This window comes from Zootoca vivipara, chromosome 12 (genome assembly GCF_963506605.1).
Source record: "Zootoca vivipara chromosome 12, rZooViv1.1, whole genome shotgun sequence".
Taxonomy (NCBI): Eukaryota; Metazoa; Chordata; class Lepidosauria; order Squamata; family Lacertidae; genus Zootoca; species Zootoca vivipara.
Window position 1 is genome coordinate 51,524,112 of NC_083287.1, and position 71,283 is coordinate 51,595,394.

Here is a 71,283-nt window from a genome sequence, read left to right on the forward strand (position 1 = left end):
TCAAAATGGCTGCAGCAATCTTGTGCAATTTCGAGTTGCACTTTTTTTCAGGCACCGTGCAAAATCACTGTCCTGAAAAAAGCAATTTTTTTGGGGGGGGGTGCTGTGATCTTGCATGGGTTACGTGTCTCACGCGGAAATGCAGCCCTGGAAGATGGGATTGCGGTTTTGGGGCACTTCATATTAGAATAGGGGTCTCCTAGCAGCTCCCTATCCATCAAACCTATCCATTCTGAAGGAAATCAGCCCTGAGCGCTCACTGGAAGGAAAGATCGTGAAGCTGAGGCTCCAATACTTTGGCCACCTCATGAGAAGAGAAGGCTCCCTGGAAAAGACCCTGATGTTGGGAAAGATGGAGGGCACAAGGAGAAGGGGACGCTCCCTGGAAAAGGCCCTGGTGTTGGGAAAGATTGAGGGCACTAGGAGAAGGGGACGACAGAGGACGAGATGGTTGGACAGTGTTCTCGAAGCTACGAACATGAGTTTGACCAAACTGCGGGAGGCAGTGCAAGACAGGAGTGCCTGGCGTGCTATGGTCCATGGGGTCACGAAGAGTCGGACATGACTAAACGACTAAACAACAACAACAACAGCAGCTCCCAGCACGCTTAGCAAACTACAGTTCCCAAAATCCTTCAGGGGGCAGGGGGGAAGCCATGACTGTTTAAAGTGGTATCGTAGTGCTTTTAAATGGATGGCGTTGGTGTGGTCCCAATGCTATGTGTGAAAAACCACATGAATCCCCCACCCTCCCAAAAAAGAAGAAGTGGAAACAGGGGGCGATGAGGCATCCAAAGTAATTTCCAAGAACTGCCGCAATCCATTTTGGATGCATATGGGTGTGTTTTTTTCTGTTGCAAGGGGCACTCCTACTGTGAGGCACCCCAGCATGGAAACTTTGGGATGTGCTGTAGATTCTATGCAAAGTGGGGTGGGGAAACAAAACCAAGCCAGATGAAATTTCAAAACCCAAAGAGGCCTCATTAAAGGGGGAGCGGAGTTTGTGTGTATGGTTTGTGGGGGGGGGATGAGGGGGAAGAATACATCCGAAAAAGAAAGAGAGAAGGAGGAGGCCTGCCATCTAGCGGCCTCGACCAGCCACTTCACACCAACAGTTACATAACCCCTCTTCGGTTAAGGGATTATTTTTAATGCAAATCAAGCGAGGGAGTTGAAACACAAAGGAATTTTCCTACATTGTGCGGGAACGACAAGTTCTTTCCATTTTTAATTTTCCCCGTCCCAGCTGTTTTAACGGTTAGGAAGCAGCATTCACACAAGTGCTTCAAAGCAGGACAAGCTGTGCTCTCAAAACCCTTAGAAAACAAACAAACTTCAGAGTTGCGCTGTGCGGGAGAGTTATTTGGACAGGACGGTGAGGTGGGGGGCAGGTGCTGGTCCACAGGAAATCCAGCATTGTTTTGGGATTCTCCTGACAGCGACAGTTTGTTGCGGACTGGGGACTCTGCCCCTTATGGAATGTGGCCCTGTAATTTTCAACCATAGCAGTCAGCAACTAGGGGCCATGTGGCCAAATCCATCCCACCTGAAGAGTACCAGTTGGACAACCAGTATCTCATGATCCAGTTCTCATGAACTGGACATCCAAGGGGGAGATATTGGAGATCTCTGGAGGGTCCCAATATGGAGCAAGACCCCCATAACTAAAACAGGGATGGACCTCCTGCAGGCTACAATTCCCACCATCCCTGACCATTGGGCCATGCTGCCAGGGGATGATGGGAGTTGGGAGTCCAATGAGTTCTGGAGGTTGGTACAATTTATACCTAAGTAATTAAGTATAATGTGATGTTTTGATGCAACACATAATATGAGTGGTGTTTTATTGTTTAATGTTTATGTTTACTTGTTTAGTACACCGTTTGCTTAATTGTTCCATATAATTTGTTCAAAACCATTGGTTTTTCATGCAAATTATCAACATGTTTTATCTTAAATAAATAAATATTGCAGAAAATAATAGTATGCAACTATTATTGCTCTACATAAAATCTAAAAATTATGTTTATTAGTTCACAATTTAACATACTGAGAATAAATGAGTCAAATTCCTATGTTTTCGTCACTCGTAGTGAGGCAAAATTTCAATCTGTAGGAGCAGGGTCTAAATAATGACCAATTTGTCCCAAATTTGAAATTTGACTATGTTTATAGGGACGCAGGTGGCGCTGTGGATTAAAACCACAGAGCCTAGGGCTTGCTGATCAGAAGGTCGGCGGTTCGAATCCCTGTGACGGGGTGAGCTCCAGTTGCTCGGTCCCAGCTCCTGCCAACCTAGCAGTTCGAAAGCATGTCAAACTGTAAGTAGATAAATAGGGACCGCTACAGCGGGAAGGTAAACGGTGTTTCCGTGTGCTGCTCTGCTTCACCAGTAGCAGCTTTGTCCTGTTGGCCACATGACCTGGAAGCTGTACGCCGGCTCCCTCGGCCAATTATGCGAGATGAGCGTGCAACCCCAGAGTCGGTCATGACTGGACCTAATGGTCAGGGCTCCCTTTACCTTTATACCATACGCCTGATATAAGATCAAGGGAGGAAACATTTTCCAAAAAAAGTTTTTTATGACCCACCCTAATGAAGGTGACAGGCAAGCCTCCCCGGGGAGAGCATTCCATAGAGGGGGAGCCATTGCAGAAAAAGCCCGTTCTCGTGCTGCCACCCTCCAGGCCTCTCATGGAGGAGGCATATGAAGAAGGACCTCAGAGGATGATCTCAGGGTCCAGGTAGGTTCTTATGTAGAGAGGCAGTCCTTGAGGCTTCACCTGCCAATCATAGCTTCCAAGACGGTTGATTTTAGGAAAGACTCTTTTAGGAGAAAAGCACCTCTTCAAATTACAAAGCAGGAACAGTGATTTATCAGGGCCAGGAGCAAAAAAACAGACTGTGCCAGGTAAAAGAGCAACAGCAAGTGTGATGGAGATTCCTGCTTTGCAACTAGTCATGGGACTAAAGGCCACCATTTCCTGGAACAGTCTCCCCCACCCTGGTGCACTCTACTTTTGGGACTTCAAATCCCATCAGCCCCAGCCAGCATAGCCAATGATCAGGGGTGACGGGGGTGGGATTCCAGCACCATCTAGGATGCAGCCGACACTTAAAGCCAAGAGTAACCTTCTCACCAAGATCATAATATCTGCTTGTTTCCTTTGCCACTTCAGGTTTGTAACGTACAGTGGGGATGATTTACGGCTTCGCAGCAAGGTGCCCTCAGGTCTTGCTGCGATGGATATGACAGATTGATCCTGCACCACAAAGCAGCATTTGCAATCGGGGATGCTGGAGAATATGCCAGCCTTGCTGCTTGCATTAAGACTGCTGGCTTGTTTAACGCCACCTCTCTCTCCTCTCCTGAACATCTCCCTAACAGCATGTGTCGATCAGCCGTATGTTTCCAGTCTGCAATGAGCAGATGGAGACAACAGTGTTCGCTTACAATGCAACACACCCTCTTCTTGTGTGTTTGTACAGGATTCAAAAGCACCTGGTGGTGATGATGTATGTTCTTCTTCCTCACAATTTGTAGGGACACTTACCAGTGTGGACTCCAGCCCCACGGCAAAACTTTCCTTCATACATCTCTGGTTGAATATTGTACTCTTCAATTTCTGCACAACAAATGTTGCCGCTGCCTTAAATTTTGCATTTCCCAAAGAGCACTTATCTTATCTCTACTTTTGTACAAGCCAAGTAATCCATACCCAGTGGTTGCATATACCAAATGAGGAAAACTATAGCTTTGCCAAATGCCCCCCCGCCCCCAATAAACGATATGTTCTCTACTGCCTTTGTCAAACTGTTCTTACTTTTTTTTTTGGTCACTTATCTGTACATTGTCAGGAAATCTTAATCTTACTCTGATAAAGTGGGTCCCAGTGCTGAATTGCTGAATTGCTTGAGCTACCGTAGCAATATGCCGAAAGAGGAAAGTTACTTTTGAACCTCAGAAAGAGGTAGGATAGAAGCTTATAAAACTCTTTGTGATGAGAGTGAAATTTATCTCCATCTCTCATAATTCAAGAAACCACTGGCAGCACAGTCAGGGGAGACAAAAGGAAAGTACAGTACTTCTTTGTACAATGCATAATTTACTTATGTAATTTGCTGCAAGGCACAGCAAATTTTGACAGCTCCTTGCTTAGATGCCTTCAAAAGAAGATTAGACAAATTCAAAGATAGTAAGTTTACCGGCTGGATTTGATTGTCACCAGGCGATCAGCAAGGACTGTATTCGTGTCACATGGAGATACCACATGGATGACTCCCTGTTGGCAAGCAAGGTCCATCTCAGGTTAAGGAGGGCCCATAGCACAAAGGAGAAAGAGAGACCTCAAATCAACAGTGCCATCAACTCTCAGGCATGTGGGAAAGACCCAGGACAGGTCAAAATCCCAACAGAAGTGCAGAAGAAAGCCGGCTTCAATTCCTCCCTCACGCCACACCTCCACGACCTCCTCTTATGGCGTTGAGAACAAGGATCTGTGCCACTACGCAATTTTTTGATTTGCTTGCCTAAAATCCAGGAAAAAGTGCCGCCTTTCAGAAATCCCCCCTGGACATCAATTCTGCCTTTGAAATCCCACTAATGTCCGGGAAAATCCAGACGTATGACAGCCCTAGTACATCACTTTCATAGACCTGTTGAAGGCCTTTGACCTTGTCAGCCAAAAAGGACTCTTCACACTGCTCAACAAGATAGGATGCCTACCTAAACTTCACAAGATGATTGTGTTCCTCCACAAGAACGTGCCCGGCACTCTCCAGTATAATGGCTCATCTTCAGGCGCCTTTCCTACAAAGAGCCGTGTGAAACAGGGCTGTGTTCTCACCCCAACTCTCTGCGGCACATTCTTCTTTATGGTGTTTTCAGATGCCTTCAGCTTGACTGAAGGTGATCCATACTTCCATTCAAGGAGTGATGGGGGTCTGTTCAACCTGGCAAGTCTGCACACCAACGCAAAAGTGTGGTGGGTCCTTACCTGAGAGATGTTGTTTGCAGATGACGCTGCCTTGACTGTACACTCTGAGGAATCTCCCCAGAGACTCATCAGCTGTTTTGCTCAAGCTTGCAAGGAGCTCGGCCATACCATCAGCCTCATGAAGACCAACAACCTGGGGCAGGACATCACATCAGCATTGGCGACCATATGCTTGAGGTGGAAGGCCATTTTGTCTTCCTGGGTTCCACCATAACCAGCAACCTCTCCATCGACGCTGAGCTGGACAAGCCTCTCCGAAAGGGTATGAGAGAATGAGATGTCCAACAACAAGATGAAGGTCTACCAGTCTTGTGTGATGAGCACGCTGCTTTATGGAAGTGAGTCATGGGCAACTTAAAACTGCCAGGATTTGTGCCACCGCATAGATTGGATGGTGGTTAAGAACAAGGGGAAACAGAACCGTGATTGCATGCGCCTGTTTGTTGAGTATGCGCATTTGATCGCCTTTTGCCCTGCAACATGGACTTTGTAGTGTTTAAGGAGACCAGCGGTGTTAGTAGCAGCCAGCGGCATGGACGTACCCAGCATGGGGCAGCGGGGGGCAGCTGGCCCCCTAGAAGCAAAAAATTAAATGGTTATAAAGTGATGAAACAGGCAGCAGCCAAGCGAGGAAGGCAGGCATCCCGCTGGCGACGCAGCCTAGAAGGGAAAGGGCTCGGCTCTTGCTCCGACGCCAGCAGCAGCCCCAGCATGCTCGCCACCCTCCCGCTCCCGATTGCCCCCCCTAGTTTTAATCCTGGATACGCCCCTGGCCAGCGGGAAGGGCTGCTGTCATGCGCCTCACCTTCCAGGAGTGGAGTCTCTGCAGCTTTCCGAGAGGGAGATGGGGAGCGACAAAGCACCGAAGACTTCGGCATTGTGTGACTGCTGGTTTTGCATGCTCCTTTATTGACAAATAATATTTGAGTGAGGCTGCACTGCAGCATGGGATCTGTAGTCTTTGAAGTGTGTTTGATGAATTCTTAAATCTGGGGCTCATTCAGACTAGGGTTTCATGCACTGGGTGAACATATGTGGTACAAGGTCCTTGTGTTTACTCCTGTCCTCCTGCAGTGTTTTTCACTAGTCGTCAGTGTTTCTCAAACTTGGCTCCCTGCTGTTCTTAAAACTACAACTCCCATCGTCCCTAGCTACCAGGGCCCATGGTCAGGGATGCTGGGAATTGTAGTCCAACAACCTCTGGAGACCCAATTTTGAGAAAGGCTGAACGAGGCCTGTCTTTTTCTTTTTTTAAACCCACCCCATAATATTTTGCTCTCCTCCCCAACATTTCCAAGCAGCAAGTGATACTGCTTCCCCGCCACCCCACCCGTTTAATTTTTTCTATTTTTGTTCGCTCGGCCTTTCAGCGCCCCGACGCGGCCTCTCAGAGGCGGCGGGATTCCTGGCCGTTGCCTTAGCAACCGGCGCGGCCTACTCCGGCCCAGGGGAAAGGCGAGGCCTGCGTGGAGTAGATCCCGCCCGCCCTACTCCTCCCCGCTGGCCCGTGTCGAATCTGCGCCTGGCCGGGGCGGGGAAGAGAAGGAGCGAAAGTGCCGCCGCGGAGCGGGCGCCGCATTCGCTTGGTTCGAGGCGGGGCGGGGCGAGCGGAGAGGGCGGCCTCGCCGGCCGGGGATTTCATCATGCTGGGGGCCGGGCCTCGCCGCCTCCCTCCTGCGCTCCATGCCGTGGCCCCTTAGCGTCCTCCGCGCCGCCTCGCTCGGCCGCCTCAGAAGCAGAAGCAGCACCCGCAGCCTCCTCATCATCAGCCCCCTCGCCTCCCTCGGCCTCCAGCCCAGCCCTGCCGGCCGGACCTTGGCCACCAGGCGCCCCAGGTCCCCCTCCGCCGCCCCTTCCTCCTCCTCGCCCTCCCAGTGGACCAGCATCCCCGGCGCCGGCATGGACGGGCCCGCCGCCGAGGTGCTGCTCGCCCCGCTCCGGCAGGCGGTGCGGCAGCAGGTGAGGCTGGACGGGGGGCAGAGAGAGAGGGGCTTGTTTGGAGGGGGGGTGCTTTGTCCATCAGTGGGGAGGGGGGTCTGCCTGTGTTAGAAAGAGGAGGGGGGGACTCCGCATACTCTGGGTCGGGGGCTTCCCTCTTTTCATTCCAGGATATTGCCCCCCCCCACATTTGGATGAGGGCCTCTAGAATCTGTGCATTTCTCTCCCTGTATATGTGTGTGTGTGTGTGACATATACACATACACACAAGACACACATACATACACACACACACACGTGCATTTAGATAGATATACTGTATATATATATATATATACACATAGAGATAGATGCACATACATATAAATAGGGATGCACACATATATCAGGTTACACACACACAGAGAGAGAGAGAGAGAGAGAGAGAGAGAGAGATAGTTACAGACACACACGGATTTGTCTATAAAGGACTTATCTTCTCCCCCCTTTCAATAGGCTTCCTCTCTGTGCAGTCTGGATCTGTATAGTGGGAAAGAGGTGAATGATCTGGATCTGTGTAGTGGGAAAGAGGTGAATGAAAAAAGATTCCACCTCAACATTAGAAAGAACTTCCTGACAGTAAGAGCTGTTTGGGAGTGGAATTTGCTACCAAGGAGTGTGGTGGAGTCTCCTTCTTTGGAGGTCTTTAAGCAGAGGCTTGACAGGCATATGTCAGGAATGCTTTGATGGTGTTTCCTGCTCGGCAGGGGGTTGGACTGGATGGCCCTTGTGGTCTCTTCCAACTCTATGATTCCATAGCTGCCAAGTTATCCCTTTTTTTAAGGGATTTTCCCTTATGCTGAATAGGCTTCCTCGCGAGAAAAGGGAAAACTTGGCAGCTATGTGATTCTATGATCGCTGCAAAGATGCTTTACACAGGTGTAAGGCCCTGCTGGGTGCAGTGGGGCTCGATTCCGAACAACCACACATAAAGGATTGTCCTGGAAGCCTTCTATCTGAGGATATGCATTGACAAGATGCAGCTGCCCCTGGTTGTCCTTTACGCTTGGAACTCTGGGTGGGATTTGCTTGGGATCCTGGGTGTTTTTGGGGCACCCTAACCAACCCTTGATTTGTGTGTGGTGTCCTTTCAAAACTTGATTTAGGACAGGTGCTTCCTCTGGATCCTTCCTTTGTTTGAAGCTTTCTCATCCTAGTCATCTTTCTCTGTTCCAACTTGCATGTCCGCCCATTCATGGCGTAGCTGTAGAATTAAGAGATACATACAAATGCCTAATTCCTGGTTATTCTCCAAGGCTTTCCACTGTAGCTTTGAGGTGTGTGGGAAGTCACCATTGCTTTAGAATAACCCCCCTTTTGTTACAGGCCTGTCTACCTAAAGTTGGATTCATACAGACATTCCTTAATTCTGTCCTTATGTACATTTGAATTAAAGCACAGTGTCTTTTTGCAGCATTCCTATTCTCATAGAGAGCCAGTTGTATGTGTATGCATGGCAGTGGGTCCTTTCCCCAGGTTCCTGAGATTTGTCTGTGTTGCAGCTAATTTTTCTGATGTATTTTCTTTCATATAACTAGTTTCCTATATCCCATTTGGGTGGGTGAGATTTCCTTGATCTGGGTCTTCTGTGAGATGCCTGCCTTCCTCTTTATAAACTCTCGTGCTTCTCTGCAGTTCCTTTCCCACTGTGATAAGCTGAGCTGAGAACAAGATATGATATGAACTCTTTTCCCCCTGCTGCCCATATACTGTGGATGGTCTTTCGTCTCATTTTCTTCAGCTGGATTGCTCCAGCTGTTTCCTCTGTAGAGGGATGTGTTTAAGGTCCCCTTTCCCTCCTACAGTGTGAAATGATGATTTAAACCCATTTTTAGCAGAATGGAGTCCACACAGAGCATCATTTTCTTCTCCTGCATGTCTTACACAGCACAATGCTCTATACCTGTCTATTAAGAAATAAGCCCCATTGGGTTCGGTGGTCCTAGGTTAGTGGGGGATTGCAGCCTTAGCTTTCTACAGAGTTGTTTCACTTGGAATGCATTATTCCTAATGAACCTTTACGCTACCCCTTACGACACTCCTTTTGTAGGCAGGTGTGATACCTTGCAGTAAAGAATTGAATCTGCGCTTTCTGATTCAAAGATCTGTAGCCACTTTTGTTCATTTGAAAAGAAGCAAATTAAGCATTTTCTCATGACCTTTTGGGTAAGATCAAGCATAATATATGTTCTTATCAGTTTAATAGGCTGTTCACTGCTTTGGGCTGATTATATAAATTATATAAAGCAGGTTATATAAATTAATTGTAGTCGCAACAATACAGTGGTTGTAATGATTTTGGGATATATTTAGACTCCCTATTGATAGATAGTGCTGCTTTAAAGCATTGTACTGTTAAATTTCCTTAACTTTTTTGTGGGGGATTTCACGTGGTTGAGATGAGTTTTGCTTCCCAACACACGATCTGACACTCAGATCTGCTTGGTTCCTGCAATACTCTTTTATATCTTTGCATTCTGGCGGGTGTATGTCTATATATTCCAATCTAATGCAAAACTGGATCTGTTTGGTTGTTTCACAGCTGAGAAAAAGACCCTGCATACCCAGATTATTTATATACCCGATCTTTAGATACATGGTTATTTCTGTGTAAATTCCCCATTATGCCCCTAAGTTCACAGTGCATGCTTAGCTAGTCATGTAAAATGGACTCAGATGGGTGTCTTTACATAACTGGATGGGTAGCATCTTAATTAGTGTATGCTTCAGCTTTGTTTTTCTTGTGAATCATCATACATCATCCCAAATTACCTGGTTATAAGGAGATCTTGCTGAATCAGGTTTTGGTGGCTTGACGCAAGAGTCGGAGGTTATCCTTTTAAAAGATACACAAACACAGTATTTTTTCTTAAACAGGAATCTTCCTGCTTTCTCATTTTTTGCCATAAGGAAATGCTAAAAGTAAAGCTTGGTGTGAGAAGGGACTTTTGCGAGGCACAGAGTGTGTGCTGTGTGCTGTGAAATTAGCACAGCAGAGATTAAGATCTGGTGAATGAAGAGGAGGTTGTATGGACTGTTGGCTTGTTCCTGTCATTAGGGAAGGAAGAAACACTTTAATTACACCTCTGGCCAGATCTCCTTGAGTGAGAAATCAGTCCTGGGCTGGGTTAATGTTTTCCTCCTGCAGTTGTGCCTGATGCAATAGGCTTCTGTGTTAGAGGGGTGGATCCCTTTCCCTGCCATAAGGGACGAAGCTGCAGTGAAATCTGCCACATCAGTCTAGCTCCATTGCACTTTCTTTGGGTTGGGCAGGTTTTCCCAAGTAAATTGTACAGTATCCTGTCTGCATTTCCTTCCTCTCCCCCCCCTGCCCCCCCCGATGTCTGCCTTTTTTCCCTGTGTGCTCCGGACTTTGTCTTTCTTGACATGTGAAATTGCAAATGCTGCTGGCTTTTTAAAAATGCATGCTTCCCCCCCTTTACATACATGGTGAATGCAGATTTCAAATGTCTTTTTAATACTGCTTTCCTGAGGTTTTATCTCTCAGCCGACCCCCTCTTCCTCCCTCCCCTCCCCTCCCTCCTTTTCTGGCTTAAAAAACAGCAACCTTCAGTTCCCTCCCTTCTGCCACGTTAGCCTGCAACTGCAGTGACTTTGAGTCAAACTTTCACATTCAGAATCAAGCTTCTTGTTAGTCTGGCTGCAGCAATGGACGCTGTCGGGTTTCTCTTTCGCTTCTTCCCTGATGAGATTGTGGTCTGTCATGCTTGGCGTGCCTGCCTCTTCTTTGATTAATCTCATAAGGATGGAGATTTCTTTCCACATCTGAATCTCTTTCCCTCCTGCTCATATTTTCCTTTGCCCTCGACTTCTGCTCTTCCTGCCAGCTGTGTGTTGGTGGAGTGAATGGTTACCAGTGCAGAAAGAACTTCTTATTAAAAAATGCAGTCCCCTTTGAGTCCTTCAATAAGGGAAATCTATTTAGGGGGAAGATTGATATGCTAAAATGTGAAGTGTGAAACTAGGAAGATGGAGTTTACAGTCTTTTTTAAATATATATATATGAATCTAATCCTTAAGGCATTCTGCTAGTCTGGTGCCCTCCGGATGTTTTGGACAACAACTGCCACCATCTGGCTGGGGCTGATGGGAGTTATAGTCCAAAACATCTGGAGGGCATCAGGTTGGCAAAGGCTGTCGTGGGATATATCCATCTAAGCCGTTGCATTGGTTTGTCCAGCTCCATACAGTCTCACCTGCTGGGAGCATCTCTCCATGGAGTCAAGACAGTGGACTTATTGAGTGTGGACTTTTGTGTATGCACCTCTCCATATACGCACTTACCCACACCCCAAATCTGGGGAACTATGATTGTGACTCACCAGGGCTTCACTACAAGACTCCATGTCTTGTACCCTTCACTACAAGACTCCATGTGCATAATTTGTGACAAACTTGTTGGGAATTCTGTGTAGGCGTTCCCAGGTTCTGCAAAGACTCTATGGATTGAACCTGGGACTTTTGGAGTTTTATCCACCTAAGTTTCACAGTAATGTTGCCCTGCCCTGTTTTCCACTTAAGGAAAAACTAGTATTGAATTTTGTGTGGAAATGGATGTGTGGGATATAAGACCTATAGGGTGGTTCTTAGCCATGGGACCCAGTAGATACAGTGTGGAAGGGAAATTCATAATAGCCTATCCTCCCAGGACTATTGTGAACGTGAGATAAGAAATCCCGGTAAGAATGACTTTTCTAACCTACATTCTTATCAACCCACAGTGAAACCATCCTTAAGCCTTTATCAAGATGTCTGCAGTCAGTTGCATTGCTGTCTTTCAAAATCGTATGGCTTTTATTGAAATGCCATAATAACTTGCTTCTTTCATTTTTTTTTGTTTTGTTTACTGTCACATCTTTCAGAAAATCAATGAGACCGAAATGCTGGACACACTTCCTAGAAAGTAAATTGCATTCACACAGTGGGTCTTGGCTTCTTGGTAAATGTACATAGACTGTGACGCACCACACTCTGTGCATTTATTTGTGAGAGTTCACCCCCCCCCCTTTGCAAAAGGCAATTGTACTGGTTTAAACATCATTGTGGGTCAGGTATCGCTTGTCCCTCAAATCCATGTGTATGTTGCGAGTTTAAGTGGCAGAAAGTGCTGTTTCTGCTGGCAATTCCTCCCCCCCTCCAGCTATGTTAATGGGATTTCTTCCAAAACTGAATGTGTATTGACTGTTTGCAATTCTTTTTCTAGGGCGAACTTGTTCGAAAGTTGAAGGAAGAGAAGGCTCCCCAGGTGGATGTAGACAAAGCAGTAGCTGAACTCAAGGCTCGCAAGAGAATCCTCGAAGCAAAGGTGAGCCTTGGGAATCAATTTTTGTTGTTGTTGATTTTGGTCCCCTCCCCCCCCCCGGATGCCAGAGTAAATGAACAAGGTTTAGGGTTGCAATGCACACCTCTGGTTGCATATCCTTTGGGTTACACATGCGGCAAAACCAGAAGTATTTTTCCGGGTTTCGCCGCGTGCACATGTGCAGAAGTGCTGTACCGCGCCGTGCGCATGTGCAGAACAGGAACCTCTGGATACGCACACCTTGGGATCCGACTGGAGCTCCGGAATGGATCCTGTGCTCAACCGGAGGTACCACTGTAACAATGAACTTCAGACTTGCGCGTTTCTCCTCCCCTTCTCTTCCTCCATTGTGTCTGCAAGGAGGCGGCTGGAAGTTTCAGTGTCCATTTCCAGATTAACCATAGTTCAGCATTGCCTGTGAACACCAAACTGCTTCATCTTGATTATGGTTAGTGATAGCATGTCAGATTGGTAAACCTACAAGTTGTAAGTGGGTTTTTTTTCATCACCTGCTGTTGAGGCTACACTGGGTTGACTGGCCCATCTTTGTAATGCTCAACCACGGTTTAGACCAGCCTTTGCCAACTCGTATCAGTCCAACTTGGATGTATCAGCCTTGTAGAATCATAGAATCATAGAGTTGGAAGAGACCACAAGGGCCATCCAGTCCAACCCCCTGCCGAGCAGGAAACACCATCAAAGCATCCTTGACATACGCCTGTCAAGCATATGTAGTTAGGCACTTGCTGGGTGGCCACTGGCAACAAGGAATTGCATGCTGATGAGTGAGTAGGTGGGCCAAGTGGGAAATGAGTGCTCTTCTGGGTCCAGCATAGAAAGGAAATGGGCTGCTGGAGAAGCTATGAAATACTCCTTCCCTCCTTGGTCGGCCCCCAGAAGGCTGACTGGTAACTTCTATGGATTTATTCTCCTGCTCTTGAGGGTAGGACTCAAGGCAATGGCTTCAAGTTACAAGAAAAGAGATTCCGACTAAACATACAATAAAACTTTCTGACAGAGCTGTTCGGCAGTGGAACAGACTCCCATGAGAGGTGATGGATTCTCCTTCCTTGGAGGTTTTTAAGCAGAGGTTGGATGGCCACCTGTCATGGATGCTTTAGCTGAGATTCCTGCATTGCAGGGGGTTAGACTAGATGACTCTTGGGTCCCTTCCAACTCTTAAGATTCTATGATTTAGAAGACCGCAGTACAGCAGTCAAATCATTGAAACACCAGCACGAGAGGACTATAAAGCAACTGGACCAGTTTAAAAAATAAGTTGGTGCAGCAGGAGGTTAAAGCAGCTTAAAAGCCGCAGTGGAATGATAAGAAAAGTATCCAAACCTCGAAAAGAGGGGTTCTAGCTGAACCTCTTGTTGGAGAATTCCACAGTCTGGATGCCACTTCTGAGAGAGCCGACATCTGTGTTCCCATGAAGCTCTCCTGCAGTGGTGAAGGAACACAGGGTAGCACCTCCTATGTAGTGTGGAAAGAGGCAGTCCTTCAAATAACCTGGTCCTAAGCCATTTACAGTTTCTTAAATTCTACTCTCTCAGCTGCGTACAGGACTGGGCCACATAATAGCAAAAAGCATTGCCAATACTGCTGCTTCTCCTCTCTAGTTTATTTCAAAGTCTCATGGGCAGAGACTGTCATGTCTTGGGGGCCATATAAACACCTATTTGCATTTTTCTTTTTTCTTTTCAAACATCGTTTCTAAGTTTTTGAAATTTGGCATCCCAGCTACGTTAGGCTTATTAAATTTTTGCATCGTTTCCTGGTGTGTAAGTCACACTGATCTGCAACCACAGTAAAGTACAGAAATATAATCACACTGACATTATTAAAAACATATTTAGCAATGTTGTTGGTGCGATATCATCTTTTAGGAGAGCTGGTCAGTTTCCTTCTGCTGCTAAATAAATGCATGTTAGTAATAGGACGTATGTGCATGCGGGTGGTGCTGTGGGTTAAACCACAGAGCCTAGGGCTTGCCGATCAGAAGGTCCGCGGTTCAAATCCCTGCGGCGGGGTGAGCTCCAGTTGCTCGGTCCCAGCTCCTGCCAACCTAGCAGTTCGAAAGCACATCAAAGTGCAAGTAGATAAATTGGTACCGCTCCGGCGGGAAGGTAAACTGTGTTTCCGTGTGCTGCTCTGGTTCGCCAGAAGCGGCTTTGTCATGCTGGCCACATGACCTGGAAGCTGTATGCCGGCTCCCTCGGCTAATAGCGCGAGATGAGCGCCGCAACCCCAGAGTCGGTCACGACTGGACCTAATGGTTAGGCGTCCCTTTACCTTTTAATAGGACTTACACTGAGATCCCCTTTTTACAGTAGCACCCATGTTACCGGTATCAGGAAATTTCTCGAAGGGTGTATATTGATTGCACCATATCTATAGGCTGCTTTTTAAGCCATCTGTTTTTGTAACCCATCCTCCCCCAAGCTGGTGCCCTCCAGATGTTTTGGACTAATTCTCATCAGCCCTGGGTAGTGTACCTGAGTTGGGTGGGACTGATGGTCTTGTAGTCCAAAACACCTGGTGAGCACCAGGTTGTGAGAAGCGTCTCTAAACACTCAACTGAGGACTTCAGCTACTTCTTTTGAGGTTCTTCTATCACTGACTCCTCTGCTCCTTGCCATGCACACTTCAATGTCCTGGCTCCAACACAGCTGAAAGCAGCATGCCCTATGACTGTGTTTAAAAATAGCTTTTACAGATGTTGGGCAGCTTCAGATACCAGCAGAAGACATCCAGCACTATTCTGCTTTATGCAGGGCGATGTATCTCTAAAGAGGGAGGTGTGTGTGTTATTGAGAGAGAGAGAGAGTAATCAGATCAGGGAAGATCTATTTTAGTTGAAATCTATCATTCATTTGTTTTGTTTTTTACAGGAGCTGGCTTTGCAGCCAAAGGATGATATTGTGGACAGAGCTAAAATGGAAGACACTCTGAAGCGGAGGTTTTTCTATGACCAGGCTTTTTCTATTTATGGAGGTACACAATTTATCATTGTAATTGTGGGCTCTTGAGAGCATGATTTCCTGTGTTCTTCACCATTTATTTATTTTTGCAGTCTCGGGCCATGATAAAATGCACGATAAAGGATGTAATTGTCAGTTTTAAACATAAGGCAAGCAGTAACATAGAAATCAGAATTAACAATAAAATAATGAATAATGTGAGAGATCTAGCTTACCATCTGCATTAAAATGAATGGTGCTAAAAAATTTAGGTGGGTGTCTGATACTGTCATTCAATGCAATTTGTTGCTTTGGTCTAATTCTAACTGCTCCATAGTACATCATGAGCAAATTATTTTTATGGGCTAAAATTTTATAGGAATTTGTAAATTCCCTTTGAGGAGAGCCTTTGCTTTACTTAAATCTGTACAAATGTTATCCTGTATCCGGTTTTTGTAGGTTATTTTAGACAGGTATTACTGTAACAGACCTTTTAATCTCCACCAGTGGAGTGCCTGGCGTGCTAGGGTTCATGGGGTCACGAAGAGTCGGACACGACTAAACGACTAAACAACAACAACAACAGTGGAGTAAAATACTTGTGATGTAATCCTAGGCACACTTACCTGGAGTGTGTCTTACTGATCTGGAGCTCAGTGGTGCTTGCCTCCTAGTAAAAATTGCCAGGAAATGCTTCTCTCAGTGTCAAAAGGAAGTTTCTCAAGGTTATTGGTAGGATGAGTTAATTGCCTTAATCTGCAAAAATTGGACTGTGTAATTGCCAGCAGTAGTAAGGAGATAACAATTAATTATGTTCCATTTTATGGCATCAATAAAATGTTGCAAAACTTTTTTATGATACTCATGTTGTAGATTGCAGACCGGAATTCTGTTGTTGTTGTTGTTTTTTTTTACTTATTTATTTGGAATGGTGTGTGTGTTTACAGCTTGTCTCTCTTGCAGGTGTGAGTGGCCTGTATGATTTTGGTCCTGTGGGTTGTGCTTTGAAGAACAACGTAGTTTATGCCTGGAGGCAGCACTTCATCCAAGAAGAGCAGATTCTTGAGATAGACTGCACCATGCTCACGCCAGAGCCTGTTCTGAAGTAAGTAGCATGTCACCCTACTGTTTTATTATTAATAATATTTTATTTGAAGTTTTTTCAGTTCTATAAAATAAAGTGAAAAAAGAAAAAGAAAGTGATATGTATATGCATATGTACACACACACACACACACACACACACACACACACACACTTATAAAGGTAGATATAGGTAGATACATATATAGAATATATAGGTAGATACCTGCGGCGGGAAGGTAGATGGCTGCTCAAGATGTTTCCTGAAGTATAACCATGCCATTTTGCGGAATGTGAATTCTACCACAGTAGTATTGCTTTTGGTTTACTGAAAGCAAGCCATTAAGTCTGTCATACATGTATTTTTTAATCACACACTGTCTGGGTAGCTTTGCATTGTGAATCGGTTTATAAATCCGCCAATGAATAAAATAAATCTTGACGCCATGCACGATGCTGCTGCTCTTGACCATTGCAGGACCTCCGGCCACGTAGAGAAATTTGCAGACTTCATGGTGAAGGATGTGAAAAATGGGGAGTGTTTTCGAGCTGATCATCTCCTGAAAGGTATGCTGTGTTGCGAGAGCAGGACTGGTTTCGCGTGTCCCCCCCCTTGCCTCTGCATTGATCCAACAAATGTTTTTAGATCAAAAGTTATAATCTCTCTCCTCTCCCAAGCGAAAGTTAGCATAAGCCGTGTATTATGCTGGCCTGGCATATCTTCAGCACTGTGTTTTCAATATCCTCCCGCCTTTCTCTGCAGCTGTCAGGACTAGAAATTTGCCTGGAAACAGAATGCCGTCTTAAGAGTGACTCAGACAGTTTCTGATCCTTTTTTTTAAGCCATCCAGGTTGGTTGCCATCCCTGCCTCTTGTGGGAGTGAATGCCACAGTTTAACTATGCGCTGTGAAAAGACGGTACTTCTTTACACAGCACATAAACTCTAGAATTCACTCCCACAAGAAATAGTGACGGTCACCATGATGGTCACCAACTTGGATGGCTTTCAAAGAGGATTAGACAAATCCATGGAGTGTAAGGCAATCAGTGGCTCCTAGCCACGACAGCTACGCTCTTATGTTCACTGTATGCCTCACAGTACCAGCTGAATTTCTGTTGCATTTGGTTGGTCACTGTGAGAACAGGATGCTGGACTACATGGGCCGTTGGCCCAAACCCAGCAGCTTCTATTTTTTTTTTCTTATTCTGTGAAAATGATACTAGAAACATTAAAGCCCTAAACAGCCTCGGTCCTGTATACCTGAAGGAGTGTTTCCACCCCCATCGTTCAGCCCGGACACTGAGATCCAGCGCCGAGGGCCTTCTGGCGGTTCCCTCACTGCGAGAAGCAAAGCTTACAGGGAACCAGGCAGAGGGCCTTTTCGGTAGTGGCGCCCGCCCTGTGGAAAGCCCTCCCATCGGAGGTCAGGGAGATAAACAATTACCTGACATTTAGAAAACACCTAAAGGCAGCCCTGTTTAGAGAAGTTTTTAATCTGTGATATTTTAATGTATTTTGGTATTTGTTGGAAGCCGCCCTGAGTGGCGGGGAAACCCAGCCAGATGGACGGGGTATAAATAACAATTAATAATAACAATTAATAATAACAATTAATAATAATAATAATAATAATAATAATAATAATAATAATAATAATAATTTGTGCCAGCTCTGGGAGGGCCAAGGATCTTCTCTCCCTGAACATGTTGGGAGAAAGGGCAGAGCCAAATTGGTTTCCCTGACTCGGTTGCTTTCAGACATTTATCTTCAAGAACTCTTTTCTACATTGACACTCGAGCTGAGGAACCTTCTAAGCCAGGCACCCCCAAACTGCGGCCCTCCAGATGTTTTGGCCTACAACTCCCATGATCCCTAGCTAGCAGGACCAGTGGTCGGGGAAGATGGGAATTGTAGTCCAAAACATCTGGAGGGCCGAAGTTTGGGGATGCCTGTTCTAAGCACTATAGAGAAGTCTGGAGGGTATTTGAGCACAAGTCAGACCGGTTGGGCCTCAGGATCACCTTCTTGAACTGGGATCATGGCCCAGATGGAACTCTCTCCTATAGCTGTGCTTTGTAGAAGGAGGTCACTAATGATCGACACGATAGAGAAACCTGTCATTACTGATCTCCGCTTTGGGGATCTTGGGGGCTCCTCGGAGACCTATTTTTTGGAAACTGCCTATCTAGTTCTTAGAATCTGCATTCTGGTAGGCTTTGTGGTAGGCCATGAACGCTTCTTTCTGCCTTCTCTTGCAGCTCACTTACAGAAGCTGATGTCTGACAAGAAATGTACAGCTGAGAAGAAGGCTGAAATGGAGAATGTTCTGACACGGGTCAGTATGTGGCTGTGCAAACGGAAAAGGAGGCGCAAGCTTTCAATTATTTACTTTGGTTTCCCTGGGAAGAATTAAGACACCGGATGAACTTGGAAGTTAGCATCTCACAAATGAGTTTTCTACAGGTCATAGATCAGTGGCGAATTTGTTTGGTGGGGTGGCTGTTTGCTTTGCGTTGCGGTGTGTAGATTGTAAAGGTTTGTTCCACATGCCTGCTGGGAGTCTATTACAATTGCACAGTGGTGGGCAATTGGTTCCCTGGTTCCGTTACAGGCAAATTCAGAGCTCCACATGTAGCGTGAAGCCTATCAAGTAAGAAACTTCCTCCTCCCCTGTTTCTGGCCTTTGAATAATTTCTAGTCCTGCTTGTCCAAATCTGTGCAGCAAGAGAGGTTTGCTGACATTTGTGAAACTTGCTTCCCCATAGAGATTGAGCAAAGCTGAAAGGGAGCTCTCGGCTGATCCGTGCCTATATATCAGTTTTCTTTCGCTTTGGATAAAACAAGGTGGATGCTGGGATAATAATAACCTGGTGGGGGAACTGAGATTTGGCAAGCTGTAGCTGTGACACCTGCCTGTGGTGAGGTGGCCCAAGATGCAGTTGGCTTGTGGCACTTGGCGTGTGTTGGTCTTCATCTTTTTGTTGACCCAATGTGAGCAAGAAGGGGTAGGAATGGAATTAAGCAGCTGGAAACCCTACATCCACACCTGCTTCCCCGAAGAGAACTCCCCATTTGTCGAAGCAGGTGCAAGAGGGTTGCGTGGCGGAAACACACAGCGGGACTTGATAGCTGCAGTGTAGGCAGTCGACGCTTGCGCTGCTGTCGCCCATCCTCTCCCGACTGGGTCCTCCTGTAGAAGTAGCTGTTGGCCAGAGAAAGGGAGAGACAGACCACCCTCCTGCCTAGGAGGCATTTGCAGCAGTTCATAACCTCCCAAGGGAAGGAAAAGGGGGTTGTTCCTCCTTGTACCCATTGTGCACTTATCTCAACGTCCTTTAACTTGCAGATTTGGTTTCCTGGTCCTCACAAACAGCTGGCATTGCATTGGGGCATGAACATATAGAAGGATTGTGGGCTTTTTAATTTACTTTCTGAGGCAGGGCGAGGGGTAACCTGTGGCCCTCAAGATCTGGTTGGCCTTAACACCCATCAGGCAACATGGCCAGGAGTGAAGGATGATGGGAGTTGTAGTCTGGCAGCATCCGAAGGGCCACAGGTCCCCCAGCCCGGCTCTTTCCCTGCCAGCCCTCTTCATAGCACATTTTGGGAAACGTGTGACAGTGTTTCTGTTTGTCTCTGATGCTCTGGCCCTTTTTCCCATCGCCAGAATGCCCTTGTAAGAGGCTGCGCTGGCAAATCCATGCTTGTTGCTTCCCCCAATAAAATTCTAGGATTAATCCTTTGCAGTTTCTCATAAGGGGTTGGTGTCTTTTTAAGGGTGGGTAGAGATAAGTCTTTGCTGCAGTTTCCTGTGTAAAATGGATCTGCCTTTCATGTTTTGCTCCTAGTTGGACAACTACGGCCAGGAAGAGCTTGCGGATCTGTTTGTGAACTACAACGTGAAGTCTCCCATTACTGGAAATGACCTCAGTCCTCCGGTGTCCTTCAATCTTATGTTCAAGACCTCTATCGGGCCTGGAGGAAACATGCCAGGGTATATTAAGCATGGACATTGTCATATTTCTTGTGACCTACTGGGCTTGGCGAGAGTGACTGACTTGTACTACAGTTGAATACATTCCATTGTGTTCTGCTTATAGTCAACTTGCCCTCCCTGGGAAGGAGGTCTTGGGGATCTTGTTTGGGGCGGTGTGTGTGTGTTGCTGAACCTACCAGTGATGGAGGAGGGACTGGGGTAGTGATGTGTAAAACAATTATACTCCCCGCACCCCAAACCTGCAAATTTTAAAAGGGTAGTGGTGTTTTCCCACATGCGATTTGGGAATTCTGGGGTGGGAATATTTAGCAAGGGCTAGGAGTCATGGAGCTAGGAATGAGCTAAATTCAAAAAGCCGCTTGGGAATCGATCCTGAGCTTTTGACAGGAAATATTTGCACCAGGCCATGGTAGTCAACTCAGCTCAATGTGGGGTGTTTTTATCCTAATATAACATAAAGGTGACCAAATTTACTGCTGAGTGGGTTATTCGCAGCATCTCTCTTTGACTAGACCAGCCTCACAATATTTAATTTTATAAGCTTAGAAAAGTGTCACAGAATTGTAGAGTTGGAAGGGGTTCCCAGGGTCATCTAGTCCAACCCCCTTCAATGCAGGAATTTCAGCTGAAGCATCCATGACAGATGACCATCCAACCTTTGCTTAAAAACCTGCAAGGAAGGAGAGTCCACCACCTCCCGAGGGAATCCATTCCACTGTTGAACAGCTCTTGCTTGTTAGAAAGGTCTTCCTGGTGTTTAATTATGTGGCCATAAGACAGATAAGTAGCAATGATGCCTCTGGCTGTCAGCTACTTGTTTAATAGGATGCAGTAAAGCAATAAAGTGAAAATTGGTTTAAAATCGAACAGTACTTACGGTAGTGTTCCTGTTCCTAGAGAAACAAGCACAGGAGCAAGAAGACACTGAGAATATGGAACCAGATGCAAGCCTTGATCATAAATTTGGGAGTGGGTCAGGGGAAATTATTGAGGCTCAGAACCTTTCCCCCTCACTCCAGCCAAGCAAGCCAGCAAAGGGAGTCTGAGCAGCCAGGGGGAGAGATGCTGGTTGTACTTTTTGATTTCAAGACAATTTTCTCCAGATAAAAGGTTGGGGAACTGCTCTCAGGAGAGTTATTTTCCTGCTTCTCAGTTGCTTTCATTGTTGGATTTTATTTGTGTGTGTGTGTGGTTTTTTTTAAAGTTACCTGAGACCAGAAACTGCGCAGGGGATCTTCCTGAACTTTAAACGCCTCTTGGAATTTAACCAAGGCAAACTTCCTTTTGCTGCTGCTCAGATTGGGAATTCCTTCAGGAATGAGATCTCTCCTCGCTCAGGCCTCATTAGAGTCAGGTACTGTAAACGTTCTTCTATGACAGAGTTTGTGATCACTACACACAGACTTTCTCTTTCTCTCTCTCTCAGCTTGTAAAGGAATGGCACCATGGGTGTGTCTTCCTAAAATGATCCCCATGCCCTGTTGCAATGCATAACCTTTGGAAATATTGTCAGCACTGTCTTGTGTCATATCATATATTTGTGAATATTTGCCATTTTTACTTTGCTTTACCGCATTGACTATAAGTGGATCCCCAGAAGTAGAAAATTCCATAATGCAGATATTTGGTGTGGTTTTTTTTGTGGGGAGGGCGGGAATGGTTTTAGGTAGACCGGTTACTGTTTCAGCTGTCTTGAGATTTTTACTGCACTTATTTATTCTTTGGGTGGCTAAAAAGTGGTGGACCTTTTGTATATTATCTGTTCTCTGTTCGTTCTCTTTACAATTGGTATATATATGGTGCCACATGCTTGTAACTTTGCCCTTGGGTTCCCTATCCCAGTTTCCACTGGCTGACTCCAGTTCTCTGAGTCTGGGAGGCCACGAGACATTGAGATGGCTTGACCTGTGTGCTTGGTGTTGTGCAGAGCTTGTGGGTTATCTCACCCTTATGGGAGGTGCTATAGTGGCTCTCAAACAGAATAGCTACTAAACCGAGGGCATGCCTTTGTCTTTTAGAGAATTCACAATGGCAGAAATTGAGCATTTTGTGGATCCTAGTGAGAAGCATCACCCGAAGTTCCAGAATGTAGCAGACCTTCACATCCTCTTGTACTCCTCCAAAGCCCAGACCAGTGGGCAGTCGGCTCATTCCATGCGTCTGGGGGATGCTGTTGAGCAGGTACTGAAAGTGTGTTTTGCAGTAGAAGCGTGTGAAGGTAATGTGCAAGAGAACACCATGAATTCTGCTACATACTCACCTTTGTGGAGAACTAGATGAGGTCTGCATATTGCAATTTCTGAACGAGAAGCAACACAAGAGATTAATTCTGTATTCACTCTACACGTTTAGCCTTAGCTATGATGGAAAGTCTCAGCACCTTTCCAGAACTAAAATCCTCTGATTTTCCAAGACAGAGACATGGTGGGTTTGCTGTTACTACACATAGGAATCTTCACCATGTTGACAAAAAAAAAAATGTGCTTCTGATAACCGTTGTTGAGATTTGGTTGTGGGCCCCACTGGTCAGCTGTGAACAAGCCCTTAAAACACCTCAGCATCAAAATCCTGTGGAATTGATAAAAAGATTGGTCCTAACTTTAACTTCCCTTATTCAATGCGCGGAGGATGCTGTTGAAATTTCATGGGGAAGGGCCCGGTATTTTGTACCACAACTCAAGCAGTGTTCGAAACTCCCTAGGCACCAGGCACGATTTGCGACTGGTGCAGGTTCAGTTGCGACCATGTGGAGATCTCTGGTCGGTGACTGTGGAAAGCAAAATGCCACTCAGAGGAGGATCTGAAATACTGTCCTTGAAGCTTCAATTTGTTTTATTCTGGATTGTTTGAAGTTTGAATGTGTTGTATACCACTTTGAGATTATATATATATATATATATATATATATATATATATATATATAGTGGTGTATGTAAGGGGGAGGGATTACAGATTACAGAGAAACACCCCCCCCCATCAGAAGCAGCCCGTCTCCAAACAGTCATGAAAGCGAGGGGCCAGAAGAAGTGAGTCAGGAGACGGAGAAGGAGTGCCCAGGCTCTGGCAGCACTGGAGAGCCCCTGCTCCACAGGCAGGAAGAGAGAGGCGGGAAGGGTGGACAGGAATAGGGCAGACCGTAGACCCTTCCCCCCGACACCGTTATTGAGAAGGAGGAGAAAAGGGAGGAGATTCACTGTCCCAAGGCTTTTATGTTGGTCAAAGTCGTGAAAAGGGGCAGTGCCGGATTCTGATTCGGAATGAGGAGACATGAAACCAGCAGCTCGCTACACTGTAAATAATGTGCACTAATAAAGACTTTTGAAAGACAAGCATGTGGAAGGTCGTTACTCAGGAGTAGTCATAACAACCCTGACAGTATAGAAATGAAATAACAGCAACAGCAATTGAAAAAACTCTGTTGTTAAAAAAGAGAGGCACCTAGACACTCCATTGTGACAACCGCAACCTAGATTTAAGGTGCCATTTGGCAATTAGTTCTATATCTGAGCTTCTAACACCGAGCACAAGGCGTGCAGCACAGTCTGCATATTTACTTGAGGAAGCATTTTTTTTTGCTTTTGACATCCCGTCTCTTCCTCTCTCCTTTCAGGGTGTAATCAATAACTCGGTGCTCGGTTACTTCATTGGGCGCATCTACCTCTACCTTGTCAAAGTCGGCATCTCTCCAAACAAGCTGCGCTTCCGACAACACATGGAGAACGAAATGGCTCACTACGCCTGCGACTGCTGGGATGCAGAGTCCAAAACATCCTATGTAAGTGATTTGATAGCTGCAGAGGCTTTGTATTAATCGAGGGGAGGAGAGGAGAGGAGAGAGTTTGACTAACTCACACGGTGGTGTGCTTTACAGAGGCGAATCCTTTTTTCTTTTGGTCTTCTTTCAGGGGTGGATTGAAATTGTTGGCTGTGCTGACCGCTCTTGCTACGACCTCTCTTGCCACGCCAGAGCCACCAAAGTTCCTCTTGTAGCTGAAAAGCCTCTGAAGGAACCCATATCCTTTCAGAAATAAAACAGTTCTGACTGGCAGGGAATCGGGCTGGAAGGATGTGCCTAATGGGTTTCCGTTTGTGAGGCTGCTGGGAGTAAATTCAGGAAGCTCTCTTGAAGCCAGGGTGGGTAAAAATCAATGATATTTTACACACTACACACACACACACACACACACACACACACACACAGAGAGAGAGAGAGAGAGAGAGAGAGAGAGAGAGAGAGAGAGAGAGAGAGAGAGATGATTATTTTTATTTAAAACAGATTTTTTAAATTTAAATTTGATTTTTAAAATAAATTCCTTTTGGGGGAAACATATTTCTAAAGATAGTTTTCTATTTCAGTTACATTAGAGTCCAAGGCCTATTCATCTGGAAATAAGGATTTGTTTTAAGTTTTTCATGTGGGCTTTTTAAAAAAATTGTTTAACCACATCAGTTAACAATAATGGATACATATACTATAATATTGTTTTAGTTAAATAAATTGTTTAAGTCGGATCAGCAAACTTTTTCAGCAGGGGGCCGGTCCACTGTCCCTCAGACCTTGGGGGGGGGGGCGGACTATATTTTTGAAAAAAAATGAAGGAATTCCTATGCCCCACAAATAACCCAGAGATGCATTTTAAATAAAAGCACACATTCTACTCATGTAAAAACACCAGTCCATTCGACTTCCAAAGCATTCAAAAACCGAAGTGCGGCTTCTGATGTACTGCAGGAAGCGTGTCAGACATTCGGCTCCCAAAAGAACGTTCAAAAACCGGAATACTCACTTCCGGGTTTTGATTGTTCGGGATCCAAAACGTTCGAGAACTAGGCTGTTCGAAAACCAATGTACGACTGTAATGAAATTATGCAAGGAAACTTTAGCAAGTGTCCCCTGAAATGTGGATTCAAACTGACTTGTGCCTATAATGTTTGCTGCTGAGATGTTTTGCTTGATCAGCTACTGCCCCTGATGCCATACTACCAAGAACAGCAGTTTTGGTTTCCTAGGGCAGTGACTTTTTTATTTTTTTTGCTGTGCTATATGTGGAATGTGCTGTACCTGCCACTACGGCGCTAAAGAAACGATAAGTAGCATCAGGGTAGCAAATGTGGTGTCAGCCTCCTGTTCCCTTGGGATTCCTTAACGCAGCCTGCACAAAACGGCCAACGTCGTTCAGTTCGAAGCAAATAAGGGAGCCATTGGCAAGGCTTACAAGAAGGATGCCAAACTGGTGCTGGAATACCTTTCCATCTGCGATGAGTGCTACATCAATGAGATGGAGAAACTGTTGAACGAAAAAGGGTAAGCATTTGAGCCTGAGGGAGGTGAATCAGGCACTTTCCGCCCACCAACTTGTGCCGCGATGCTCAGATTGGAGCACAAATAACTAAAATGTCACCCAGAGACATTTGGTTTTGGTTCTGGGGCTTAGCTTTCTGATCTCAGACTATTTCAGGTTTTGTTGACAATGCGGCTGGCAAACAGTCATTTGTGTTGACTCTGTAGTATTTCTGCAGAAACCTTTCTGTTTTTCATAGATGAGATTTGCTCTTGGGTCACAAGAACCAGTAGTACATATGTTCTCTTCTAGCTAGGGGTCAGCAACCTTTCTCAGCCGTGGGCCGGTCCACCGTTCCTCAGACCATGTGGTGTGCCAGACTATATTTTGGGGGAAAAAACCATGAACGAATTCCTATGCCCCATAAATAACCCAGAGATGCATTTTAAATAAAAGCAGACATTCTACTCGTGTAAAAACACGCTGATTCCTGGACCATCCATGGGCTGGAATGAGAAGGCGATTGGTCCACATCTGGCCCACGGGCCTTAGGTTGCCTACCCCTGCTTCCAGCACTCTCAAGCGCTTTGGCAAGGGTGAAAGAGCATGTGAAAGATCTGAAAAAGCCTGAGCAATTTTCACTTAAAAATTTGGATTAGAAGATGAAAAGAGACTGAATCAGCTGCCGATCAGTAAAGGCTCCCAGTTGACCCTCTTTTTCCTTCATATATATATTTTAAAATATCCACAGAAGTATCAGGAAATGCTCGTTTGCCTAAATCTTCATTAGAGCAATACCTTTATTAGGTGAATCTGATTGTTGCAAAATTGATATGACTGGGTCTTTCCCCGTCCATGTTCTCCATCTGCAATTTGTTGTTATTTGGCTGTTTAGTCGTGTCTGACTCTTTGTGACCCCCATGGACCAGAGCATGCCAGGCACTCCTGTCTTCTACTGCCTCCTGGACTTTCGTCAAATTCATGTTGGTAGCTTCGAGAACACTGTCAAACCATCTCGTCCTCTGTCGGTCCCTTCTCCTTGTGCTCTCAATCTTTCTCAACACCAGGGAGTCTTCTCATGAGGTGGCCAAAGTATTGGAGCCTCAGCTTCAGGATCTGTCCTTCCAGTGAGCACTCAGGGCTGATTTCCCTAAGAATGGATAGGTTTGATCTTCTTGCAGTCCACGGGACTCTCAAGAGTCTCCTCCAGCACCATAATTCAAAAGCATCAATTCTTCGGCGATCCTCCAATTCCCATTTCATGGATTGCATTTCCCTGCTAGTGCCTTAAAAAAAAGGAAGAAAACATAACAAATTTCTCCCCAAACACTCTCAAAACAAAAAGGGGGAATAATTTGATTTGGTGTTGGTTCTGTATTTTATGTGAAGTTAATGATTTTATTGTACACCACCGTAATTTTTTGAATTGGAGGTTTATAGTAATACTTATAGATAAATACACAACCACCATTTTTAATTAGAGTTCGCTATATTTGCCTAATTTCTCTAATCGCTAATCTCAAGATGGAGTATTCTAAACTTCCTGAGCATAGTGATCGTAGAGGTTAAGGGTTGGCAACTGTCAGGGGGTTGTTGCGACTACTCCAGAGTAACGACGCTCCGCATTCGTGTCTTTAGACAGTTTTATTTAGTGCAGTCTATTTACAGTGAAACTGGTGTGTAGAACATGTCTGCTCAGTCCGATGCAGAATCCGGCAATGGAGTGCCCCTGGATTTATTCCAACTTAAGAGTCTCGGGACAGCAAATCTCCTTCCCCTCCTTCTCCTGCGTAATTCCGGAACCGGGGGAAAGAAGGGTCTACGCTCCATGTTTTCCTTCTCCCCCCCTTTCCCCCCCTCTCTTCCTCCCTCGTGTAGCAGGGGCTCTCCCTTGCTGCCAGAGCCCTGGACCTCTCCCCCCCCCTTCCTCACTGGACTCCTCCCCATCCTCGCTGCCATTGCTGGATGGGGAGGAGCTGCTTCTGATGAGGGGAGGAGGATCCCTATATTCTCTTCCCCTAACATCCACCAAGCGCCAAGCCTGTGGAGGAGATGTTGGACTGTCAAACTCCATTGAATGAAGCTTTGCAGAGAAGGATTACCTGCTCTTCCTCAGCTGTTTACTTTCAGGAAGTATATACCTGGTCAGGATGTTGTTAGGGACCCTTGAGCTGACCTGGGTGTTCATCCATAACTATTTTTTGGAATGCTTTTGATGACCTTCGACTTCTCCTGGCATCTGCTGGACCTGCTTTTTGGTGACTGGAAGGTCACTGCTGCTGCTGCTGTTTTCCTTTAACTCCACAGCATCCTCTGGAAGGAAAAGAGCCTGGTATTGATTCTGAGTCCCCTTTTCTTCTTTTCAGGGAATTTACCTTTGAAACGGAAGGGAAAACTTTTCAACTAACAAAGGACATGGTTGGCGTGAAGAGGTTCCAGAAAACATTACATGGTAGGTCTCCCTGTACCTGCTGCTATAAAATAGTAAATATCACAGCCAGAAGGCTGCCCCCTGCCCCAAGTCAGCGGGAGACTTCCTTTCCATTCACTGTAACACATCTCATTGCAGCCTTATGCAGTATTTCTTAAACTTGGGTCTGCAGCTGTAGTTGGACTACAACTCCCATTTCCCCTAGCTACCAAGACCCCGGTGGTTAGGGATGACGGGAGTTGTAGTCCAACAACAGCTGGGGACCCAAGTTTGAGAAACGCTGGAATGACTGTTTTTCATTGGCAGCATGACAAGCACTGAAATGGCTTCCTTATGGTCAGGGGTAAAAAAACCACCATTATGAATGTGTTCAGATGCCATTCACTTGGTTTGGCTGAGATGCACAGTTCCCATGGCAGTGCCTTACCTCCGCTGGGGGCCACTAGCACTGTGATAATTCAGGCTTCCTCGACCTTGGCCCTCCAGATGTTTTTGAGACTACGATTCCCATCATCCCTGACCACTGGTCCTGCTAGCGAGGGATCATGGGAGTTGTAGGCCAAAAACATCTGGAGGGCCGAGGTTGAGGAAGCCTGATATAATTGCTCCGTACGGTCAAATTGAGAGAGTGGTGTTTGTGGGCATTAAAGCGGCAACCTTGGAGCCCTGTTGCTCTTGGGCAGAATTGTTATGAACGCGAGAAGCTTCCCCGCCTTCCAACCTGAGTTGGCCTAGCAAAACATACCCTTTTTTTGCCTATCTGTTTTCTAGTGGAAGAGATTGTCCCCAATGTGATTGAGCCTTCGTTTGGCATCGGAAGAATCATGTACACGATATTTGAGCACACGTTCCGCATCCGAGAGGGAGACGAGCAACGGACGGTAGGATTCCCCAACCTGTGACTTTCAGAGTTGGTGTATGTCGGCGGCTTCCTATGGGAGGCTCTGCGGGTTTTGTAGCCCCAGCATTGTGTGCTGGATTTGGGCATTGCAGACTTGGTTTAGAGCCCTGCTCAGCCCCCAGCGGCCTTGAGTCATAGCTCTTTTTCTCCGCTCCCTTTCTCCGCCTGTAAAATGGGAGTAATACTAACCTCATAGACAAGCCGCGATTGTGTCAGGCTACCTGACACAATTATGACTTACTGCACGCAACACATTTCCAGGTAGGCAATTCATGTTTCTTGTAGTGTGTGGAGCCTGCAAACAAGTGTGACAGCTGCAAGCACATGGTCTGTTCAGTTTGCTTGGGGTGCGTGAAACACTTGCACCCCCCACTCCACATGTCATGATAAGCATTTTCCTACTCAGAATATCTCTCTGTAGGAAATCTGAAATGTATGAAATAGCTCTGTAACTCCGGCGTGTGTGTGTGTGTTGTAAAAAACAATGTTAGGCTTCCAGCCTTATTTTTGAAGGTAGAAAACATAATTCGTTTTCTGTTAAATGGTCATATGTTTCTATGCACATATCCAATATTTGTATATATGGAAAGAACAATTTGGTCACCTGGAGTAGATTGTATTTACATAGGTTCTAGCTTTCTGTATTTAATTCCCCCCGATCCCCAGTAGCTTCCATTCTGCCTATTTTTCTGTGCCCTTTGCCCCTCTTAAGATTGAGGTTCAGCTTTTCCTTTCCCATTAATTTGGGTGGGTGGAGGAATCTGGACTTGGCAAAAAAGAAAGAAAAGAAAAGGATCTGTCTACAGCCGAAGGTCCAAATTGCAAGATCAAAATGAATGTTCTTTTCACTACTTAATCAGAGCACAAAATCAGAGTCTTCTAGTCACATTATTCATAGCATACATAGAGCAGAATTGATTGGGGGGAACTTTCCAGTTTCCCCCTCATTCCCATCAAATTCAGATGAAAACTCTTCCACTCTGGATCTGTCAGTTTCCCCTGCCTGATCACCTGTGTCGCTTTTCTCTCTCCACCAGTACTTCAGTTTCCCTGCTGTGGTGGCGCCGTTCAAGTGCTCTGTCCTTCCCCTGAGCCAAAACCAGGAATTCATTCCGTTTGTGAAGGAACTATGTGAGTAACTCCTGATGCTTCCAGGCTGCCCTGTGTTAACAAAGCTGCGATTGCATTGATGAATTGGGGGTGTTCAGCAGGAAAGGGGATTGACCAGGGTTTTTTTTTACATGAGCACAAGACTCCTAATCTCAGGGGTTGTGGGTTCGAGTCCCACATTGGGCAAATGATTCCTGCATTGCAGGACTAGATGAGCCTCTGAGTCCCTTATGGCTCTACAATTCTATTATTTTTCCTTTTGGTATTAGGGAAGCCATAACGTATCCAGAGGGCTTTGTGGTCTCATATATCGCACGCTGCAGTACAGTGGTACCTTGGTTTGCGAACAGTCTGGTTTGCATACATTTTGGTTTACAAACACGTCAAACCCAGAAGTGTGTGTCCCGGTTTGCAAACTTTTTTTGGATTACAACCCGTTGTTGTTTTTTTTGATTACAATTTTTTTTTTGAGGCCCTGTTGGCGAAAGTGCGCCTTGGGTTACCAGCTGTTTTGGTTTAGAAAGGGACCCCCAGAACGGATTATGGTTGTAAACCAAGGTACCACTGTATTGGTGCATGCTCTGGTTATCTCCCGCTTGGACTACTGCAATGCGCTCTATGTGGGGCGCATTGTGACCCGGAAACTACAACTACTGAGCACTTTGTCAGCGCTTCAGCAGCAGCAGCAACTTACGGTACCGGTAATTAAATAATAATAATAATAATAATAATAATAATAATAATAATAATAATAAGACAACCCTCCCCCCCCCGAAAATAAGCCTTGGGCTTATTTTCTTGAGTAAAATAAATATAAGACTGTGTCTTATTTTAGGAGAAACACGGTAATCCAGAATGCGGCAGCTAGACTGGTGACTGGGAGCGGCCGCCGAGTCCACATAACACCGGTCTTGAAAGACCTACATTGGCTCCCAGTACGTTTCCGAGCACAGTTCAAAGTGTTGGTGCTGAGCTTTAAAGCCCTAACTGGCCTCGGTCCAGTATACCGGAAGGAGCATCTCCACCCCCATTGTTCTGCCCGGACACTGAGGTCCAGCGCCGAGGGCCTTCTGGTGGTTCCCTCGTTGCAAGAGGCCAAGTTGCAGGGAAGCAGGCAGAGGGCCTTCTTGGTGGTGGCGCCCGCCCCGTGGAACGCCCTCCCATCAGATGTCAAAGAAAACAGCTACCAGATTTTTAGAAGACATCTGAAGGCAGCCCTGTTTAGGGAGGCTTTTAATAGATTATTTTATTTCATTTTTCTGTTGTAAGCCGCCCAGAGTGGCTGGGGAAACCCAGCCAGATGGGCGGGGTATAAATAATAAATTATTATTATTATTATTATTATTATTATTATTATTATTATTATTCTAGTTCATGGCAACGTTGATGAATTTAGTTTCCAGTTGCATCTCTCTCCCCCTCCCCCCCTCTCTCTGTATATGTGGTTTAAATTAGACATTCCACCCCATTCTCAAGGGCTGCACAAATATCCAACCCTTTAAATAAAACGAACTTGGCCTTGACATTCATCAGCTGAGGTTTCCAGTCATCCTTCTGGCAATCTTTGGGGGGGGCGCCCATTTCTTCTCTGCTCCCATTTAAATTCTCTATAAAGCCGGCCGACTCAATAAAACGATGCACACCTTTGTTTCCTCCCACCCCCTCACAGCCGAAGCCCTCACAAGAAACGGGGTCTCCCACAAGGTGGACGACTCCTCCGGATCCATCGGCCGGCGCTACGCCAGGACAGATGAGATCGGCGTGGCTTTTGGGATCACGATTGACTTTGACACGGTCAACCGGTCGCCGCACACAGCCACCTTGCGAGACCGCGACTCCATGCGCCAGATACGAGCTGAGGTAGGCTGTGCCCTTTGCGTTGGGGCAGGGGCGGGGCAAGTGAGAGGTTCGAGACAAGCAACAGGAGGAGAAAGATGTGGAAAGTCCTGCTTGCTTTGAACTGTAGCCCAATTGGGACCAGGATGTATGTGGGTGGAGGTAGAAGCAGAAGGAGCTAAAAACACGCCACTTTGAATGGAGGGGAGAATGAGACAAGTCTCCCCTTACAACCAGCAGTGATGGAAAGACAGTATAAGGCAGCTATCATGTGTTCTCATCCTACGTCAGGTCATTAGTCCATCTAACCCAGTATTGCTTACACTGGCTGGCAGCAGCTCTCTAGGGTTTCTGGCTGCATCCATTTTTGGGCCTGCCTGGAAATGTTGGGGAGTGAACCTTGGTCCTTCTGCATACACAGTGTCTGGAGGCAGTTGGAGGATGGAGGTTGAATCCTGATAAGACAGAAGTCCTGTTTGTGAGGGACAGGAGGCGGGCAAGTGTGGGGGACTCCCTGGTCCTGAATGGGGTAACTGTGCCCCTGAAGGACCAGGTGTGCAGCCTGGGAGTCATTTTGGACTCACAGCTGTCCATGGAGGTGCAGGTCAATTCTGTATCCAGGGCAGCTGTTTATCAGCTCCATCTGGTACGCAGGCTGAGACCCTACCTGCCCGCGGACTGTCTCGCCAGAGTGGTGCATGTTCTGGTTATCTCCCGCTTGGACTACTGCCATGTGCTCTACGTGGGGCTACTTTTGAAGGTGACCCAGAAACTACAACTAATCCAGAATGCAGCAGGGAGTGGCCGCCGAGACCACATAACACTGGTCTTGAAAGACCTACATTGGCTCCCAGTACATTTCCGAGCACAATTCAATGTGTTGGTGCTGACCTTTAAAGCCCTAAACAGCCTCAGCCCAATATACCTGAAGGAGCGTCTCCACCCCCATCGTTCAGCCTGGGCACTGGGGTCCAGCTCCGAGGGCCTTCTGGCGATTCCCTCACTGTGAGAATTGAGGTTGTAGGGAACCAGGCAGAGGGCCTTCTCAGTAGTGGCACCCGTCCTGTGGAACACCCTCCCATCAGATGTCAAGGAAATAAACAACTGTGACTTTTATTCTGTAGGGAGCTGTCCAGAGTAGCTGGGGGAAAGTCAGGTGGTTGTTGTTGTTGTTGTTGTTGTTGTTGTTGTTGTTGTTGTTGTACCCCTGAACCATGACCCTTCTCTGTGTTCATGGGGGAGGAAACACCAGCTGCAACATGCCTGTAACTTGAGCCTCACTCAACAGATACCTTTATTTCAAGGGTAAGGATAGGATTTTCCTGGGCTCCTTATTATAATCCAGAAATATGCTCAGAAAAAGGAAGCAGTGGCCATGCAGTGAGGCTGATGGGAGTTGTGCCCAGTGAAGTAGAGAATGCACACAAGAATATTAACTTGTGGTCTGGTGTGTGTTTATCCTGTCCAATGCGCCTTTGAAGGCATAGCTTAGTTGGTAGAGCACGAGACTCTTAATCTCAGGGTGGTGGGTTCAAGCCCCATGTTGGGCAAAAGATTCCTGCATTGCAGGGGGTTGGACTGGATGATCCCGTGGTTCCTTCCAATTCTACAGTTCTAAGAAGGAGCCCACCTGTTGCTGGGTGCGACTGGCTGCCTACATTCTGCAACGGTGCAGTCTCAAGGGGACAGAGCCCCGTGGTTCTTCTGAGAAAGTTGATTAGTTCTGCGTTGATCCTGGAGTCTGAAAGCCACTTTCTTCTTCCTGCTTCCAGATCTCTGAGCTTCCCACCATAGTTCGGGACCTTGCAAATGGCAACATAACCTGGGCTGACGTGGAGGCCAAGTATCCACTCTTCGAGGGACAAGAGACTGGCAAAAAGGAGACAATAGAGGAATGAAACAAAACTCCCCGGAAACTAAACAAGAAGTCGACTTTTTACTGTTCATGTTAATATGAAATTTATCATGTGTATTATTCAAAACAGGGACTGTCTGGTTATCTCCCACCCCCCTTCACTTCCGATTGCTGCCTAATTTTAACTCCCAGCTCCAATAAACACAATTAAAAGACTAAAAACGCTGCCGTATTAAGCTTGCTTTCTCCGTCCCTTTTCTCCTTGGTGCTGTCACCATTAGATATTCAGTGGCTTGGTTTGCAGATAAAATTAAACTATGGTTTATATTTATGGTTTATTAAACCATGGCTTACCATGATGAATGAGCCCTGGTTAGCAGCTCAGGTATGGTTTGTTTACTGCCAACAATCCATGGTCTGAAGCTGTGGTTTGTTAGGTAAAGGTAAAGGGACCCCTGACCATTAGGTCCAGTCGTGACCGACTCTGGGGTTGTGGCGCTCATCTCGTGTTACTGGCTGAGGGAGCTGGCGTACAGCTTCCAGGTCATGTGGCCAGCATGACAAAGCCGCTTCTGGCGAACCAGAGCAGCACACAGAAACGCCGTTTACCTTCCCGCCAGAGCGGTACCTATTTATCTACTTGCACTTTGACGTGCTTTCGAACTGCTAGGTTGGCTCGTAAAACCTTGGTGGTGGGTGGTGGGTTCAAGCCCCATGTTGGGCAAGATTCCTGCATTGCAGGGGGTTGGTCTAAATGACCCCCGTGGTTCCTTCCAACTCTACAGTTCATATAACACCGGTACTGAAAGACCTACATTGGCTCCCAGTACGTTTCCGAGCACAGTTCAAAGTGTTGGTGCTGACCTTTAAAGCCCTAAATGGCCTCGGCCCAATATACCTGAAGGAGCCTCTCCACCTCCATCGTTCAGCCCAGACCCTGAGGTCCAGCTCTGAGGGTCTTTTGGCGGTTCCTTCACTGTGAGAAGTGAAGTTACAGGGAACCAGGCAAAGGGCCTTCTTGGTAGTGGCGCCTGCCCTGTTGAACCCCCTCCCATCAGATGACAAATAAATAAACAACTATCTGATGTTTAGAAGACATCTGGAGGCAGGCAGCCCTGTTTAGGGAACTTTTTAATGTTTGATGTTTTATCGTGTTTTTAATATTCTGTTGGGAGCTGCCCAGAGCGGCTGGGGAAACCCAGCCAGATGGGCGGGGTACAAATAATAAATTATTATTATTCTATTATTATTGGTTGCTCTTCTCCCAGCTCATCGCTCTAGGTCAATACTATCCTCCTGCTCCAGAGGAGCTTCAGGATCAGGCCCTTGAGCCGGGGGGGGGGGGGGGGGGCTCCCACCATTCTTCCTTCAGTCTGGTTCCTGACAGTCTCTTCATTCAGCAAAACCATGAAACTTCAAGTAACACACATGAAACTTCAAGAAACACACATGAAAATCAAAGACAGCTGAGCAAACAAACAACAGTTGCACAAAGTGAAGTGACGCCCAGCATTTATCAAGGAAAATATCTTATTTGTTTAGCATGCTTTTTTTTTTTTTAAGAAGCAGCACACTCTGAAAAGACAAGGCCAAGCTAATAAACACTCGTTATCAGTAATAACTAGTAATATAAACTACTTGATTTTAAAAGGTGCCCCTGGATTTATTTTATTTTATTATTTTTATTTATTGTCAAACTGAACATGAAAATAATAATACAGAAAATAATAATACAGAACAAAAAAGTACAAATAAAACATGATATCGTACAAAAACTTATTATACAAATCAAATAGTCAATATTAGATATAGATAGATATATAGATATAGATATTTCAGGTCTTCTTTTCTTCCAATTGACTTCTTCATCCTCAACACGGTTCTTTTCTCGTTTTTGGTAAACTGTCTCCTTTTTAGATCATTATTATCCCTTTTTCTTTCTGTTTTAAACTTAAGTACCATAAATTATTTTGCAGAAGTTAATCGAAACAAGTCCAAGTATTAATTTGAGGGCACTGCTTTTTAAGATAATCTGTATTTTACCCATTCTTTTTGGAATTTTTGTTTGGTTTGACCCCTAATAGCCTCTGTCAACTTGGAAGTTTTTTTTAAAAAAAATGACAAAAAATGTTCAGTTGGCGAAGCGAGCAAATTGTTTGTCTTAAAAGTTTCAATAAAATAAAAATAAAAAAATCCTTCAGTAGCACCTTAAAGACCAACTAAGTTTTAATTTTGGTGTATGAGCTTTCGTGTGCATGCACACTTCTTCAGATACCGTATCTGATGAAGTGTGCATGCACACGAAAGCTCATACCAAAATTAAAACTTCGTTGGTCTTTAAGGTGCTACTGAAGGATTTTTTTTATTTTGTTTCGACTCAGACCAACACGGCTACCTACCTGTAATTAAAAGTTTCAGTTCTATTTGACCAAAAGATGCCTTGTGACTGAAGTCGAGAAGTGTATTAAATCGATATTACCAGCAGAGGGAGCTGCAGACCTAAATGTATAAAACTAAGCAATTAAAAAAAAAAAATACGGGAGTCCTGAATTTTGAATTTGAGAACATATACCCGAAGGCTGGACTTCCAATGGGGATTAAATCCTTAGGTTTCGGGTCCTTTCCCTGCCCCGCCTGCCCTGCACAAGCCTGTCAGGGCTCAATATTAAAGAAACAAACCCCTGTGTTGCAAAATGTGAGTCGGCAATATCAAAAGCAACACGATGACCATAAACAAATACAATATGAAAAATGTATAGAATGCTTCAAAACTGAATAAACTGAAGTCTCTGAAAGTCCTTAAATGAAACACGGCGGAAAACAAGCTGTGAAACTCTGTGTGATCAGGAAATGTCCAGTTCTGATGTCCAACTCTGAACAGTGTTTCTGGATAATAACTACTGTTTCGTGGAATTTCTTCATCAGCAAATTGGAAAGATATAGAATTGCTTCATCAACTGAAAATAAAAATTTTAAACGATGACCCAACAACAACATTCAATAGCGTGAAAATTATAAATTGTAACACAGTGGTACCTCTACTTACGAATAACTTTACTTACGAATGTTTCTACTTACGAATGGAGCTCCGTCCGCCATCTTGGATGCGGTTTAGATAGGATTTTTTCTACTTACGAATTTTTAGATAGGGTTGCTTCGACCTACGAATTTTTTCTCCCAATGCATTCCTATGGGATTCGACTTACAATTTTTCCCTACTTACGGATGTGCATTCGGCACGCATTAAATTCGTAAGTAGAGGTACCACTGTATAAAGAAGGTATAGGTAAAGGGACCCCTGACCATTAGGTCCAGTCGTGACCGACTCTGGGGTTGCGCGCTCATCTCGCATTATTGGCTGAGGGAGCCGGCGTACAGCTTCCAGGTCATGTGGCCAGCATGACAAAGCCGCTTCTGGCAAACCAGAGCAGCACACGGAAACGCCGTTTACCTTCCCGCTGTAGCGGTTCCTATTTATCTACTTGCATTTTGACGTGCTTTCGAACTGCTAGGTTGGCAGGAGCTGGGACCAAGCAACGGGAGCTCACCCCGTCACAGGGATTCGAACCGCCGACCTTCTGATCAGCAAGCCCTAGGCTCAGTGGTTTAACCACAGCGCCACCTGGGTCCCCGATAAAGAAGTTACATGCCCAATATTAAACATGAACCAGTAACAAATAGACAATCCGTGCGAATCTGAGCAGAGATGGGACATGCTGACAAGGCCTCACTCCTGTCAGGAACCATGCTCCGTCATTTTGCAGTTTCCAGGAAGCCCCGCGTAGAGTATATTGCATTAACCAAGTCTTGAAACCACCAGTGACTGAACTACTGTGGTCAAGCTCTCTCCGCCGAGCAGTCAAAGGATAGACAGGAACAGGCTATGGAAAACAGATCTGAAATTTATGGCATGATCTTTACTGGAGGAAAACTATATGAAAATGATGTACCGGTGGTATTTGACCCCGGTTAAATGAGCAAAAATGTGTAGAACGTGTACAAATATATGCTGGAAATGCAAAGAAAATGAAGGTACCTTTTATCAGATGTGGTGGACCTGTAAAGGAATTTAAAAATTCTGAGAAATGATATACAATGAAAGGAAAAAAATGCTCAAAATGCTAAAATAAAAACCAGAAGCTTTTTTTATTAGGAATTATAGGTATCGAAATCCCAAAGGACCAGAAAAAACTGTTTATGTTTGCGACACCTAGCCCAGGGAAGGAACCCCGACTAGAGAAGAATGGCAAACCAAGTTGATGGACTATGCTGAAATTAACGGGGAAACTTAGGAACCAAGAAGACAAGAACGGGGAAAGTTTATAATTTATATACAAGATCATTGCAAGCAGGTTAAAACATTGGGCGGATTTTTAACGCATGTGTAATGTAACGAAATGTATGGATATTTTAGAAAGATTAAAAATTGGTGAAGTATTGATATGCAGTGGAAAATAGTATCAATAGGACCCATGGAAGGGGGGGGAGAGTAAGGAGATTCAGAGTAATCTCGCTATTTGGATTCAGAACCAATTTTGTTATGTAGATTTTAGTTTCTTGGGCTCCATGATCACTGCAGATGGTGACAGCGGTCACGAAATGAAAAGACACCTGCTTCTTGGGAGAAAAGCGATGACAAACCTAGACAGCATCTTAAAAAGCAGAGACATCACCTTGCCGACAAATGTCCTATAGTTAAAGCTATGGTTTTCCCAGTAGTGATGTATGGAAGTGAGAGTTGGACCATAAAGAAGGCTGATCGCCGAAGAATTGATGCTTTTGAATTATGGTGCCGGAGGAGACTCTTGAGAGTCCCATGGACTGCAAGAAGATCAAACCTATCCATTCTTAGGGAAATCAGCCCTGAGTGCTCACTGGAAGGACAGATCCTGAAGCTGAGGCTCCAATACTTTGGCCACCTCATGAGAAGAGAAGACTCCCTGGAAAAGACCCAAAAGATGTTGGGAAAAGTTGAGGGCACAAGGAGAAGGGGACGACAGAGGACGAGATGGCTGGACAGCTACGAACATGAGTTTGACCAAACTGCGGGAGGCAGTGGAAGACAGGAGTGCCTGGCGTGCTCTGGTCCATGGGATCACGAAGAGTCGGACACGACTATACAACAACAACGTTCTTGTAAATCAAAAATTTATTTCAAAAGAATGAAAGCTCCTCCTGAAAGGCAGGGGACCCCCACGGTGGCATCTGATGCTCTCCCAGGCCATTGCAGAAGGAAATGAGCACCGACAATGTCCTGATGTGCTTGGCAGCGTGTAAGAAGAATGCATTCCCGGGAAAGCGATAAGAGGGGAAGGCGGTGGCAGGGATGTTTTTCTTGGTCCGGGGAGCATCGGTGGAGCCAGGGGATCGAATGCTACCGATCTCAAAGGGGAACATCGCAAAACAGGCAGCTGTACCTTGGAAATCCAGGTTTGCTCAACCGTAATCCCTTTTTGATTCCTTTATTTGCTCAGCCTGCTCTTTTCCCCGCTCAGGGGAGGAACGAACTCTTCCATATGCATAAGAGGCTCAAGACGGTGCGGTGCACTCCTGCCAATGCCGCCCTGCTTGCTTCTTTATTCATGCGCTGGGCGACCGTGTAGCATGTCTGCTGTCTGCTTTGCTCTGCAGCTGGCTTCCCCTCGGAGTGCGTGCGACTGCGTCTGTTCAGTCCTCATCTCCTTCCTTTCGGAGAAAGCCACGGAAGGATTAAATGTATCGACAGCCAAAAAGGACCGGCGCTCCTCTGAAAACAGGGGTGTGCTGCTTAGGAGATGGCGAGGCTGAGTCAGGCAGTGGCCCATCTGTGTTAGGAAGCCTCAGGTGGCCTGTAGCAGCTCTCGGTGCTGGCTGTTGCAGCTCCACTCAGCAATCCTTAGCCTCTGTCACCAGCACAGGCATCCGCTCAAGTTTCCTTCACTACAAGGTGGTATTTTATGGAAGCAAAGAGGAATAAAAGAGGCAGAGGCACAAGCTTGGTGGGGGGGGTATGACTTGTGTGATGTGTTGTCCCATCGTTGCGTGCGTGACATCAAGATGTCGGGAGGTTGGGAGGAGCCGAATGCGGTGGCACGTGCAGGGCCCGATTTAGGTTTGATGAAGCCCCAAGCTACTGAAGGTAATGGGGCCCATTATATGTCCAGCTGTCCTTTGTCAACAACAAATTGCCACTGTTTTTGTGTGTGTTGAATATATGCTATATGGTAATTTATGGACCTAATAGGGATCTCAAGCCATTTGCACATAACAAAATATGTATTTTATCAAAGTACAGTAATTGTTGAACTGAAATACAATTAAGAAGTATATTAAGAATAGTGAAATACAATTAAGAAGTGTATTAATAGTGAGATCATTATTAAGCTCTAAGTTAGAATGTAGGCACCCTATACTGTATATAAAGGTAAAGGGACCCCTGACCATTAGGTCCAGTTGTGACCGACTCTGGGGTTGCGCGCTCATCTCGCATTATTGGCCGAGGGAGCCGGTGTATAGCTTCCAGGTCATGTGGCCAGCATGACAAAGCCGCTTCTGGCGAACCAGAGCAGCACATGGAAACGCCGTTTACCTTCCCGCTGTAGCGGTTCCTATTTATCTACTTGCATTTTGACGTGCTTTCGAACTGCTAGGTTGGCAGGAGGTGGGACCAAGCAACGGGAGCTCACCCCGTCACAGGGATTCGAACCGCCGACCTTCTGATCAGCAAGCCCGAGGCTCAGTGGTTTAACCCACAGTGCCACCTGGGTCCCATATAGAAATGAGCAAACCAGTGGTATTTTAGGGAGCTGGCAAGGGCCATTACTTCATCCCAGGAGCCTGCACAACACAAAACACTGTTGCTGTATGTAGGTTTTATTTTATTTGGTTTTTTTCCTTATATTTTGGAAATGTACATCCAGGTTTTTTTCCTTTACATTTTTGGGGGCTCTCAAGCATGTGGGACCCTAAGCTATAGCTTGTTTAGCTTATACGTAAATCTGGCACTAGCCACGTGTCATTAGCCAGAGGGTCCTCCTCTTCCTGGTGCTGCTTCCACCCTTCTTCCCCTCTGGGGCAGGAGAAATAGGAAGAGAAAAAGCCTACCACTGGAGCCGCTCAGCCTCCTCCACCCCCTCAACACTGGAAGGGCATGGCCCCCTCTCAAAAGATATTGAAGGGGCCCAAAACACCTCAGCCCCCAGGAGCTGGTACCCCTGGAGAGCCATAATTTGCTTGCTCTCCTTGGTTTCAAGAGACCAGGTGCTTCCTGAGGGAGAGGGAATGGAAGGCAACAGGCACTGTTAAGAGCAGGCACCCCCAAACTGCGGCCCTCCAGATGTTTTGGCCTACAACTCCCATGATCCCAAGATGGGAATTGTAGTCCAAAACATCTGGAGGGCCGCAGTTTGGGGATGCCTGGTTAAGAGAGACAGAGGATGGATCTATGCATAGCAGGCAGAAGCAGCTACAGGCAGCTGGAGGCTTCTGATTGTGTGAACAATTGTCCACCGACTTCTGCGTGGCCAGCTCTAAAATGTGGTGCCTATCATAGAAATTTGGTTCACAGGCACCTTGTCTTTCATTTTTTAAAGAGGTCAACCCCAGCTGCTTTCTGTCCCCCTGGCCTTATGGACATGCAATCTCTCCCACTCTGGTGGCCACTAGACACCGTGAACTGTGACTCTCAATAGAGTCAATTACCATTATCTACATGCTACTCAAATGCAGACTGCTAATATGGATTTATTCCACTTCATCTGCACAATGACCTCCTTTCCAGATGTTGTTGTGACTCCCAGCTGCCATCAGCCTCAACGTCCAGGGCCAGCGATGAGGAATTATGGGAACTGTAGTTGTCCAACCTCTGGAGGACAGCAAGCTCTCCATCCTTGATTTCATCAAACACCCAAGTTAATATGTGAAAGTTTGTAGTCCTACTCAAACCGTAAAGTGACTCTGGCTCTAGAAAACTTGCGGGGAAAGCGAGCAAAGATGTATTTGCTGTAGTAAAATATGACTAAATTCCAAATTAACAAGCGCCAAGGAAATAGCGTTTTCTCTCTTCCAAGAGGATGGATTATTATTATGTTCCCAACGTTAATCTAATGTTAATCTTGTCCAACGTTCATACTCAAGAGGACAAAATGTTTCCGAACAGTTTAGTCCTCTGCGTTATCTATATAACATGATTGAAGTTACATAAAGGCAACCTTTATTTTCAAACATGAGACTGTTTCCGTAAGCAAAGGAGCCAGAATGGGACAGAGCACGTCGCTCATCGAATATTCTCGGTTAGGAGGGATTACACAACTGATCTGCTGGCATTAGAGACCCGGGGTTTTCACCCTCTTGATGTGCTCCATATTTATTTGCTTGATATCTGACTGAACAACCTGTTGCACAGCCGATTTATTTTGCAAATCAGATGGGGAATTAGCAAACAAGATTCTCTCGGCCCACTTTGATTGAACAAGTCATCCATTTGCTGTGTTTTGGATGCTAATTAGTTCTCCCTGGGCCTTTTGCTAAACTATGCACAATCTTTACTATTCACAAACCGAACGCGTCCTTGAGGGATGAGTCAAACTTTTGCATAAGAACATTTTGGAAAGTGAAAAATGAAGTGCTTTTTTGGGGTGGGGAGGAGGGAAAGGAATTATATTCACCATTTTTACACACCAGGGTGATATTTGCGCTGAGATTCATTATGAGTTGGATCTTCTTCTTCTTCTTCTTCTTCTTCTTCTTCTTCTTCTTCTTCTTCTTCTTCTTCTTCTTCTTCTTCTTCTTCTTCTTCAGAAATGGAAATGCCGTTTACCTTCCTGCCGCAGTGATACCTATTTATCTACTTGCACTGGCATGCTTTCGAAGTGCTAGGTTGGCAGGAGCTGGGACCGAGCAACGGGAGCTCACTCCGTCGTGGGGATTCGAACCGCCGACCTTCTGATCGGCAAGCCCAAGAGGCTCAGTGGTTTAGACTGAGCTAGCTGCATCAGTGGCCTCAGATGATGTGAGGATTTTCAATGGCAGTTTTCGTTATTGCTTCCATTAAACGTAAAATGAAATTTACTGCCACACTATAAATATAAGACACTTTCAAGATTCTTCAGCTGGTGCTGGTTCCCAACACAGAAACCTTGGGAACTATAGTTTTATGAAGGGACTAAGGATCCTGAGTGCTCCCTGGAAGGACAGATCGTGAAGCTGAGGCTCCAATACTTTGGCCACCTCATGAGAAGAGAAGAATCCTTGGAAAAGACCCTGATGTTGGGAAAGATTGAGGGCACTAGGAGAAGGGGACGACAGAGGACAAGATGGTTGGACAGTGTTCTCGAAGCTACGAACATGAGTTTGACCAAACTGCGGGAGGCAGTGCAAGACAGGAGTGCCTGGCGTGCTATGGTCCGTGGGGTCACGAAGAGTCGGACACGACTAAACGACTAAACAACAACAACAACAACAAGGATCCACCGCAGCCTTGCACAAGGGGTGCTTTGGAGACGTTCTTCATCTATGAAAACATTTCCTAGAGGCGTTGTCTGTTGAAGCTCAGAGCGGCCCTGTGGCCTTAAAGACATGCACATGTATTAGGGCACAAGCTATAGTGGACTAGAGTCCATTCCAGAGTCTATAATAATAATAAACGTGTTAAGTCTTGAAGGCGCAACAAGGTTTCTTGCTATTCAAATACAGTGATACCTTGGTTCTCAAACACCTTGGTATTCAAACAATTTGGAACCCAAACACGCAAACCTGGAAGTGTTTTGGTTTGCAAACCTTTTTCAGAAGCTGAACATGCTCCGTTCTAAGTGTTACACTTCCGATTTGAGTACCACGCTTCCGTTTTGCGTGTCACACTTTTGTTTTGAGTGTTACGCTGAGGTCTCTCTGTTGTTGCTATTTATTTTGTGTTTTTGTGGCCCTTTTTTGTTTTGTTTTTGTGACTGTGCAGAACCCAGTTCAGCTACTGATTGATAGTGTGACTGCAGGGACGAAGATGATGGACTATGCAGAACTAGCGAAGTTGACCCACGGGATCCGCTATCAGGGAGAAACAAAGTTCCAAAAAGAGTGGAGTAAATTCGTGGAATATATTGAGAGGAACTGTAGAAGTCTAGGGACACTTGCAGGACTAAAATAAATCCTACGAATTGACTTTGAATAAGTAGGTAAAATAAACTGCAGGATAAGGGCGGAAAAAACAAATCCGAAAGACGGGAGGGAGGGGAGTCGCTTTTCTTTTTTCTTTCTATCTTTTTTTTTTCTTTTTCTGTTTTTGTAGTGGTTAGTGGGTGTGTTTGTTAAATGTTTTTTAATTTGTGTGTTTATGTGGAAATTAATAAAATTTCTTTTTTAAAAAAGATTGATAGTGTGACTGCAGTACATTGTTGATTACTTTCATTTTATGGCTCAGTGGTCTCGTTAGATAGTAAAATTCATGTTAAATGGCTGTTTTAGGCATAGCTGCGAAGTATCCTGTTTTCGCCGGGAAACCCCCTTTTTTCCTACCGTTTCCCGGCGGTCTCCCGTATCAGTTATTATCCCATTATTCTCCCTTAAATCCGCTCCTGCCTGCGGCCATTTTTCTGGTGCCGCTTTGCCCTTCTATGGGCACCAGAAAATGGTGGTGCCGGCGCTGGAAGGCGCTTTTACGCGTGTCCGGAAACGCGTAGACGCAACCTCCGGTGGCACTTTGCCCTTCTATGGGCACCAGAAAATGGTGGCGGCACAAGTCGCTTTTATGTGTTTCTGGTCATGCGTAGAAGCGACTTCCGCCACCGGCATTTTCTGGTGCCCATAGAAGGGCAAAGCGCCACCGGAAGTTGCGTCTTCGGTGTCGTGCGGCTGCCAATCCCGGATTTTTTCATCCAGGACTTGGCAGGTATGGTTTTAGGGGTTGTTTTTAAAAGTCTGGAATGGACTAACCCACTTTGCATTACTTTCTATGGGAAAGCGTGACTTGGTTTTGGAATGCTTTGGTTTTGGAATGGACTTCCGGAAAAGATTAAGTTTGAGTCAGAGATGGTTCTCCCATGGTGGAAGCATGCATGGCATTGGAAGTCTTTCCCCTGTTTCATTCTAGGGCCCCTTTTTACAGTGGTACCTCAGTTTTTGAACTAATCTGTTCCGGAAGACCATTTGAAAACCGAAAACTCAACACCCGACAGCTAGGCCTCTGGATCTTGCACTCAGCAGAAGCCACATGGCAAGTTCGACTTCCGAGGTGTGTTCCAAAACCGAAGCATTTACTTCCGGGTTTAGAGCATTTGAAAACCGAAATGTTCGTCAACGGAGACGTTCGAAAACCTAGGTACCGCTGTACATTTTAAGCACCACGATACCACTTTAAACAGTCATGGTGTTCCCCTGGGAGGAGCAGCTTGTTAAGGGCATAGCTGCCAAGTTATCCCTTTTTTAAAGGGATTTTCCCTTATGCTGAATAGGCTTCCTCGCGAGAAAAGGGAAAACTTGGCAGCTATGGTTAAGGGTCCCGAGAATTGTTTAGGAGACCCCTGTTTCCCTCACGAAGATGATAATAATAATTTTATTACTTATATGCTGCCCATCTGACTGGGTTGCCCCAATCCCCTTGGGCGGCTCCCAACAAAATATAAAAAACACAATTTGTTGTTGTTTAGTCGTTTAGTCGTGTCCGACTCTTCGTGACCCCATGGACCATAGCACGCCAGGCACTCCTGTCTTGCAAAAAAACACAAAAAAACATTTAAAAAACTTCCCTATACAGGGCTGCCTTCAGGTGTCTTCTAAAAGTCATTGAGTTATTTATCTGTTTCACAACTGGTCCTTTAGGGGCACAATTACCCCATTCAGGACCAGGGAGTCGTCGTCGTCGTCCCCGCCCACTCCCCCAGAAACAGTAATTCTGTATTGTTAGGATTCAACCTCAATCCATTAAGCTACAATTCTGAGTTTCCTGGGAAGTGAGATTGATGGTTAAACCACTATGGGAATTGTCGCTCTGGGAACGGAATAGTTATTTTTATTTTTATACTCCTGGCTTTCTTCCTTGGCTCTGACTCCCCGGCACAGTTCCTGGCTCAAGCCGACAACTACCTGCAGCTCAGCCTTGGCACTGAATATTACTGTCAATGGTCGAGGGCCATTTTGCATTGAGGCAAACGAAATCCTCTTTGCCCCTTTAGCAGGATCAGCTTCCCAAGCGGTTAGCACCATAGATGGCAATTGGTAAATGGGCAGCAATGTTTCTGTAAGCAGTAGTTCATCTATTTTTTTTAAAAAAAAATGTAAATGCTGCAGCTGTCCTATCCAAAGTGCGTGCCAAGAAAAATCAAATTCTGGCCAATATTGTATAAATTATGCAAACGGGGCAAATTTGTATAAAACAAGAACTTTGCATAATCTATTCAGTTCTTGATAGCCATGGGGGAAAGAGTTAAGGAGTTATGCAAGGGAGTGAAGACACAGCTCCCCTAGCTGATGAAAATCTAATGCAGTAGGACTAGCCAACTGTTTTGGACTCCAACTCCCATCCTCCCTGGCCACTGGCCAAGCTGGCTGAGGCTCATGGGAACTGGAGTCCAACACCTGGAAACCACTGTTTTGGCTACCCCTGTGGTATTGTAATAACCCCGCTTTGGCGAATTCATGTTCTGAAGTATCTCTTCGCAGTTAGAGAAAGGCAGGAAGTTATACCTGGAATCTGTGCCCAAGGCGAATTTCTGCATCCCTGCAGCAAACACTCAAAGCTGGGAGAATTTCCACAAGGGCACCAGGTTGGGGAAGGCTGGCATACTATTCCCAAGTCCCAACACATTTTTCAACAGCAGATCTGAGCGATTTGGGCAGGGGAGCTATGTCCTTCTACTCTAGTCAATGTTTCCCAAACTTGGGTCTCCATCTGTTTTGGGACTGCAATTCCCAACATCCCTGACCCACTGATCTTGCGAGTTAGGGATGATGGGACTTGGACTCCAAAAAGATATGGAGACATTGCTCTGGATGTTACGGAACTACAACTGCCGTCATCCACAGCCCAAAAGGCCAACAGTCAGAGATGATCCACTGCTGGGGGTGCTATGCTTCTGAAAGTATGTGCTCCTGGGAACGGCAAGAGGTGAGAGTGCTCTTGTGTTCGAATCCTGATTCTTGCAGGACTAGATGGGCCACTGTCCTGCTCTTAAGTTCTTATGATGGGAGCTAGAGAACCACAGGTTCCCGATCCTTGATTCCGAATCAGAAAACTTGGTCCATCTCTGCGTTACGCTGGGAATTCACATGTCTAGAGAATCTCCATGATAGTCCCGAGCTTCCTCGTTGTCCACAGACGGAATTGCCCTCTGCTCTTTGTTAACTAATCAAAGACCTCCAGCGCTTCTCCCAAACCATCCCTGCGCCATTTGCGGTTATACGGCGCTTCCCGGCTGTGGATATTCTGATGTCGCCGGAGGTATTTTCTCAGCCAAAACCGCTTCCCGCACTCGCAGCACTTGTGGGCCCCATCGCTCATGTGGAGTTTCTGGTGTTTGACGAGGTTCCTCCTCTGGGAGAACAGCTTCCCGCATTTGGTGCAGTTGCACGGCCCCATCCGGACGTGGATTGTCCGGTGTCGGAAAAGGTTGCCCTTCTGGGTTGAAGGTTTTCTCGCATTCCGGACACTGGTAAGGGGCCTCCCGAGTGTGGATCCTCAGGTGTCTAACCAGGTTGGCCCTCTGGTTGAAGCTTCTCCCGCATTCTGTGCATTGGCTCCCAGTACGTTTCCGAGCACAATTCAAAGTGTTGGTGCTGACCTTTAAAGCCCTAAATGGCCTCGGTCCAGTATACCTGAAGGAGCGTCTCCACCTCCATCATTCTGCCTGGACACTGAGGTCCAGCACCGAGGGCCTTCTGGCGGTTCCCTCGTTGCGAGAAGCCAAGTTGCAGGGAACTAGGCAGAGGGCCTTCTCGGTGGTGGCGCCTGCCCTGTGGAACGCCCTCCCAACAGATGTCAAAGAGGAAAACAACTACCAGATTTTTAGAAGACATCTGAAGGCAGCCCTGTTCAGGGAGGCTTTTAATGTTTAATAGATTATTGTGTTTTATTTTTCTGTTGGAAGCCGCCCAGAGTGGCTGGGGAGACCCGGCCAGATGGGCGGGGTATAAATAATAAATTATTATTATTATTATTATTATTATTATTATTATTATTATTATTATTGAAAGGCTCGCTCACATGTGTCCTCTGGTGCCTGAGAAGCTTCCGGTTCATCCTGAAACTTTCTCAGCACTCGCCACATTTATAAGGCCCTTCCGCGGTGTGGATTTTAAGGTGCCTGCTAAGATTGGATTTCTGATTAAACCCTTTCCCACACACAGGGCACGAGAATATCCTCTTGCTCTTCCTTACGGAGATACCTCTCTCGCCTCTTGCAAGGCCGTTGGTGAACTCAAGAACAGCTGCCTCTTTACTGCTGAGAAATGGGGTTGGCGGTGGGCTAACGTTTTCCTCCTGTTGAGTTTCCAAAGGATATCCGTCCCCACCCCCCCCGGACCCGTCTCTTCCTTGACCGAGGCTCTCTGGGCTTTCATCAGAGTGGGGTGTGGGTTGCAGATGGCGGCTAACAGATTGAGGTTGAATCCCGACAAGACAGAAGTACTGTTTGTGGGGGACAGGAGGCGGGCAGGTGTGGAGGACTCCCTGTTCCTGAATGGGGTAACTGTGCCCCTGAAGGACCAGGTGCGCAGCCTGGGAGTCATTCTGGACTCACAGCTGTCCATGGAGGTACAGGTCAATTCTGTATCTAGGGAAGCTGTCTATCAGCTCCATCTGGTATGCAGGCTGAGACCCTACCTGCCTGCAGATTGTCTCGCCAGAGTGGTGCATGCTCTGGTTATCTCCCGCTTGGACTACTGCAATGCGCTCTATGTGGGGCTACCTTGGAAGGTGACCCGGAAACTACAACTAATCCAGAATGCGGCAGCTAGACTGGTGACTGGGAGCGGCCGCCGAGACCACATAACCCCGGTCTTGAAAGATCTACATTGGCTCCCAGGACGTTTCCGAGCACAGTTCAAAGTGTTGGTGCTGACCTTTAAAGCCCTTAACGGCCTCGGTCCAGTATACCTGAAGGAGCGTCTCCACCCCCATCATTCTGCCCGGACACTGAGGTCCAGCTCCGAGGGCCAAGTTGCAGGGAACCAGGCAGAGGGCCTTCTCGGTGGTGGCACCCGCCCTGTGGAACGCCCTCCCATCAGATGTCTAAAAGGAAAACAGCTACCAGATTTTTAGAAGACATTTGAAGGCAGCTCTGTTTAGGGATGCTTTTAATGTTTAAGAAATTAGTGTATTTTAATGTTTCTGTTGGAAGCCGCCCAGAGTGGCTGGGGAAACCCAGCCAGATGGGCGGGGTATAAATAATAATAAATTATTATTATTATTATTATTATTATTATTATTATTGCAGATGCTTTTGTATCCAGAACCCTCCAGAGCTTCTGATTTGATGCACATTTCCCGAACACCCCCAAAATGATCTGCAGAAGCCACGGTACCTTCCAATCTGCACCCCATCTGAGTTTCCAGAGGTGTGGGAGACATCTTTGGACTTTGGTGGTGACCTTGATAGGCAGGTTCTGGTGGTCCATCTTCACAAGGAGACTCAAAGTCCTCTGCCATTGCTACCCTCCATTTATTAGTCTCCTCAAGTTCCTCTTTCACCTGATTTCCTCAAGATGAATGGACAACCCTCTTTGGACCACCTACATCTCCACAAACAATCCTCTTCTGTGACCGTGTTTGGACAGGACTTCTCTGTAGCTTTCCCACCTTCGGGAAGGTTTCACCCGCTTCCAGAGTCAAGCCCGCTTCTCTTATCTGAGCCATTTGAAACAGACGCGGCTGGCTAGTCCTGTTTACATGGCTTGCTTGCCTGTTTTTCATGCAGTTCCTCCGACGAGCATCAAAACGTCTCTTGGTGTCCAGTCTCTCCCCTCGCTCGCCACATACAGATGAACCTTCTTCCACCACAGATTTTCCAGTGAGTCTTTGGGGTCCCCTTGTCAACAAAGCTCTCCCCTTGATCTCTGCGGGCATCCAACCTTTTCACATTGCGGATGCAATGTCCACAGCAGGAGAAGATGCAAAAGCCCATCTTTCATGAACATCTTACAGTGAGCTCCTCGGCAGATTTCCGGCTAGAAATGCCTGTCTCATGGACTTTCCCCTTCCCTGAGCAGGTGGATCTTGTGCAGAAGCCTAACCAGGGCCGGCTCTAGGTAGACCCCCGGTGGCGCGGTGCGCCAGGGCGCCATGCGGCAAAGTCGAGCAGAAACCATGCTGCACCCTGCGAGGGCGGGGGCGCCAGAGCGATCTCTGCCCCTCAGCACCAGGGCGCGCGATCTGCTCGAGACTGCCCTGAGCCTAACCTATATTTCTTGCAAACATGCAGATACTGTGACCAATGCTTGGTGCCTTTGCAGATCTCCCTTTCCTGCTGAACCACTTCCCACATTTGGGACACAAATATAAACTTCAGCGCTATGTGCCAGGGAAGAGGAAGGCATTATTCACTATGCCTGCTCCATTATCAATATCCTCCTTCCGTCTACTTTCACAAAACAGGCGATTGCAAGCTTTAATGGCAATTTTCTGCGTTTTCCCTCTGGAAGAGGTTTTGCTCCAGGTTCCCCAAATGAAGCTCCCCTACTTCCCAATTGTTTGAATTCTTCGTCTGAACTTGTTTGCTTTCAACAGCAAAAGCAAGGTACCCTTTTATAAGACGGGTGGTGATATTCTAGTCCTCATGGTGTTTCTTTATAGCTGATTATCACAGCAGTGTGGCTTTGGCCTGTTTGAAAAAAAAGAAGGAGTGGAAGTTATATTGGGGTTCTTTAACAGGGGAAAAAAAACATATTTAAGCTGCTGGTTATGGGCTACTGTACCTCCTCTCTCCCTTCCCCCGATACCCCACATTTTAATACCCTTTCAGGGTTACCTTCTGAAGCATAGAGATAAGAATAGCACAGATAAAGAGATAAGGAACCTGCTGTTTCTACTCTCACCTCAGAGCACCTGAACTCATTTCATGGACTTAGATACGTAGGTTCCTCATACTCTCATAGGGACATAGGAAGGTGCCTTTCACCAGGTCAGATCATTGGTCCACCCAGTTCAGTATTCCCTACACTGACTGGCAGCATTTCTTCAGAATGTCAGGCAGGGCCCTTTCCCAGAGCTACCCAGAAATGTCCTCAGAGATTGAAAGTGGGACTTTCTGCAAAAAGAGAGAGAGGGAGATGCTCCACTGCTGAGTGATAGCTTCCCTCTGCCGCCAAATTTGAGATGCTAGGGATTAGCCAGTGTGTTGTCATGGTTAAGAGTGTCAGACTAGGACCTGGGAGACCAGGGTTCGAATCCTCACTTGGCCATGAAGCTCACTGGGTGAGCTTGGGCCAGTCACTGCCTCTCTCAGCCTAACCTACCTCGCAGGGCTGTTGTTGGGGATTTAATGCGGGGCAGAACCATTAACAATGCCTTGGGCTCCTTGGAGGAGAAGTTGGAGGAGATGTTGGGGTGTGAATGCAATACTGTGATGGTTGCATTGAGATCTATGTTCCTTACGCCCCCCACCCCACCCAAAAGCTACAGGAATAGGTAATAACACTGGATTTCTGGTTGTTTAATATCAGCCAGATAGTTGTTTATTTCCTTGACATCTGATGGGAGGGCATTCCACACGCCCTCCCATTAGATGTCAAGGAAATAAACAACTACCGGTATCTGACTTTTAGAAAACACCTGAAGGCAGCCCTGTTTAGGGAAGTTTTGAATGTTTGACGCTGTTGCTTTTTAAAATTATTGTTATTGGTGTTCTGTTGGGAGCCAGCCAGAGTGGCTGGGGAAACCCAGCCAGATGGGCGGGGTGCAAATAATAAAAACAAAAACTATTATTATGTTGCTGATTTTGTGAATTGATATTAAATGTCTTCTAATTTCATTAAAATGATTAAGAGTGTAAGAGTGTAATAATTATTAAAAGAAGAGCTCCGCAGAGTTAGGCCAAAGGCCCCCACCCGGTGGTCTAGCCCAGCGTACTGTTCCCATAATGGCCAACTCCAATGGGAAGTCCTGGGGTAGCTCAGTGGGTAGAAAACGAGGCTCTTAATCTCAGGGTCGTGGGTTCGAATTCCACGTTGGCCAAAAGCTTCCTGCATTGCAGGGGGTCAGGCTAGATAACCTTGGACCCCTTCCTACCCTACATTCTATGAAAGTGGGAGATGCTGGTATCATGTGGTTGCCAGGAGCCCCTTTGATAAACACTGGGGAGTTTGGACTCTTTCCGAAGCACCACGGAGCGATGGCCGGGGAAGCAGCAATTGCGCCCCAATCCGGATGCGCACAGAGCAATGGTTGCAATTCTGTGATGCTCTGCACCGCTGGGGTCGGGCTGCAGGATGAGTGCAGGTCTGATTTTTTTTTTGCTTGTTCAAAAAAAATGCCTTACCTTTCCGGCCCTGGTGACCAGCTGGAAAGAGATCTTGCTTTAGGGGTTTTTTTTGGGGGGGGGGGCGTTGCGTTGTGACGATGATGCTCTCTGCAAAGGTCCAAAGGAAATCTGCGGCCAGATCAGGGAAAGCTACCGGAGGAAGGAATCTCTCGTCTGCTTAATTTAACGGTTGGGGGTGGGAATCTGGGTTTAGAAGAGCAAAGCCTTGGAATGCACCCCCCCCCCCCAGCCGCCCATCTTCCAGCTTGGAAATCCAGGCACGCAAACGCAGGCAGGCAAGGGAGGAAGAGCCTCTACCCCGGGAAACAGTATTTCTTTCTTTCTTAATTTGATAGAGTTGCACACATTGGAATGGTCTCTGTTCGCAAGGCTTTCTGGGAGTTGTAGTTCACCGACGGAATGGTTCCCCCCTCTCCCCAAAGGGGGGAGAGGGTCTTTGAAACAGAAAAGCGCATTTGAGATCCGGAGGTCGTTTCAGAATTTTGTTTTATTAGGCAAGGATAAAAGTGGCGTCTCTCCTCGCTGATCAAAAATAAAAAGATTAAGAGTCAAAATCCTCAATCCAATAAGAGTCTGCTAACCTTAATTTTTTAATTTTTTAGTTATATTTTTTTTTTAAAAAAGGAATTTAATCAAATAAGAAACTAACCATGTCTATTGCGGGTTTTATTGGATTTTGAAAATAAACTTAATGCATTTAGAAACAAAACAAAACATGCAAGTCAGTTATTGTTGTCTTTTTAATTTGTTTCTGTTAGCGATTAACGATCCAGGTTACAGAAATGTGCTCTTTGATTGTGTATTACCTAATTTTTGATTAAAAATGGTTCACAGGGGAGATGGGAAGAGTTTGCGAGAGGGGGGAATTGTATCAATACGTTTGATATTGAAAGTGTGTAGTAGGATTGTCTCATTTACAATAAAGCATTTACCAACAAGATCGGCAATGGTAAAAGCAGAAATCTCTGACGCAGAGATTTCCCCCTCCTAAACTCCTGGACCATGAATATCACTATCCTGTGTATATCTGCTCAGAAGTAAGTACCATTTAGTCAGTAGAATTTACTCCAAGGAAAGTGCATGTTGGATCGTCACCTAAGAGATGCATGAACACAAAGCAATCCTTGTGCTGTGGGTGTGGGGGACTCCCTGGTCCTGAATGGGGCAACTGTGCCCCTGAAGGACCAGGTGCGCAGCCTGGGAGTCATTTTGGACTGACAGCTGTCCATGGAGGCGTAGGTCAATTCTTTCTCCAGGGCAGCTGCCTATCAGCTCCATCTGAGACCCTACCTGCCCACAGACTGTCTCGCCAGAGTGGTGCATGCTCTGGTTATCTCCCGCTTGGACTACTGCCATGTGCTCTACGTGGGGCTACCTTTGAAGGAGACCCGGAAACTACAACTAATCCCAGGATGTTTCTGAGCACAATTCAAAGTGTTGGTGCTGACCTTAAAAGCCAAACGGCCTTGGCGCAGTATACCTGAAGGAGCATCTCCACCCCCATCGGTCCAGCCCTCAGGGCCTTCTGGCAGTTCCCTCCCTGCAAGAAGTGAGGTTACAGGGAACCAGGCAGAGGGCCTTCTCGGTGGTGGCGCCCGCCCTGTGGAACGCTCTCCCATCAGATGTCAAGGAAATAAACACCTATCAGACTTTTAAAGGACATGTGAAGGCAGCCCTGTTTAGGGAAGTTTTTAATGTCTGGTGTTTTATTGTATTTTTAATATTTTGTTGGAAGCCACCCAATATATTATTAAAATAATAATAATAATAATAATAATCGCAAGCAAGGTTTTGAATCACTCTGAATGCTTCCTTAGGGCAGGTGCTCCAAAATCACAACACACACAGAAAAGAAGAGGGATTTTACATTGCCTGCTTACCTTCCGGGGACCTGAAATAGCGAAATTTCCCTGCTCTAAAGCAATTGGCAAAACCTATTTTTTAAAAACGGAATATATGATATAATTAAAAAACGGAATATATGATATAAGGTGAGCGGTGGTGGTGGTGGAGGAGGGGAGTCATCCAGTTTGAACAGGGAATTCATTGGACAAACGACTAGCAAACACTCAAGCCTCCTTGTGAAAGAAAACCGCCTGAGTCAACCATCTAAAACGCAGGAGCCGGGAAGGACTTCCACAAGCTCGGTGCCACTCCTGAGAAGGCCCTGTCCCACTGCGCACAGCTCACCAGTGGAACTCATTGTCACAGGATGACCAACAATGGTCACGAGCTCAGAAGACATTAATAAAGGATTGGCCCCATTCTGTGGAGAACAGGCTCAGCGAGTTGTTTTAATTTTTATTTTATTTTAAATATTGTGTTGTAATGCTGTGGCTCACCCTGGGACCTTAGGGTGGAGGGTGGCTAATAAATAAATCAATCGTCGTCATCAACGTGTGTTAGCTGTGATAGCAAAAAGTTTAAAAATGGAATATCGGAGCCGGCACTACTATTTGGTAGAGCAGGGATGGGGAACGCTTGGCCATCCAGATGTTGTCTCCAACACCCACCTGCCCCAGCCAACCAGCATGGCCAAGGAGAGGCACAATGGGTGGAGGAGTCCAGTAACATCTGGATGGAGGCAAGTTCCCCTTTCTCCTGGTGCCACAGCCAGCTGTTTTTGTGTGCCGTTGAAAGGCAGCAAATTGTTAGCCGCTGAAAATGTATTTTTACTGCCAGGGAGCGGGAGGTACGTTGGTAGGGCTTCCTTCCAGAATGACAGGGCCTGCTTTGGATACTACCTTGGCTTGCCATGCAATTGGGTCCTGTTTGCTGCTTCATTTCAGGCAACGGAATGTCTGAGGTCCTGCTTTTCGGAGGCAGGGGCCATCGTCATTTGGAGGGTCATTTGGTGGCCACTGTCACCGGAGGGGCTGGAAGTTTTGCTCTAATCCCACGAGGCCCATTCCTTCTATTTATATGTCCTTGGGTAAATACGAAAATAATATTTCTCCAGGGCAGCTTTGTGGTCACTGCATGGATTTGGGAGTACTTAACGACTTCAAAAGCAGCTTTTGATCTCCCAGAAGATGGGGCACCGAGGAGCTTTCATCATCCTTAGGGGGACATCCTCAAAGCACGGGAAAATGGTGCCCAAATCTGACTAATTTAAGGACATGAAAGGGTTGGTTCTTTCCCAACCTCCTGCTGCATAAAAGTAATCTTTTGTCAGTCCCCGCTGATATCCTGATATTTGCTCCCAGTATGAACCATATATGCAGACAGACTGCAAAGAGGTTATATTCTACCCCACTGAGCCACCCATCCTAAATTCACTTCGTCAAGCTACTTTAAAAAAACAGCAACCATATTTTTCCATGGATAAGTTACAGGTAGGTAGCTGTGTTGGTCTGAGTCGAAGCAAAATAAAAAAATTCCTTCAGTAGCACCTTAAAGACCAACTAAGTTTTTATTTTGGTATGAGCTTTCGTGTGCATGCACACTTCTTCAGATACACTGGAAACAGAAGTGTCAGACCCTTATATATATACAGAGTTGGTTGATTTATACAAGGATGGTGAATGCTCTTTAGATTCTGTTCGTGAAATAAATGGACATAAATCTGACATCAGGAACCATAAGACAGAGAAACCAGTAGGAGAACACTTCAATCTATACAAGATCTCAAAGCAGCTGTTTTATTACAGAGAAATTTCAGGAACAGACTGGAAAGAGAAGTTGCTGAATTGGAACTCATTACCAAGCTTAAAACCATGGAGCCACCTGGGATGAATAGAGACATCGGATTCTTATCTCATTATGCATGATCAAGCTTTCTTTAGCGCCTCAGCCCTTGCTTCCCCCCCCAAGACTAATTGCAGCCATCAGCAGTCGTTAACAGCCATCCACAGGTTTACCACTCCCATCAGCCCATCACCCATTCCCACCCACCCCCACCACCCTCTGTATATATATAAGGGTCTGACACTTCTGTTTCCAGTGTATCTGAAGAAGTGTGCATGCACACTTCTTAGTTGGTCTTTAAGGTGCTACTTATTTTCTATTTTCCATGGATAAGACAACCCCTATTTTTTTGAACCCAAAATTAAGAAGCCAACATTTTAAACATCAAACAGAACAACTATGAGCTTTTTGTGGGGAGGTCACCCAAAGTAGTTGAGCTTTATTGAGGGAAGTTGACCAAAGCTGAGCCGTTTTTGCAGAGGTCGCCCGGAGTTAGGGTTACCATATCTCAGGGGTAGCAAACTCCCTAGAGACTGCAATCTACCCACAGAGTTAAAAACTGGCAGTGATCTACCACCTTTTTTGGTGTTCAGGTCAAAGTTGTTGAGTTTTTTCAGGGAGAAGGTAAAATGTTGAGCTTTTTTTTAGGGGAGCCACAGTTATTCAGCTTCTTTGGGGGGAGCCAATGATCTACCGATCTACCAGTGATCTACTGCAGAAGTCCAGTGATCTACCGGTAGATCACAATCTACCTGTTGGACATGCCTGCCATATCTAAAGAGCATTCACCATCCCTTTATAAACCAACCACCATTTTTTCTTTTTAAAAATATAGCAAAAAAGCATATGGTAATTTTGGAGGTTGTGTCGGAAGGTGACAATGTGAATTTAATTACACTTGTTCTTGGCAGAAAAGACACGCTGCATGTGCATGTGTGTTTTATATCTGTTTTATTACATGTGCTTTACTCAGCTCTCACCTCTGAGAAGTTGTCAGCATTCAACAGCAGCCGCATCCTGGGAAACGGTTTTGATTGGCCGGCTAAATCAGGTGAGGGTAGCTGATGGGTCTCAAACCCTCGGTGAGTTAGGGTCTTCCCCTGCATGTGAAGACAGGTTCTGGTAGATTGAGTGGATGAGACCCATAGTGGGTCCAACGGCCAAGAAGGTGCAGGTCTATATGAGGAAATTTAAGAAGGATCCCATCTAGTCCAGCATCCTGTTCTCACTGGGGCCAAGCAGATACCTGGCGGAAACCCGCAAGCAGGATTCGAATGCAAGACCAACTGTCCCCTCCAGCAACTAGTATTCAGAAGCTTGTGACAGCTGGCATAGGCCTGATCCACTGAGGCATCTACCCTTCAGAGCCTGGATCCAGGAGTTTGTGGTCCAGCACATGCATGAGGGTCTGGATTTGTGCCTGGGGGTAATGCAGATCTGTTGTTGTTGTTTAGTCGTTTAGTCGTGTCCGACTCTTCGTGACCCCATGGACCATAGCACGCCAGGCACTCCTGTCTTCCACTGCCTCCCGCAGTTTGGTCAGACTCATGTTGGTAGCTTCGAGAACACTGTCCAACCATCTCGTCCTCTGTCGTCCCCTTCTCCTCGTGCCCTCCATCTTTCCCAACATCAGGGTCTTTTCCAGGGAGTCTTCTCTTCTTCTCATGAGGTGGCCAAAGTATTGGAGCCTCAGCTTCACGATCTGTCCTTCCAGTGAGCACTCAGGGCTGATTTCCTTAAGAATGGATAGGTTTGATCTTCTTGCAGTCCATGGGACTCTCAAGAGTCTCCTCCAGCATGGATCGATGCCTTGTCGTGGCGAAGGGGCTTGAATAACAGAGAAGCTATGAGCTATGCCATGCAGGGCCACCCAAGATATACAGGTCATAGTGGAGAGTTTTGACTAAACGTGATCCACCTGGAGAAGGAACTGGCAAACCACTCCAGTATCCCTGCCAAGAAAACTCCATGGACAAAGACAACAGGCATATTTAAAAATAAATAAATGCAGATCTAGGCTAGACAAATCCCATTGCCCAACAATAGAAATCCTCTATAGACGGAGAACAAGTTTCCTGTTTTCTCTGCCCACCCCCTCCCCGAATCACACAAAAGATATAATGGAGAAGCCCTTTTATATCAGTGATTGCATTTTATAAGGACATGATTGTACAAAGGGAATGAAAAGGACGGAGGAGGGGAAAATGAGGTTGAATACGTGGGAAGAAAGCAATTGATCCTGTTTACTGAAGTGGCGAGGTGTTTTTCTATTCTTTTTTGGGGTGAAGAATGGTAGTGTTGCATTCAGTTCAACATTTATAACAAATTGAAAAGCTTAAATAAATTTTAAAAAGCCCAGATGGGCCTGTGGGTCTGTTTGAGCACACTTAAAGTAGCTCTGCATTTCAGAGCTGGCCCTACCATTGGACAGAAAGAAGTTGACATCTCAGGCAGAGGATTCTGGAGATGGTGGTTTTCTCAGCCATCCCCACACTCCTGGGCCAGGATTCACGTGCCACTGATGTTTGCACGCTGCTGGATTGGACCACCTAGCTGTTCTCACCTGGTCCCCTTCTCCGAAGGCATCACAGGCAGGCAGGATTGTTGGGAAAGACCCCTGACAGAGCCAGCAGGCAAAGACATAAGAGAAATCTTCATCATAAAATCATAAAATGATGCACGGAGATAGTGAGCGGAGAAAAGTTGTTCTCCCTCTCTCACAACCTTAGAACTCGTGGGCGCCCAATGAAGCTGAAGGCTGGAAGATTTAGGCCAGTCAAAAGAAAACTCTTCTTGATGCAGCACGTGGTTGAACTGTGGAACTCGCTTCCACAGGATGGCCGCCAACCTAGACGGCTCCGAAAGAGGATTAGACAAATAAATAGGAGACGAGGCTATTGATGGCTACAAACCAGGATGGCTCTGCTCTGCTGCCACAGCTGGAGGGAGCGATGCTTGTGAAGACCAGTGGCAGGAAACTGCAGGAGGGGAGAGGGCTCTTGCAGATTTCCCAGAGGTCAGCCACTGTGATAACAGGAAGGAAGAGACGGACCATTGGCCTGATCCAAAACTCTCTTCTTATGGTCTTAATACAGTGGTACCTTGTTTCTCAAACACCTTGGTACTCAAACAACTTGGAACCCAAGCACTGCAAACCCGAAATTAAAGTGTTCCGGTTTGCCAAGTTTTTTTGGAAGCTGAACTTGCTCTGTTTCGAGTGTTACGCTTCCGTTTTGAGTGTTATGCTGAGCTCTGTCTGTTTTTTGCTATGTATTTTACGTTTTGTGGCTCTTTTTTGTTTTGTTTTTGTGACTGTGCGGAACCCAGTTCAGCCACTGGTTGATTGATTGTGTGACTGCAGTACATTGTTTATTGCTTTCATTTTATGGATCAATGGTCTCGTTAGATAGTAAAAGTCACGTTAAATTTCTGTTTTAGGGGTTGTTTTTAAAAGTCTGGAACGGTGGTGGCGCCTGTGTGAGGAGTAACAAGTAACCAAAGAGTTAACTGTGTACTGTAGCACCTGACCACTGAGGAATATCATGTTACAGAATGTACCAGAAGTGTTTCTGTATGTTTCGGTTGGTTTTCGTTTCTGCCTGGGAGACGGTCGCAAGATGTCTGCGCTCTCACCAGGTTGTTTGTTATTTTCTCTCTAGAATAAACTTAAGTAGTTATTAGAACACTTTGGACTCTGTGTGTTCTTAAGAGGCTTTTTATCCAACGGCTATACAAGCTTTCGCTGTGTGAGAAGAAGAAGAACTCTGCTGTGTGTGTTTTACTGCCAGCCCGGATCTACGGAAGCAGAGAAGCGCTAGAGGAAGCGCGCCGGGCGATAATCAGTGGCTCCTAATTGAGTCATAAACAACTCAAAGGAGTCCTATACCCGTCACAGGTTATGGGAGATAAGAGGTCCTGAACCTAATAAATCACCAAAGCAATAAAAGGTGATTGCAGCTGTAAAAGCCGTGGAGAAAGCCGGTGTAAAGAGCTAGCTGGGAGAAACCTGTTGTTTTGCAGTCGGCAATCAACAGATGCACTCGCTAGCAGAAAGACCCTGGACCAGAAGGCTGGGATCCGCAGTCTACCCGGAGGAGCAACGTCAGCTATTCTGAGTGAGTACACAGACACGGAGCCCGGGGGTGGACAAGATGGCGGAGCAGCTACAGGAGTCATTTGTCGTGCCGTTCCAGAGGTTGAATGGCGACAACTATGCAGAGTGGAGAGAAAGGGCCAGAATGTGGTTGCTGGGAAAGGATTTGTGGACTTGTGTGTTAAATCCTCCAACCCCTGTCGCTGATAATTCAGCAGCTGAAGCACAGAGGTTTGCAGCAGAAACCAGGAAAGACAATAAGGCTCTATGTGCCATTGCCATGAGCTGTGATGCTACACAACTGCCCAACGTGCAAAATGCTGAGAATGCCAAGCAAGCCTGGGACAGTTTGGAAAGGGTCCATCAGAGAAAAACAGCTGGAGCTAAGCTGCATGCTATGAGGCATCTCTTTGAGTTGAGACTGAGACCAGGGCAACCCATTAAGGAGCACATTGCCAATGTGATTGATGCATTCCATAAGCTGCAGCGGCATGAGCTTGTGTTCAAAGAGAAGGAAAAAGTTTATATTTTGCTGTCTAGTTTGGGAAACGCCTATGAACATTTGTGTTTAACATTCGAGTCAATGCCTGAAGCTGAACTCACGATTGCTTACGTTTCTGGGCGTTTGGCGGATGAGGAACTGAGACGCCAGAAAGAATCGGCTGAGAAGGGGGGCCATGGGCGCAGAGAAGCCAGTGGGGGTGCAGTAAAAGGCACTGAGGAATCCACTGTGAGTGCGTGCGCAACAAGGCTTTGTTATCGGTGCCAGCAGCCTGGGCACGTAGCGAGATTTTGCCCAGCTCCGGAAGCAGCCAAGGTCACTCAGCCAGGTGCCAGGCAACCCAGCGGACGTGGTCGTGGGACCAGCCAGCAGCGCCGAGGCAGAGGACGTGGGAAAACTCCAGATAAGCCTGTCAGCCGTCTTTCTGCTGCCTTAGCAACGGTTCGAAACAGAGGACAGGACAGTTTCACTTTTATTATCGACTCAGGCAGCACCCATCATCTTGTACCGCCTTCAGGACAGATCCTGAACTGCAGGCCACTTGAAGATGAAAAAAGCCTGCATCTTGCTGATGGTTCTTCTGGAACAATTAAAAGCAAGGGTGTTTTTTATATGCATTGCTTAGACACTAACCTTGATGTTTATGTTGTACCAGGCATGGAGAATGGTCTTTTAAGTGTGTCTTGCTTATTGCGTGAGGGCTTTGAAATATGTTTTGCCAATGGTGTTTGCAAAATTGCCAGAGATGGGGCTGAGCTGGTAAGTGTTACTGTTGGGTCTGATGGTCTGTTTGTCCTAGATGGGAGGGGGCAAGCAGGTGGAAGTAACACTGGTGATGCTCAGGCTAAAAGTGCCAATACCCCAAAGGGCACAGAGGGCGCTATCCATAAGGATTGTATTCATGCTTGGCATAGAAAATATTGTCACATGTCTTTTCCTTATGTGAAAAAAGCCCCTGATTTTGTCAAAGGTTGCAGGTTCAAGCCATGTCAAAAACACCTGCAATGCCGCGCATGTGCAAAAGCGAAGACGAAGAGATGCTCTTATCCTAGGTCTGAGAGGAAGAGCACAAAGCCATTTCAGTTAGTGCACATGGATATTTCTGGGCCTATGTCAACGTCAAGTTTAGGTGGTTCAAAATATGTTTTGTGTCTTCTGGATGATTTCAGCCATTTTTCCTGGGTCATAACACTGAAAGAGAAGGGGGAGGCTGCCAGAGTGATACAGGAGTGGGTAGCCGAAGTAGAACTACAGTTCTCCGTCACTGTCCAGTGTTTCCAGAGTGACAGGGCGGGAGAGTTTTTGAGTGCAGAACTACAAGGGTTTTTCCGCAGCAAGGGAATTAGGCACAGAAAAACCGCTCCTTTTAGTCCACAGGAGAATGGTTTAGCTGAAAGGAAATTTAGAACGCTGTCTGAACTGGTAGAGGCAACGTTGTTTGATGCAGGACTACCCCAGAAGTTTTGGGGGGAATGCTATAAATTTGTGAATTATTGTTCAAATCGCGCTTTTAATTCAGTTGTGGACAACACACCCTACTACATGTTGTATGGCAAAGTTCCGAAGGTGCACTATTTCAGAACTTTTGGGTGTGAGGCTTGGGTTCTAATTCCAAAGCAGAAGCGCAGAAAGGGAGGATCAAGATCCAGAAAAATGATCTTCTGTGGTTACGAACCAAACTCAAAGGCTTGGAGGTTTGTACCAGCAGAGGGGGACCAAACCCGCGTTCACATTAGCAGGAGTGCTACGTTCTGTGAACAAGAGGGCTGGAGACGCATTCATGCTAACCCCGAAGTTCTTCTTGACTGGTCTTCAGGTTTTGACCAGGAAGAGGAAACTCAGGTAGCTGATGCTGGAGTTCCAGGTGCTGCAGGACCAGATCCAGGTCAGGCAGCTGGTCCAAGTGGTGTAGCTCCTAGGGAAGTGAAGCAAGTAGTCAGAAGCGCACCGACTTCACCCCAGGTCAAGCCTGGGAAGTACAGCAAACGTGGTAGGTCACCCACTTCACCCAAAGCAAGCCCAGAGGGGGCTGCAAAGCGTAGTAGGTCTCTTGACAGTGCTGCTAGTCCGAGAGAGCCACAGTCAGAGACAAGCAGTTCGGATTTAGAGGGGGAAGATGTGGGACCAAGGCGTTCAAAACGCACCACGAAAGGTAAACCACCTGAAAGGTTTTCAGCTGTCAGTGTATGGGCGAACCTAGCAGTGTGTGAGCCTGAAAGCTTTGAAGAGGTGCAACAGTTGTCAGTGGAGGAAGCTAGTAAGTGGAAAGTTGCAATGGAGAAAGAGTTGAACTCCATGCAATCTCTTGGTGTGTATAGCCTAACACAGTTGCCAGAAGGCAAGAAAGCAGTCAGTTGTAGGTGGGTCTACAGGCTGAAACCCACAGTGACTGGAGAGCCTCAGTACAAGGCTAGATTAGTGGCTAGAGGTTTTACTCAGAAGAAAGGAATCCACTACACAGATGTCTTTAGTCCGACTTCGAGAGCGGAATCTTTCAGGATGCTTTTAGCGACTGCAGCGCAGAGAGGCCTAGTGGTCAACCACTTTGATGTGGACATCGCTTATTTGAACTCTGACCTCCAGGAGGAGTTGTACATGTTGCCTCCTCCAGGGTTTGAGAGTGACGTGCCAGGTCAGGTGTGGAAGCTGCACAAGTCGATCTACGGTCTGAAGCAATCCGCTAGAAATTGGAATTCATGTCTTGATTCTGTTTTGAAGAGCCTAGGTTTCAGGAAGAGTCTAGCTGACAGTTGTCTGTATCTCAGAGGTGAAGGAGAACAGCAAGAACTGTTGCTTGTCTATGTTGATGACTTGATCTGCTTAGCAAAGAGCCAGATGCACGTGCAGAAGTTTGCAAAAGAGCTAGGCAAGAGGTTCAAACTCAAGAATCTAGGTGCAGTGAATGTTTATCTAGGTGTGCAGATAGACAGAACTGAGGATGGAAGTTTTTTGCTCAGTCAGAAAGGCAAGATTGAACATTTGCTGGAGAAGTTCAGAATGTCTGACTGTAAAGGGGTCAGAACACCCATGGAGACAAACTTTGTGAAAGAGTCACAAGTGAAGGACAAAGTAGCGTTTGAGAGTCCTGAAGTGTTTCAGTCAGCGCTAGGGAGTCTGTTGTATTTGTCACAATGGAGCAGACCAGATATTGCTTTTGCAGTCAATTTGCTCAGTAGAGAAGCATCGAAACCTAGCGTGCATGCTTGGAATGGCATTAAGAGAGTGCTTAGGTATTTGCAGGAGACCAAAGAGTATTGTTTGGAGATGTCAGCGCAAGGTGAGCCACAACTCACTTGTTTTGCAGATGCTGATTGGGCCAATCAGGAAGACAGGAAGTCAGTGACTGGTTTGGTAGTCAAGTTTGGAAATGCCCTGATTGGTTGGCGGTCGCACAGGCAAAGCCTAATAGCAATGTCTTCCACGGAAGCCGAATTCTGTGCGTTGTCTGCGACATGCACTGAATTGGAGTACTACAGATGTTTGGTCCAGGAAATCTGGGGTGATTGTAGCCAGCCCATCACTGTTTGGGGCGACAATCAACCATCTTTGAGACTGGCGGAGTCTGGACAGTTCAAGGCCAGAACCAAACACTTAGACATCCGCTTCCGAAACGTATGTCAGAGCATACAGGTAGGCTTGGTGAAGTTGAGGTATTGTCCAAGCCAAGAGAACCTAGCAGATGGGTTCACAAAACCCTTGGGTTTCCAACGGCATGGGGAATTCTGTGAAGGGTTGGTTTTGGGGTAAGTTTGGATACCCGCTATCCCCAGTGTTCAGGTGAGAGGGGGTGTGAGGAGTAACAAGTAACCAAAGAGTTAACTGTGTACTGTAGCACCTGACCACTGAGGAATATCATGTTACAGAATGTACCAGAAGTGTTTCCGTATGTTTCGGTTGGTTTTCGTTTCTGCCTGGGAGACGGTCGCAAGATGTCTGCGCTCTCACCAGGTTGTTTGTTATTTTCTCTCTAGAATAAACTTAAGTAGTTATTAGAACACTTTGGACTCTGTGTGTTCTTAAGAGGCTTTTTATCCAACGGCTATACAAGCTTTCGCTGTGTGAGAAGAAGAAGAACTCTGCTGTGTGTGTTTTACTGCCAGCCCGGATCTACGGAAGCAGAGAAGCGCTAGAGGAAGCGCGCCGGGCGATAATCAGTGGCTCCTAATTGAGTCATAAACAACTCAAAGGAGTCCTATACCCGTCACAGCCTGCCCTGTGGAACGCCCTCCCAACAGATGTCAAAGAGGAAAGCAACTACCAGACTTTTAGAAGACATCTGAAGGCAGCCCTGTTCAGGGAGGCTTTTAATGTTTAATAGATTACTGTGTTTTATTTTTCTGTTGGAAGCCACCCAGAGTGGCTGGGGAAACCCAGCCAGATGGGCGGGGTATAAATAATATATTATTATTATTATTATTATTATTTTATTTTGCATCACTTTCTATGGGAAAGCGCGCCTTGGTTTTGGAAGGCTTTGGTTTTGGAACGGACTTCTGGAACGGATTAAGTTTGAGAACCAAGGTACCACTGTATGAGCCTTCCGGGTTTCCTTCGTTTCCGGTTTCCCTTTCTCCAGGGGGCTCCGTCATGTTGCTGCATCCCAAGCTTTGCAAAGGTCTCTTCAGCTAGACTCTTAATTGATTCCGAAGTCAAGCGGTGTGTGGAAAACAAGAGACCTGATTAGATTGAACTGGGGCGCTTGAGAGCACTTGGGGTAGAAGAAGGCGCTCTGGCAATTTGTGAAATGGAAGAGAAAGAATTGGGGCTGGTTTTTTCAAAAAAAAGATTGCGTGCGGAATGTTTGTTAAAAGCGCAATTCCCTCCAGTGCTCCTGAAGGCCTTTTCCCCCATCTCTGCTCGCTCTGCCGTGCTGTGTAGGCAAAGTCCCTTGATTAGCAGGAAAGAATGCCGTTTCCCGGGAGAAGTGAAAGGCACCCAGATATCCAAGGCTGCAAGGCTGGTTTTGGGTGGGTAATAAGCAGAGATGCCGTGATCCAAAGTAGCAATTATATTTCCATTAAAGCCAAGGGCAGGCTCTTATGACGTGTGGCTAAAGGACCCCTTCCCCCTCGCGTTTCTATTCCTCGTTCTGTTAATTGGAAATCAGCGGAAGAAATGCAGAACACTCATTAGCGCTCAAGAGCTTTTGTTCAGCGTTTCCATACATTGAGATTTGTGCCACCGGAAAGATCGGGGGTGGTGGTGGTGGTTAAGAACGAGGGGGAACTGAACCGTGATTGCACGTGCCAATTTGTTGAGTACCAGGATTCAGGATTCAGGATTCAGGCCTCAACATGGGACTGAAACTGCCTTGGTCGCACTGGTCGATGATCTCCGGCGGGCTAGGGACAAAGGTAAGAGCTGTTTCCTTGTTCTGCTGGATCTCTCAGTGGCTTTTGACACCATCGACCATAACATCCTTCTGGACCATCTAGAGGGCTTGGGAGCTACAGGCACTGTCATACAGTGGTTCCGCTCCTTCCTCCTGGGCCGTGTTCAGAAAGTGGTGGTGGAGGATGAATGTTCAGAACCCTGGGCTGTCACTTGTGGGGTGCCTCAGGGTTCTGTCCTCTCCCCCATGCTTTTTAACATCTATATGCAGCCGCTGGGAGAGATCATCAGGGGGTTTGGGCTGGGTGTTCATCAGTATGCGGATGATACCCAGCTCTACCTCTCTTTCAAATCAGAACCAGTGAAGGCGGTGAAGGTCCTGTGTGAGTGTCTGGAGACGGTTGGAGGATGGATGGCAGCTAACAGATTGAGATTGAATCCTGACAAGACAGAGGTACTGTTTGTGGGGGACAGGAGGCGGGTGGGTGTGGAGGACTCCCTGGTCCTGAATGGGGTAACTGTGCCCCTGAAGGACCAGGTGCGCAGCCTGGGAGTCATTTTGGACTCACAGCTGTCCATGGAGGCACAGGTCAATTCTATGTCCAGGGCAGCTGCTTATCAGCTCCATTTGGTACGCAGGCTGAGTCCCTACCTGCCCACGGACTGTCTCGCCAGAGTGGTGCATGCTCTAGTTATCTCCCGCTTGGACTACTGCAATGCGCTCTACGAGGGGCTACCTTTGAAGGTGACCCGGAAACTACAACTAACCCAGAATGCGGCAGCTAGACTGGTGACTGGGAGCGGCCGCCGAGACCACATAACACCGGTCCTGAAATACCTACATTGGCTCCCAGTACGTTTCCAAGCACAGTTCAAAGTGTTGGTGTTGACCTTTAAAGCCCTAAACGGCCTCGGTCCAGTATACCTGAAGGAGCGTCTCCACCCCCATCGTTCTGCCTGGACACTGAGGTCCAGCGCCGAGGGTCTTCTGGCGGTTCCCTCGCTACGAGAAGCCAAGTTACAGGGAACCAGGCAGAGGGCCTTCTCGGTAGTAGCACCCACCCTGTTGAATGCCCTCCCACCAGAGGTCAAAGAGAACAACAATTACCAGACCTTCAGAAGGCATCTCAAGGCAGCCCTGTTTAGGGAAGCTCTTAATGTTTGATTTCTGTATTTTAATGTTTTGTTGGAAGCCACCCAGAGTGGCTGGGGGAACCTGGCCAGCTGGGCGGGGTATAAATAAATAAATAAATAACAATAATTATAATTATAATTATAATTATTACCCTCATTTAATCGCCTTTGCCCTGCAACATGGACTTTGTAGTGTTTAAGGAGGAGACCAGAGGTGTCAGTGGCAGCCAGTGGGATGGGCTGCTGTCATGCGCCTGACCTCCCAGGAGTGGAGCCTCTGCAGCTTTCCGAGAGGGAGATGGAGAGCGACAAAGCACCAAAGACTTTGGCATTGTGGGGCTGCTGGTTTTGTGTGCTCCTTTATTGACATAGAATATTTGAGCAAGGCTGCGCTGCAGCATTGGATATGTAGTCTTTGAAATGTGTTTGATGGTTTCTTAAATCTGGGACTCATTCAGACTAGGGTTTCATGCATTGGGTGAATCATATGTGGTACAAGGTCCTTGTGTTTACTCCTGTCCTCCTGCAGTGTTTTTCACCAGTCATTGGTGTTTCTCAAACTTGGCTCCCCTGCTGCAAATCTCATCATCCCTAGCTAGCAGGGGCAGTGGTCAGGGATTCTGGGAGTTGTAGTCCAACAACAGCTGGAGACCTACATTTGAGAAACACTGATAGTACTCTTCCCTCAAAAGTTAGTAGCTCCAGAGAGGGAAATATGGTACCTGATCCCCAGATCCCTCAGGATCAAGGTCTGTTGTTGCCCTGGAAACAAGGATTTCTGCGCTAACTTTCTGCCTGCATTGCTACTCTTGGAAGAAGCTGTCCAGCTTATCCTTGTTGTCTGAAGCGTCTGCAGCTGTCTTATACCTTGTCGGACAATCGGTCCCTCTGTCTCAGTACATTGTCTTCATTGCCTTGCAGCAACACTTCATGGCTCCAGAAAGGAGTCTCTCCCAGCCCTACTAGGAGATGCCAGGATTCGAACCCGTGGTGCTCTACCACTGATGTATGGCCCTCCCATCAGGGACGCTGTCCTTCTCAGCTCTGCACTGAGCAGGATGTGTGGGGGAATGGATGGCATCAAAGGTTTCTTATGACTCTAACAATGCCCCATAGTTGAGTGGTACATTTCCTGTAATTCTCGGTGGCTTTCTGCCTTCCTTGATCATTTCTGTAGATGTAAGTTAACAGATGGTTCATCTCACTGACCTTGAAAATCTGCATAAAAGCTGAGAGAAACAAGATGATGATAATGATGATGATGAAGATGAAGAAGAAGAAGATTGGGGGGGGGAAGCTAACTGCTATTCAACTGATATTCAGTGATTCAACTTCAGATAATTAAAGCCAAGCAAACAGAATAATTGCAGGAAACAAAAGATTTCCCATCCCTTTTACTGCACTTTTATTGAATGGGAAATTAGAGCAATTATATATTTTAGGATCGGGGTTCTTCTATTTCATTTTCTTTTTTGAAAATGTTCTACAAAAGGCTAAGTGTAATTATGGAAATTCTTTTCAGTGGTCAGAAAAGGCCTGTCATATGAAATTGCTCCTTGCATTGTGTCGTGAAATAAATTAGCTGCGCTCCCAAGCGATACCTCAGCGAAACGAAATACTGCTTTACTGAGGTGCACCAAGGATGAACAGCAGTCACAGAGTAAACGTTACTTTTAAATAAAACACACACAAGAGCTGTTGCTTCATTAAAAGAAAAGAAATGTAATCATATGATAATATAGTCCGCCTGCGATTATCTAACCAGCACCCAAAGGGACCGCTGTTGAAAAGATTGAACCTGAAAGCAATTCACAAGCGTATGGTAAACAGGGCTTCAAATATCCTGTATACCTACGGGACCGCCTCTCCTGGTATGCCCCGCGGAGGACCTTAAGGTCCACAAATAATAATATTCTGGAGATCCCGAGTCATAAGATGGCTAGATTGGCCTCTACTAGAGCCAGGGCCTTTTCAGTACTGGCCCCAACCTGCTGGAACGCTCTTTCCCAGGAGACCAGGGCCCTGCGGGATTTGTCATCTTTCCGCAGGGCCTGCAAGACAGAGCTGTTCCGCCTGGCCTTTGGGTTAGACTCAGCCTGACCCCTGTGTTTTTCTCCCTCATGGCTTGGATTTATGGCCTACTTGAAATGAGGCTGCACTTTAAATTTTAATACTGTATTTTAATCTGTATTTTAATTAATTGTTTTTATGTTTTATTGTGGTTCTGTTGGTGTCAGCCACTTATGGCCTACTTGAAATGAGGCTGCACTTTAAATTTTAATACTGTATTTTAATCTGTATTTTAATTAATTGTTTTTATGTTTTATTGTGGTTCTGTTGGTGTCAGCCGCCCTGAGCCCGGTTTTTGACTGGGGAGGGCGGGGTATAAATAAAAATTTATTATTATTATTATTATTATAAAGTAAGACACATGCCCCCTTCCAAAGGTTTTTAATTGCTGTGTTGTTGTCGTTGTTGTTCGGTTGGGGGATGAATGTTCAGACCCCTGGGCTGTCACTTGTGGGGTGCCTCAGGGCCCCATCCTCTCCCCCATGCTTTTAAACATCTATATGAAGCCTCTGGGAGAGATCATCAGGGGGTTTGGACTGGGTGTTCATCAGTATGCGGATGATACCCAGCTCTACCTCTCTTTCAAATCAGAACCAGTGAAGGCGGTGAAGGTCCTGTGTGAGTGCTTGGAGGCGGTTGGAGGATGGATGGCGGCTAACAGATTGAGGCTGAATCCTGACAAGACAGAAGTACTGTTTCTGGAGGACAGGGGGCGGGCGGGTGTGGGGGACTCCCTGGTCCATGGAGGCGCAGGTCAATTCTGTGTCCAGGGCAGCTGTCTCCCAGCTCCATCTGGTATGCAGGCTGAGACCCTACCTGCCTACAGACTGTCTCGCCAGAGTGGTGCATGCTCTGGTTATCTCCCGCTTGGACTACTGCAATGCGCTCCACGTGGGGCTACCTTTGAATGTGACCCGGAAACTACAACTAATCCAGAATGCGGCAGCTAGACTGGTGACTGGGAGCAGCCGCCGAGACCATATAACACCGGTCCTGAAAGACCTACATTGGCTCTCAGGACATTTCTGAGCACAATTCAAATTGTTGGTGCTGACCTTTAAAGCCCTAAATGGCCTAAGCCCAATATATCTGAAGGAGCGTCTCCACCCCCATCGTTCAACCCAGGCACTAAGGTCCAGCTCTGAGGGCCTTCTGGCGATTCCCTCACCGTGAGAATTGAGGTTACAGGGAACCAGGCAGAGGGCCTTCTCAGTGGTGGCACCCACCCTGTGGAATGCCCTCCCATCAGATGTTAAGGAATTAAACAACTATCTGACTTTTAGAAGACATCTGAAGGCAGCCCCGTTTAGGGCAGTTTTTAATGTTTGATGTTTTATCGTGTTTTTAATATTCTGTTGGTTGCCTCCCAGAGTGGCTGCGGAAACTCAACCAGATGGGTGGGGAATAATAATAATAATAATAATAATAATAATAATAATAATAATAGTTATTCCAGATGTTTACACAGAGCAGATATTGTGTTGTGAAAAGCTAAACATGGACCAGCAGATTACTGCAGTTCCTCACTGAGTCACTAGGTGGCATGTTGCTGACGTTGAAATTCCATAACTTTATCCCTTCACGCCATTCTGGGACATGTTTGGATTAGGAGTGCCAGTACTTGGTGTCTCTGAAAATTCTAACTAACACCAGTGTACTGGAAGAAGCAAAGATCACCAGTGTGGAAGCAATTATTATTCAACATCAACTTCGTTGTGCGGATGCCTGATTATCATCTTTTTTAAAAGCAACTACTCTATTCCGAACTTAAAAATCGTAAGCGTAATGCCGGTGGTCAACAAAAGAGGCTTAAAGACTGTCTCAAGGCAAATATTTTTAAAAATGTAGTATAAACACCAACAATTGGGAAACATTTGCCTGCGAGCGCTCCAGTTGGAGAACAGGCTTTTCCAAAGGTGTCATGGGCTTTGAAGACACTCGAACTCAGGGCGCAAGGGAGAAACGTGCTAAGAGGAAGGGACACTTGGCAAATCCACACCATGATCAACTCCCGCCTGGAAACCAATGTCCGCAATGTGGAAGGACATGTGGATTCCAGAATTGGCCTTTATAGTCACTTATGGACTCACATGTTCATGGAAGAAGAAGAAGAAGAAGAAGAAGAAGAAGAAGAAGAAGAAGAAGAAGAAGAAGAAGAAGAAGAAGAAGAAGAAGAAGAAGAAGAAGAAGAAGAAGAAGCAGCTACGGGTTCCAAGCAGAGATGAAGTAGCTCAGTGGCAGAGCATGAGACTCTTAATCTCAGGGT

General features: G+C 46.3%; 1 protein-coding gene and 2 pseudogenes across 1 annotated transcript; 2 read left to right on the plus strand and 1 right to left on the minus strand.

Moving 5' to 3' along the window:
* The first annotated feature begins 6,650 nt into the window (after nt 1–6,650).
* GARS1 (glycyl-tRNA synthetase 1) lies at nt 6,651–33,993 on the plus strand. Its single transcript, XM_060280934.1, has 17 exons — nt 6,651–6,956; nt 12,199–12,300; nt 15,192–15,294; nt 16,224–16,365; nt 16,822–16,910; nt 18,604–18,680; nt 20,194–20,339; nt 21,547–21,696; nt 22,361–22,523; nt 23,953–24,117; nt 24,248–24,360; nt 25,507–25,647; nt 27,991–28,076; nt 28,827–28,936; nt 29,994–30,087; nt 31,736–31,926; nt 33,675–33,993. Exons 1-17 carry the CDS (start codon nt 6,681–6,683, stop codon nt 33,798–33,800), a joined length of 2,274 nt encoding a protein of 757 aa, XP_060136917.1. The 5' UTR covers nt 6,651–6,680; the 3' UTR covers nt 33,801–33,993.
* Nucleotides 9,121–9,256, plus strand: LOC118092399 (U2 spliceosomal RNA; annotated as a pseudogene).
* A 13,076-nt stretch (nt 33,994–47,069) lies between the features above and the next one.
* LOC118092087 (gastrula zinc finger protein XlCGF7.1-like) lies at nt 47,070–49,577 on the minus strand (annotated as a pseudogene).
* Between the last annotated feature and the right edge of the window lie 21,706 nt (nt 49,578–71,283).

What these genes read in the sequence shown, in the direction of transcription:
- GARS1 (XM_060280934.1), top strand. Translation starts at nt 6,681, where the DNA reads ATGCCGTGGCCCCTTAGCGTCCTCCGCGCCGCCTCGCTCGGCCGCCTC. An exon ending in TGGAGAATGTTCTGACACGG is followed by an intron (nt 18,681 to 20,193) that starts GTCAGTATGTGG and finishes TTTTGCTCCTAG; the next exon opens with TTGGACAACTACGGCCAGGA. An exon ending in CCTGGAGGAAACATGCCAGG is followed by an intron (nt 20,340 to 21,546) that starts GTATATTAAGCA and finishes TTTTTTTTAAAG; the next exon opens with TTACCTGAGACCAGAAACTG.